The sequence below is a fragment of the Biomphalaria glabrata genome, chromosome 18 (assembly GCF_947242115.1).
Source record: "Biomphalaria glabrata chromosome 18, xgBioGlab47.1, whole genome shotgun sequence".
NCBI lineage: Eukaryota > Metazoa > Mollusca > Gastropoda > Planorbidae > Biomphalaria > Biomphalaria glabrata.
In genome coordinates this window covers 17,424,195-17,496,283 of record NC_074728.1, presented here as the reverse complement: position 1 = coordinate 17,496,283, position 72,089 = coordinate 17,424,195, and the positions used below count along the sequence as shown (strand labels likewise).

Sequence of the window (72,089 nt, the reverse complement as noted above, 5' to 3'; positions counted from 1 at the left end):
CTGTACAATTGGCAGCACGTAACACAAGACTGTACAAATATCTTTTCGATAACACCGTTCCGCCGTATCAACTCTTGCACTGGCCTCCCAGTCTCGTTCCGGGCTTGCACTGGGTTCAACAGTTCAGGACTGACTTCACACACTAGGCTCGTTGTGTCGGACTCGATCGCAGACCAAGATCAAGACGCCAGTCGTCTCAACTGTACTTGACAGTACTCCGCACTGAACCGTCGTAATGCTCCGTACAGAACCACACCGTTGAACTGTGCTGTAGTCGACCGTGTTCTGAGCCCTGTCGTAGATCTTCTGTCGTGAACCCGCTTTCTGAACCTTCTTGACTGCGACACCGTCGCTCTTTATATAGGGTCCCTACTGGCCTTCTAGAACCGGACAGAACGCCGCTCGACGTTTCTAAGTGGTCAGATGACTACAACTTTCGTGACGCTACTGAGCTCTGTTCACGACGTCGATCCTTCCCGAACCATCCTGTTGACACACGACTCGGCTAACCGTCTTAACTCATCACGGTTGACCGCTCGTCTAGCGCTGGCCTGGGGCGATTTGCGTCGGCTGACTACACACACACCACTACCCCCATCTGTGCCACCACCAGGTTTATAACAATATATATATTTATATATATATCTATAGCATTTTACGTTTCGAGAGAAGATCTTTTCCCTTTGCAACTTCTTTTGTGACTAAAGAGGGCAATCCTTGATAAATCAGCTGCGATCGCAGGTTGGGCATATGTAATCACCAGGCGCAGTTGCATTTTCACCCTTCTTTCGGTATGACATCTTTAATCCGTGATCATTCATTTATGCTCTCTTTCCGTGTGGATCTATCCAATGCTACTTTTTCCCAGCTGCTAGTGTCGATTTTGAAGAGCTTCATGTCGCGTTTGCATACATCAGTATACCGTAAAGAGGACGACCAGAGGCTCTCCTGCCTTCTATTAGATCGCCATACAGAATATCTTGTGGAAGTCGACCTACTGGCATTCTACGAACGTGGCCAAGCTAGCCAAGGCGTCTGCTGCTGATAAACTACCGGATGTCCTGGCACCCTGCTCTTCGTAGCACTTCCTCATTGGTTATTTTATCTTGCCACCTTGTTTCAAAGATCCGCCTTAGGCATCGGAGGTTGAAGACATTCAGCTTTTTATCCTGCCATGAGTAGGTTGACCATGTTTCACTTCCGTACAGCAAGCTGCTCAACACACAGGTCCGGTAGACTAAGGCTTTAGTATTGTTAGTCAGCAATATGTTGTCCCACACTCTTTTCTGCAACTGTGACATAGTGCCCATTGCTTTCGCTATCCTATTGTTAATGTCTTTATCCAGTAGAGTATTGTTGGATATGATGGAGCCGAGATAGCAAAAGTGATCAACTATTTCTAGTGGTTGGCTATTAATGTTTACTTGAGGTGCAGTATTTGTGTTCTGAACTAGTATGTTAGTCTTTCTTTGACTAATATTTAAGCCGAACTTCTGGCAAGCAGCAGATAGTTTGTCAACCAGGGACTGTAGCTGAATACCAGAATCAGCCACAATAGCTGCATCATCAGCATACAGGAGTTCCCTGATGAGTAACTTCCAAGCATTTGTTTTTGCCCGCAGCCTTGATACATTAAATAGTTTTCCAGAGGATCTTGTATGGAAAAACACACCTTCGTTGATGTCATTGTACGCATAATGCAGTAGACAGGAGAAGAATATGCCAAACAGTGTAGGTGTGAGCACACATCCCTGCTTGACACCACTGTAAACCTCAAAAGGTGCCGATTGGGCTTCATTAAATTTGACAGTATATTTCGTTTCCTCATGAAAGCACTCAATGAAATTCAGTAGTTTGGGAGACTAACCGATTTTCCTCAGGAGTTTGAAAAGGCCACTTCTGCTGACCATGTCAAAAGCTTTAGTCAGATCAACAAAAACGATGTAACGGGGTCTGTCTCTCTCCCTGAATTTCTCCTGCAGTAGTCGTAGAGAAAATATCATGTCTAAAGTGGATCTACCACTCCTGAATCCACACTGAGACTCTGGGTAGACTCTAGAAGCTATCACTTGCAGCCCGAATAGTGCCACTCTAGCAAAGATTTTGCCCACTATACTGAGGAGAGAGATACCCCTATAATTGTTAGTCACTCCGATCCCCTTTGTTCTTGTATATTGTGACTATATTTGCGTCGTGCATGTCCTGTGGGACTTGACCTGTTTCCCAGCAGAGGCAGATGAGAATATAGAGTTCAGGGAGCAGGAGTGATTCGTTGACTTTAACTACTTCCGCTGGGATACCATCACTTCCTTGAGATTTTCTATTAATCATACAGTTAATTGCTTTTTTTTTTAAATCACCAAGGCTCGGAAGCTCATCTAGGCATTCCAGAATTGGAAGATCTGGTAAAGAAGTCAGGGCGAAATTGTCTACTGTATTCTGTGTGGCATAGACATCGAGGTAGTGTTCTGTCCATCGTTCTAGCTGCTTGATTTGATCTGTAATTTTTTCTCCAGATTTTGATAGAAGAGGTGATGGTATAGAAACCGTTAGTCCCGGGGCCGCTTTAATGTCATCAGAGCTTTACTATTTCCTGAGTAGAGACTGTCTTGGATTCTGTTGCAGGTATCCCTCCAAAAGGTGTTTAGCACATTGTCTAGCCATTTGTTTCGACTCTTTATTAGCACTTTTGAAGGCCTCCAAAGATTTTGGATTAGGCTTTGTCTTGTGAGCGAGGTGTGCAGATCGCTTTTTCTCGATGCACGGTTCCATATGTGCTAGATTCGCCTCAAATCAGTCTATATTTTTGTTTATATATATATATATATATATATATATATATATATATATATATATATATATATATATATATATATATATATATATATAATGATTTAAGTAAATAATGTAATAGTGAGAAATATTTAAATTATTATATCCAATACATTTCCCTAACTAGGGCCAGTTTAGGGCCCTATTGGTCGTGGGACATGCCGCACTGTACATTTCTACATAACTATTATACAATGATAATACTATCTTTGTGTCTTTCTGAGTATTTCATTAGGTTTTGTTTTTCAATTTGTAAATTTTGAGTGTTTTATGTATAATTGCTACTTTACCTTTCTGTACTATTACTTTACTATACTATTCTTCTGTCCTGAAGTGTGTCTAAAGTTTTTTGATTGTACTAATGTTATAAAAACACAACACTAGATAGACCCTAAATGTTATGAAGGAAAGTTGTGATATGACTGTGGAGAGACGTATTACTTAAATTTACCAGCTGGTCCAGCTCAAAGTAATACATACTGCGATTAGTTTGATTAGTATGGGGGAGCATGAAACACTATATTATTATAAGTGAAAAAAATAGGAAGGGGCCATAGCGAATAAACAATAAACCAATTTACAGGCGAAGCCGGTGAGTATTGCTAGTGTGCTATTAGATTTACATAGCCATATCCAGTTATTTACATAAGTGTACCATATTATTAAAAAACTATGTCACAATGTCTATTTGTGCAACTTATGCATTCGTTCTTTGAAGTTACATCCACTTTAACCCAGTCAACTCTCTACCTAGGAGGACACAACGAAAAAAATACGAACAATGAAAAATAAATATATAGCGACTTAAATGGGGTTATATTTTATTACACAATGGCCATACCACGGCCACAGATTTAAACACACATCAACAATGTTGCCAAACATGGACTTACTATTATTGAATAAAAAAAAAACGTCACCTATACACTAGCTACCAATAGGTCTATATAATAACTGCAATCGATTATGTTTTAATTAGAAATAGAGATTATATTATTTTAACAAAGCTTGAATCAACTCAATCTGTCTGTCTGTCTGGTAAAAAGTTTGTAAATGTTATTTCTCCCACACCCCTTCTTGGATTAATTAAGTTGGAACTTGGCAAAATTATTCATTGACATAGACAAGATTTGTAAATGTTAACTAGTTAGTCAATTAATTACTTGTAATTATATTTGTTTTATATCACCGGGGGATACATCAGTATTCACACATACGGCTAAATATGTAGGGTTTCGTCCCCTGAGAAAATTAAACACGTTATTTCTTCCAGATCATCTAGCTGCGCTATAAGCCATCAACACTGAAAAGCAAAATGTAATAATAAAAATCACATTGATAAAATAATAATAGTTACAACTTGAAAATATCAAATCATAATAACAGTTATCTTTAAATAAAAATGAAAGTATAAGTTTGATGAAAGTACTACTGTTTTTCAGTAATTTTACAGATTTAGAATTCAGCAGATCAACTAATTTTTCAACATTAGTCCTGGCATTACCCGCGGCCCGCGGGTCTAAGTTTGTGTTTACTAATCTAGTGGATTGGATTTAGATGTATGTTAAACTTAGCTAACGATCCTTTCACGTTATTTCTCTTTCGCTACGAAAATAAAATTAGGTTTGCGAAAATGGGTTTACCCGAAGCCGATACATTCTTATCTATTAAAAACGAAAAGAGCGATAGCTTTGTTAAATGAATGGGATTATAAAGTGAACAATTAAACGAAATAATTTTTAGTACGCGATTCATGAATGAATATAGATCTAGGCCTATCTCAACTCGGCTTCGCAGCTTTTGTAAACCAATGTAGTCTCTTAGAAATAATGCTTTAGAAAACCAAATTTGAAAGTTTATTTGATCAAAATATGAAATGAATGGACTATAATTAGTATGTTCATGTGTTAAAGTATAAAACTATCTGTGCGAAGAGAAGTTTTATCATCTTAGAGTTGAATTAGAGTTTTAGATCTAGGGATGGGATTATATTATGGTATTGTCTAATGAAAGAAAGTTCGTCAGGAAATCTGTAGTTACATATATAAGGAACTAATTAATATAAAAAATGCTTTTGAAACACAAAATTTAAGGTTAATTTTATTATATAATGAAATTAAAGGATCTTCTTTTGAATTTTCATATGTCAAAGTAAAAAACTATCTGCGCAAAGTGTATTTCTTAAAATTAGATCTAGGTGTAGGTCTTTCGATCTTTTCTCATGTCAACATTATAGACATGGCCCAGATCCATAAAATACTATAGCTTTAATAGAGTCGGACAACTTTATTTTTTTTAGGGTCTTAAGTTTGTTTTAGGGCTACAATACATATACTAAGGTCTAAGTTGGTACCCAAGAAACATTCCTGCCAAGTTTTATCAAGATTGGTCAAGCGGTTTTGATGTCTATAAGTAACATACATACACCTCACATTCTACTTTATAGTATAGATTATACAAAATGCCTACTCTCCAACAGGTAATAGAAAGCATCAAATATTTCATTATACAGTATGAGCATATTCTATCTTCATCGTTGAGTCTTTAGTGTCGGTCTAATTTTATTGGGAAGTAGTTGCTACTGGATCTACTTCTGATTGCTAAATAAGTAATGCATCTTAATTGAAAGGATGGCTGCCTGGTCGTGCGGTTTGCACGCTGGACTGTCGTTCAGATTTATCGATGGTCCAGGGTTCAAACCCTGCCCGCTCCCATCCCCCGTCGTCCTGCGGGAGGTTTGGACTAGGAAGTAATTATCTTCAACTCTGAAGGAACATCCGAAACATGTAAAACATTTTACAACATTTTTACAACAATTAAAAGATAATTTATTTGTAAAGGGTAGACAATCATCCTAATCATCTTTGCTTTGAATTCAGGCATAGTCTCCCTTGTCACTAAAATGTTACGAAAACTTTTATGTAGAACTCTGTGGTCTACAACCACCTGTGCGCTTTTGTTGTCAAATTATTTCTTATGTATATATAAATATATATTCAAAGAAAACTTCTCTGGTGACGATTTCGCATGCAATGACCATTTACATTTTAAAAACGGATGATCCTCAGTAAAAAAAAAAATAAACCTATATATATATTATTTTTATATTCTAATACATGTATCTGCCAATGGATGTAAGCACTCCACTACCTATAAAATGTTTCCTAATAGCATGCGTCTCAAATAGCCTCTGATAACCAGTCCAATTCCTGGCCTTCACGAATGCTACACTCTGGCAGAACCTGCGACGCCACTGACCCCAAACTGTATCGGCACTGCCGTTCCTTTGGATACATCAGCTGCGTGGAGAAGGGGGAACTGATGTCTGGGCGACATCGTTCTGACCACAGCTTTTCATATCATTTCCATGAGATGACCCATAGTCGCTGTGTGACTGAAGGAAGGCCATAGATCTGTCAATAATTTAATTTGCTCCTGATTTTCTTCGAGGTCGTCTCCTGAAGCCTTCGTACCGCAAGGTGGCAGGGGGTTTGAAGTCAGAGTACCCCTCTCCTTGAAAAAGGTTCTATTAGGCTAACGAACTCCATCTGTTCAAATCTCCCAAGCCAGGTATCAGCCTTCAACTCTTTACCTGTTAAAAAGAGCAGTTTCGCAGGGCCAAGTATCTAAGCCACACGAGCAGTCCAGCTGCTAGACTTCGTTGTCAGAGGCTATTTCAGATGCTTGCTGTTTATAAGTATAGACAATAAGAGCTTATCCCCACTGACACTCCCTGGCAAATACAATCTTTGAATCATCTATATCCATCTATAAAGACACCAGAAAAGCACTAGAATTCATCTACAGTAGCAAGCCCAGTCTGTAGATGTACTTAAAAAAAAAAAAATCTCCACCCACATGATAAATCAAAGCGATGTTATATTAGTCTCTCAGAAGTCAAAGACTCATCTCATCTGTCCATTGACCATTGTCTTAGGGCTGCTGTCATACTTCGAGCAACCAAATCCCTTTACTTTTTTTCCGGTCAGCAGTTGTTCTTAACTGAATATCACTAAAGAGACCGGTCCATTCTTTTAGTCAAAGACTAAACAGGACGAATAAAAAGTAAAGTTCCCGTGTCAGACCTTGCAATCTATGGGGCAGTTGATGTAAAGGTCATCTGTTTCTGTGGTCCATGGTTAACGAGGGTGTCATATGGCCAGCACAACGTCCAACCCCATTTCCCTAATTAGAGCTGGGTGGACACAGAGCGCCCAAAGAACCCTTACTTATAAATGACAGCCTTCCCCAGGATTCGAACCTGGTACCCCCTGTTCGGAAGCCAAGCACGTTACCGCTCAACCACCGCGCCTCCAAACAGGTCGAATACCTCAAACTTTGATATCACTATATTTTTTATATAAAGTTATACACAATTTTAGTAAGTAAATTAAGATATTTTTTTTTACTGGAATCTACATGCTAAAAATCAAAAGTTAAATTAAGATAGATATAATGTTCCAGCAAATACTTGCTTATAACATTGAGTTGTCACATTTCAAAGCAAAGGGGAATAATCGTATTATAACTATTACCAATGTTGAATCTTTGATATTTAATAAAAGGATAGTGTGTATCTGATAGGATTAAAACATCTGGAAAAAAAAACACTCAATTATCATTCCTTTCAATGCAAATGAATAGCTGTAGAGAAATTCAAATTGTGTGAGCGCATTAGTCCGTGTATGTGTTTGTCTCAGATCTACATTTAATAATAGGGTTCGCGCTATGAAACACATAACAACACATATGTAGATAGTAATTATATAAACTATACTTATCAATGGTGGATATATTTCTGAAAGAAATAAAAACATGGTATTTAATAATAAAGAAAATTGAGGATGCACCAATTAAAACAAATATATAACAATACAAAAGTAAAAAATGGACAGACAAAAAGACTTGTAAATACACAGTACATTAAAAACAATAGCTTTCTACTTTAGTTATAATAGAGACATGTAAAGCTACACATTAATATATAGCGTTTTAATAAAAGATAAGACAATATTAAATGCATACATTTTCCACGCCAGCGTCCTATGTCGTTACAAGTACATAAGCTTTGAAAAATTATAACATATCAGACTATAGTGTCATTATTGAAATAAGTATTTCACAAACTTCTATATAAGAAACGAAACACACTATATAATATCTACCGCTTTAATTTTTATTTATTTTTTAATTTGTTATAAAAATTATTGTCTCTTTGTTTCTAATACTGAGTTAGTGAAACTAGCAAGTATTATATAAGATAAGAAGATAAGATAAGAATTCGAATAATAATTATGCAGTATGCTTATATATAAGAAAGAATGTTTGAAGACATTTTGATACAATATCAATCTGTCTTGTTCTAACAAATTTTTACAATTATTATAAATAAATGGAAATCCAGATTCTAAAGAATGAATGAAACAATTTTGACCTACGATTGTGTGCAAGACAATCAGTTGGTTTCACCTAATTTAATAGAGTTCTTAGAAATTATTTTCATCATTCCAGGTAATTTTTTAATATCAATAACCGGAATGTTGGCCAATCTCTTCAACGTAATGATTCTGACCAGACTAGGATTTAAGCAAAGTATGAGTTATGGAACTATGGCACTGTCCCTGACGGATCTGATGGTTTCAAGCTTACAATGGATGTCCGAAGTATGCTACGTTCTGGACAGCGTGCTACAAGGCACTGCTCTCGACTTCATGGCCCTGGGAGTATTTCCTATAGGCTGGTTGAGATACGCTGGTCTGTACATTTCCGGTTGGATCACGGCTCTGATAGCAACTGAAAGATGTTTATGTGTCGTGTTTCCATTCAATGTGAAACATATCTGTTCTAAATCTATATATGCGCTTGCACTATTTGCAATATATATTATCTATTTAAGTTTCGTGGTACCTATCATCGTAATAGAACGTTTAACATGGCATCAAGTTGCAGATTCTTCGTCCCACAACTCATCACTGAAGTATATTCTGACTGTAGTTGTGGATGACGCTGCTATCGAGCTGGAAAAATTGTTTGATTCAGTGTGTGTGTTTGGTTTGGCTCTACTGTCTCAACTTCTTCTCATCGTGTCGACATTCTACATGGTGTACGCGTTGAGATCATCTTCTCGAATTAGAAAATCTCTTCTTACGTACAAACCAGTTTCAGAGAGCCAGGAAAACCAATCGTCTCTGTCGCTCAAAGAAAAGAAGCTGATCATCGTAGCAGTCAGACTGGCTGTTATCATACTGGCCTGTAGTGTCCCAAGATATTTTGTGATTGCCACCTTTGCCATGGTCCCCACACTCCAGGAAAAAGACAATCTCTCATTCGTTTATTTCTTATTTGATGTCTCAGATATTTTCATTAATGTCAACTGCTTCTGTACATTTTTTGTTTATTTTTCGGTGAACAGAAATTTCAAAAGAATCTTCTTACACTTAGTATGTTCTAAAGGATGAGAATGTATAGAATTACAATAGTTAAACTGATCTTTTTACAAGGCTTAAATCAACTCACTAGGTTTGTCTGTCTGTTAGTCTGTTTGGTGGAAAATGTGAACACGTTATTTCTTCAACACCCATTCTCTGATCAGGTAGTAACTTCTCACAATTCTTTACTGTACGGAACAACATATAAATCAATAAAAATGGGAACAAATCAAGGAGCTAGTAAATTAATTACTGGTAATTATTTATTTTGTTTGAAATCAAGACAGTAAATAACCTTGTTTTTTTATTTTATAAAAGTATTTTTACATTTTTTGTTTATATAAGATAACAGACATGGGGGTTAGAATGAAAAGTAGTCAGTTGAGTTAATTTTTGTAAGCTCTAATTTTGTATTTTTACTTAAGTTCTTAGTGCATTTCACCTAAAACTTAGACTTACTAACCACTTACCTTTAATTGGACATAGCATTTGATATGGAAGAGAGTAGGTCTACATTGACTTGAAGTGACACAATTTTTCTAAGATAAATGATTTAGTTTTCCTTACTTAAATTATGGCCCATATTGCGCAGACAGGCCATAAAGCGAATAACCCGCAATTTTCTGGCGTAATTTGATGTCTTGTGTGCAGATTAAAAATTGATGGTAAAACATGTGTACGAATTTGTATTTAGACAAAATAATTTATTGGTTTATTGGTTTTGTAATAATAACAAAGAATTAAGGAAAGAAAAGATAATTGTTAAAGTTAGATGTAAGTGTTTAGCTAGGGTATGATATAATTAACAGTGTTCCCTCCCTTGGCAGGCTAGTGTATTTATTAAATAACAGTCAAAAAGTACATGCTAAACAAACATTAAATAAATGATCACGATTCGTTTAACAATAAAACATATAAAACTTAAATATGTATGTATGATGAGTGATAATATACTTTATAAATTAATTTACTTGGTAATTTCATACAGTGATAAATAAGAAAAGGTAACACACTAAATTCGGGCACCGTCAAGGAACTCCAACACTACACAAGTGGTTATATGACTCTACACTAATCAAGGCATGGCTCTATCTGCTGATGAAGATCTAGCTTAATGACAGCTCTAAAGTCAAGCTCAATAACAGAAAACACAGCCCCAAACCTAACACCCTAAAATAGTAAGCCCAGACCTATCGATCCCGATAAACTAAAATAAAACTTTAAACACAGCATGCGTGCCAGAAAAAAAGGTACCTAATTAAAACATTTGTGTTTTTACGTACCAGTTACAACCAAGAAACACTCGACACAGTGGGACAGGCAGAATGTACAGCCAGACCAACTTCTTCACTAGAGAAAGTACAAGAAACTAAGGCGTGACACCTTACACACACACAAGATTCATAGCGACTAATCTCGCAAAACGCACTACTAGTTCATATACATAAAAAAAAAAGAATTACTTTAAACACAAAAAAAAACACTGAATTACTTTAAACACAAAAAAAAACTGAATTACTTTAAACACAAAAAAAAACTGAATTACTTTAAACACAAAAAAAAAACTGAATTACTTAAAACACAAAAAAAAACGTCCATAGAACTACAAGACAATAGGTAAATTTGTTCTCAAGACTTTGAGTGAACGATCCCTTCCATTCTAATGCACACACTGGCTGGAGTACAAAACCATTCAAATTTCGGACATTGGCTGGTATATTTACAATGCTCTTTGAAATATTTTACTTTGGCAAGGCCACGAGCCTTTTTTTTAGTTTGGATTGTAGGTTTTAATACACACATGTATATATAAAAAAAGAAATTTTGATTTCAAAAGTAAAATCCTGTTGTATAGTGTATACATCTGTTATGCCTGCGATGGATGTGGCAAGATATGTAGGTCACAGCTGTGGCTGCGTGGCCACGGGATATACTGCATTTCTCATTAATCTTCGGACTAGAAGACAAGCCTTAGTATTATTATTATCTGAAAAGAAGAAGAAAAATAACAAATTTAGAAAAAAAAAATGCTACAAAGAAAGTTTGTATGGAAACACAAACTCGAAATCGGCCCTTCGTGAGGTAGGCTGGTAATAAGCGGGTTTCAATATTTTCAGAAAGAATATCAGAAAGTATGAACAACAAACTATCAACAACTACAACCCGATCTCTGTCGATACAAAAAGAAGACATGTGTTTGTGTCGAAAGTGTTGCCGGTACTGTTGTATTGTTGGTTCGACTAACGACTTGATACCACAGGATACGGAGATTTATTAATTTTTTAAAGGGCCAATCTTTCATTCAAAGCACTAAGAAATAAACTTTTTCCTTGTAGAAGTACTTTAATCGTGCACCGCACTTTACATGTATAATAAGAAACACTTCTTAATAGTTGTCATTTTAAATTAGTTTCGCTTTAGATGCATACAGTGATGGGCAAAAGTTAACTAAAAAGTTAGAAACTTTTAGTTTAACTGAAAAAAAAAAGTTAAGGCCATTGTTTAACTAGAAAAAAAAAGTTTAGTTAAAATCGTAGTTTAATTAATTTCTTTTAGTTACTAACTAAAAAGTTTAATTAAAATTTGTACAACTTTTCAACATCAACATCAGTAACATCAACTACAGGGTTGAAACACACATCCCTGTTTTCGGGTCATGTGATATCAATAACTTTGATTATCAAAAAAATGATGCAGTTAGCAACTATTTAGTCAGTCTGCATTTGAAGAGGGTAAAGTAAGATGCTGGTAGAAGTCATGGGATTAAATATCTGCAATTGAAAAGCAGTATAATAGGCTACAATGTTGCTAAACATTTTTTTTGCCAAAAGTTTCTAAGCAATATTATGAATGGGATTGTTTCGATTTTTTTTTGAGCCACGTGGTAGTGTTTAATTTCTGTTTATAGTGGGAATCTGATTAGCGAGTTAGTTTAATATTATAGTTAGTGGTTTTGATCAATTCATTGCGGCAAACAATAATTTTTAACTGCAGTAACATCAACTACACCCTTTTTATAGTCATAAGACTTATTATTGAGATCTAAGAATCGACAGTTAGGCCTATATAGATGTTAAAGAATTAGGATAACCAACTCTAGAAAAAAAAATCTTAATCCACACCCTCTCTTGATTATAAAGTAAATAGACTACTGATTTTAACAACCTGGTCAGCTAGACATACACATATAGGTCTAGTGTACGTGTGTAGTTTATGTTACTGCAAGACTACCCTGCATTTTTTTCATTACGCGTTATGCAATAGTGTTTGCTTAATGTGGAGTGGTCAGACGAGGCATGGCTAGTCAAGCATGTTCTTTACACTAAAATAGTTACACAACCTTCCAGCCCAGAAAGTAAATAAACGGTGTGTCCGACTGAGTTTAACAACCTGACCAGATAGACGTACACGTGTAGGCCTATATAGTGTACTGAGTGTGCAGTCCATAATGACAAGACCACCCTGTTTTTTCCCTTGCGCGTTTAACGGTTATGCAATAGTGTTAGTTGTATGTTTAGTGGTCAGACCAAAAAATCTGCATGGTTAGTCAAGCATGTATTTTACACTATAAAATAGTTATACAGGTAAAATGTTTCTTAACACTCGTGTGACTGTGATTCTATTGTATCTGTTACCAGATCTAATCTTTAAACTCAAATTGTATGTTATTTAATGAGATTTTAAACTTTACCAGGTATAAGTTATTAAAATTTTCCGTTATATAATAAGTAAATATATACTTTTTAAAAAAGAGTAACATTATTTTCTAAAGGTTTTAATTGAAGGCAAAAATACAAGCACACATATTTATTTAGACATTTTTTTTTTTAAAAATATTGTCCATTTAACGTTTGTGTAAGAAACATATTCCTTATTACTAATTTTATTATGGATACATATTTCAACCCCGCCCCCCCCCCTAAAAAAAAAGTTATGAAAAGTTTGTTAAAGTTTAATTATTTTCCTTTAGTTTAGTCTAACTATATTTTGAAATTCATGATAAACATTTAGTTTAACTACTTTATTTTAGTTGAAAACTAGTTTTAGTTTAACTTTTAAAAGTTAGTTTAGTTCACTTGTTGTTATATCTCAGAAGCTTCTCCCTCTGCCTTGGTGACGTAGACTGTTCCAGTCCGTAATCGGGAGTTACAGCGTTGGGAGGTGCCAGCTCCAGCTCAAAACTCCAGTTCAGAGTTGAATGGCCCGGCCGCTGTTGTAGGTCCTCAAAGTGTGTCGGACGCAGCGGGGTGGAGCAATATCAACGATGAATAGGCGGGCTGGGAATTGCCTTGAGTTGTTAAAGATTCCTTCCTCTAGTCAGGAAGTCAAGGATGGATTCTTTCGCAGGAATGTGAAAGGATGAAAAACAGGTAGAAGGTCGCTAATAGGAATTTAGCAGGCAGTAACCAGATGGGGTCTATAGCCACAATGAGGCTGAAAAAAACAACACCGAGCTAAATGTATTCATGATATAAAGGTGCATTGTGTTCTCCTCGGGCATAGCCGTCAATCAGAGAATCATATAAGGTCAATTGACCATTACAAACAAATGCAGGTCAATGAGAATAAGATCAAATCCATACAAGGGGAATGATCATAATACAAAATGGGGTGGGGGTAAACAGAAACAAGAACAATGGATGGTGGTCAGCGATCATAACGTCTTTGTTTACATACGACCGTCGACCATGAACAAGCTATTGAAACTTAAAAGTAGAGTGTGTCCTATCAAGGGAGCGAGACTATTGTCTAACCAAAATGGACAAGGGGAGATCATTCATTACTATTCTTGAAGCGCAGTGTAAATGCTTTAGAAAGATCATCAAGGCGATCAGGCGAGATAAGAGACAAAATAAAATGTACAAATATATATAAGGTTGCATCAATTGAGCAAGGTAGCAAGGGTTGTGGCCGCCTGCGTGCGAAATTAAAAATGCCGCCCCCTCCCCTCTTTTTTTCTAGAAAAAAAAATCCATTAAGACTGAGCTGGACACTGTTCCAAAAGTGCCCATTGATTTAAAACCATCTTTTGTAGACCATTCCATTTTTCCCTTTCATTTTGGCACTGTTGTTGCACCCCTCAAGTACAACTATGAATCATGCACTAAGAACAATTTCGGACTTATGTGCATTCCGAAATAAGACATCTTGGTTCTTTGGGATCAACATTCAAAACTGATCTCGTTCTGACTACTCAATTATGCTCCTCTATTTGCGACGATTATAATTGATGTGCTGCGGAGGTATATTTAATTTCTCGATAACTTTGATTGCTCAACGACTACAGTGTTACATGATCTGGACGTGGATATGTTAACTAATTTATTTTTATAAGGTAAAGCATAATCCGAAAAAAAAAGCTCGAAATACAAATGCCATTGACTGTGGAACTCAGGGTCGACACCCTATCTCGAATCAAGATGCTATTTCGCACAATTATTTATTTTACCTGACAACACAATATTCATTTTTTGAAAGCAATTAGCTAATTAGCTAATGGATTATAAATTATTTTCTTTGGTATCTCAAACAAGGAAAAGAAATAGTACTGGACTGAAGTGGTGGTATAAGCTGAATTTCTTTCCTTTTATATTAGCCTGCCGTCCCAGGCTTAGAGAACACAAAAAGGAAAAAGAAACAGTAGATACTTATAAATCTTCCATATTCATAGACCCTTCGCTAGCAGAGTGGTTACCGCGTGGACTTTTATAAATGCTTTTTTAAATTTTTTTTTGTTATAAAGCTTACATCAATTCTCTCTGTCTGTCTGTTGGTCTGTTTGTGTATCTGTCTGGCTAAACGTATGCATACGTTATTTCTCCAACAGCTGTATCCGAGATTGTGTATGGGAGAAATGACGTGATGTAAGCTTTGTAACTCTTCAACAATTCTTCAAACCTAATAAAGGATGTTCTTTGAAAAAATACGGTTGGCTTTTAATTGCAATCAATTTTATTATTTTTTACATAAAGGTCATTTGCGCAATTAATAACATTTTATTATGTAAGTTAAATTGAGGATAAAGTTTACAGAAGATCTAACAATATTTAACGACACGAAGGTGTTACGATTACATGAGCGCATGTCTCTCTCTCTATGTCTATGTGTTTTTTGTTTAGATTCACAACGTTATTTCCTCACTATGAAGCAGGTAGTCATAAAATTTTGTTTGCTGTAATGCTGACATTGTAAGACACATTTCCTTATTTATAATGAAGATTATTGTTCTCTTTTTTATTACAAAAGAATGGACCGGCCTCTCTCTTGATATCATACTAAGAACAGCTGCTGACCGGGAAAAGTGGAGGGCTTCGGTTACTCGAACTGTCACAACGCCCCCACGACAGATGAGATAAGAATAAGACAACAAATTATATTTGGCTAAGTCTGTAGCAATAAGGCGCAGTGGCTGAGCGGTAAAGCGATTAGCTTCCAAACCCGGGTCCGGAGTTTGAATCTGGTGCAGACTGGGATTTTTAATTTCTGGTTCTTCAGGCACCTGTCAGTCCATCCAGCTCTAATTACCTGTCATTAGTTGGGGCGGTTGGTCGTTGTGCTGGCCACATAACATCCTCGCTAACCGTAGGCCACTGAAACAGATGTCCTTTACATCATCTGCCCTATAGACCACAAGGTCTGAAAGGGGAACTTTACTTTTTTTTTTAAAGTCTGTACTTGATTTAAGAGCCACTTGGGGCTAGACACTTGTTCCTAGCTGCCTGGTGTGAGTTGAGCTTTATCTGATTTGTAAATGAATACAAGCGAAAGTGTCAACGTCACAGGTTAGTTGTTCGGTCTATTGGCTCATTGACACCGTAAGTTGCGAATATAAATAATAGTAGTATTGTTATAAATGCAGTGGCGGACAGATAGAGTTAACGTACGTACGACCTACTGACACACCAAATCAGGTCAAAGGCTGTCAGTGGACGATGGATAGTATTACTAGTACACAAAAATATGTGACCGAAAGCCTACACAGAGGAGAGACAGTGTGTTAGCAAGGTCAGTTGAGTCCAGGGACAGTAAGGCGGTAAGGACGGTGCGGTACAAAGTGAGTCCTCGAGAATGTAGCTGTAGAAGTCCAGAGAGGCTAGTAGTGTTGAGTAGTCAGTTCGGTTAAGTTCAAGAAAGCATATGTAGTTAGTGAAGTCAATTGTGTTGTATTGGCTGGTGATGTATTTGTGATTAAACTATCACATTGTTATTTGAAACTCTTGTTGTCAATTTCTTGAGTTAGATGTGCTGTGTTGTGCAGTGTTTACGAAGGACTGATAGAGAAGATTGTAACAGCATAGTTGGCTATTGAACTGGTCACTATTTAGTTTGTGTTAATAATTTAACAATTTATCGACTCATACCAATCACAAATGAAAAGTTTTATCACCCTATTCGTTTCTTAATAAATTAGGTTCTGGGCGTCAGCATGAGAGAATGTACATTTTAATGTGTAAGTGTAAGTTCTCAGACCCCACCCATAAAATGCCTGTTTATTCTTTAGTTGTTAAATGCATACTACATAAAACCAGAACCTAACATTGTAAACATTATCATCTTAATATATATACATATAGTCAATAATGGGTCATGAGACTTTGATTTAGCATTGTCGTTGTCTGGTAAAAATGTTGTAATTATAACGGAGCTCCCAGACAAAGTCAGTCTGATAGGATGGTAGGAGATTTAATGGAAGAGTTTTGAACTGTAAACTACAAATATTGTAATTAAAACATAGCTGTAGATACCATCAGATTGATGTTTACTTTTTTAAATACTGGACACAATTGATGAATCATAATATAGGCCTATTGTTGAGATTAGTCATCGTAGACAAAGTCATTCAAAAGAAATACACTAATCTTTTTTTTAATGATTTAGCATATATACTGTGTTTTTTAAAGTTAATACTGAATTATTTTTAACATACACAAATCTCACGGAGAGAAGAAAAAAAGAAAGAAAGAGAATATGAGGGAAACAGATCAATAACAAAATAATTGATTTACAATTTGAAAGAATAGCTCTCTGTCATTTTCAAGGAACAGAAGAAGACATTACTATGAAAACATTGGAAGTACAGATGTGATAAAGACATCTGGTATAAAAATAGCTTTGAAAATATAAAACGGAAAAAATGTTTATTCAACATTTTAAAATAAAACATTTTTTGGAGACTTTTTAGCATGCTACAATTAAAACGATGACATTTCTTGAAAATAAAACAGAACTCTTAAACTATTTTTATAATCAAAACCATACACTTTTAAGCTTGTTTTCTTACTGGTACAGAGGTCCACACGCAGACAATGATCGTCCCTCTTAATGAATCGACTAACGACTTTATGGAGGATCTTCCTCTATTATCTGATGAACTTGCCAAAATTCTGGGACTCAGTTTAGTCATTCCAATTAATTGCATTGTTTCCTTGACAGGGATATTGGCTAACATTCTAAATGTTATCATTCTATCAAAACTGGACTTCAACCAGAGTATGAGCTATGGGACTATGACACTGTCTCTCACTGACCTGACAGTTTCCTGTTTACAACTTACGTCCGAGATATTATACGTCTTGCATTATGTTCTTGACGACTCTGTCATAGACTTTATGTCACTAAGCACACTTCCCATTGGCTGGATGAGGTACACAGGACTAAACATATCTGGCTGGATCACAGCCCTGATCGCTACAGAGAGGTGCTTCTGTGTCGTGATTCCATTTCACGTGAAACGTCTTTGCACCAGACCTTTATACATCATTGCATTGGTCGCAATCTACTGTGTCTATTTTGGTTTTGTCATTCCAGTTATCATATTAGAGCGTTTCACTTGGCAGCCACTGCCAGCAGACAACTATAACGCCACCGTCCACTATGTGCTGACTGTTGCTGTGGACGATACTATTGTCACGTTAGAGAAACTTCTGGACTCCATCTGCGTCTTTGGGTTCGCTCTTCTGTCCCAAGTTGTTCTGCTGGTATCTACAATCTGCATGGTGTCAGCGCTTAGAGAAACAGCGCGGGTTAGAACATCGACCGATTCTTGTTCAACACATCGCGAGTCAACGCCTGGAAGGTCTTCACTGTCAGTGAAAGAGAAAAGACTGATTCGAGTAGCAGTCTGGCTGGCAGTGGTCATGTTTGTCTGCAGTATCCCGAGATACATTTGTGTCGCGTTTTTCGCTGTGATTCCTACAGAGATTGCCGAGCGTAACGTTTCTCTTACAAACTTCCTCGTAGACGTGTCCGACATTTTTATTAACATAAACTCTTTTTCCACTTTTATCGTTTACTTTTCTCTTCATGAAAATTTTAAGAATATGTTTTATAAATTATTTTGTTCTGCATAAATTATCTGTGACCTGTTTTACATGTTCATATTATACTCATTAATGCAGAACTATTTCATTTATTTTATATGTCATATTTTATTGATACATCTCTCTTCATAATTTTTGTTTTAGATTTATAGTTACAATGGGTCGTGTTTTCATCAATAATTCCTACTGGCAGTTCCCACAAGGCTACGCTCGTAAATTCGTTTCCAAGCACTGTATTGTTTATTTGAACCGGGACTTGTCCCCACCTCCTTTTTTTCTTTCAATTTTTGAATTAAAAATAAACGGTGGGCATTTTAAACGATCCCGCTTCAAATTTTCTAGCCCGTGAATTCTAGTAACTGTAAGACTGAACTGGAATGGCCCGCTCTCTTTTCTTTCCTTCTCTTTCTCTCTTTCTCTGGAATCCCTATTTATTTTATTTCTATCCTGTGCTACGTAATGCTATCTAGCATATACTTTTGACTTGAATTGAAATGACCCACTTCATAATGGCCCTCGAGACACACACATACACACGTAAATTCTAGTATCCCCAGCTCCCCCCACACGCTCTTACGTCCGCACCAGTAAACGTTAGTCCTGTGACTATCTCTGACATTTCTCGGGTTTCTCAATTTAATATGAAAATCCAAAGTGGTCAAGACAAAAGAGGCACGTAGTCATGCTGCAGGTGATATTTGAATCGAGCGCTATAGAGGGGATCACATGATGTCCATCATCTTTTCTGTAGGCCACCCTTTATGTATGATACCGGTGTCAGCACGACGACTTCCGTGTTTCATGTGCCAGAACTGCATTTGTAGAACAATTGTGGCAACGGAGCGGACTCAGCATATCCACAAAACTGAAAGTCTACAGTGCTGTAGTTCTACCGTCACTCTTACACCCATCAAAGTTCTAGACATTTTATTCCCGCCCCATCAAAAATGCTAAACTCCTTCCACCTACGCTAAGGAAAATTCATTGGTCTCACCACGTACCAGATACTGAAATTGTACAGTTGTCTAATATGAACAGTATCCATGCCACAGCAAAAATTTCGCAATTTCGATGGGTGGGACACATAGTTGGCATGCCAGACAATCTTCTTCCCAAAACGACTAATGTACGGGGAGCTGTGTGTTGGAAAACGCTGAAATGGAGGGGTCCAAAGCGTTATAAAGTCACCCTAAAGATCTCCTTCAATGAGTGCGATATCGACATTCACACTGGGAAGCACTAGCTCTCGATTGCTCCTCATGGCGTGAAGCTGTGAGTGTCGGAGTTACGTGAGTGATACATACGAAGAAAGGAGAGTGGTCAGCGTGAAAGAGCGCCGAACCAACAAAAAGCTAATAGAAGAGGCAGGCCTATCTGCAACTGACCAAACCTACCCATGCCACGTATGCGGCCGGCTTTTAAAAGCGAGGACTGGACTTTACAGTCATCTTTGAGTTCATAGGAAATGAGAACACCCTTCTCATTCCCACGTTCACACTATTTGGTCCTTTATTAACACAATGACAACCCGTAATATTTATTTTAGCATCCCCCACTGGACTGACAACTCACCGCACACGTTTTCAACTAACTAGCAAGAATAAAGGAGATTTGACATGAAGATCAACAGCCAGGCATTGAAATACTGTTAAAATAATAGGTCAATTCTTTTTAATTAAGTTGGCAACAGTGACGTTTAATTGGAAACCTTGACATTGCTTAGTTTATCGTGAAAATCTCCACCTTCTAAATGACATAGATTGTAACATAATAATATTGTATGTACCTTTGCACACTAGCGCGTCAGTACAACACCGCTTGTGTTTACGTAAAAAATGCAGTTCCTAATATGTCTTCCCTCTTAAACACTAGCTTGTTATTTGTATAAACACAAACATTCTACAAAGATAATGAACTCTTCATATTTTATGTACACCGGATTGTTTATAACTTTAAATATAATATGGACAAAATCGAGTTGTGATAAATGAAATAATTGTAGTAGACTTTAGCAGGGCCGCCGCGAGGGTTGTGGCCGCCTGCTCCAGAAATTTTAAAAGTCCGCCCCCCTTACCCTTTTGTTTTTCTAGAAACAAAACATTCATTAAGGCTGAGCTGGAGCCTGGACGTTGTACAAAAAGTACTTTTTGATTTAAAATTATGTTTGTCGACTATCTTTTTTTTCCTACTATAATAACACTGTTGTTGTATCCTTCATGTCTTCTTAGATATTGTTTTTTTTACAATTTTAACTTTGCATTTTTGTCTACTACAAAGCTATACAGTCCTTCTCCAGTTGTATCAGTAATTGGGCGAAACCCCAGAAAATGTTCATGTATTTCTACATGAGATGTATAAGAAACAGAAACAAGATTCATAGTGATTAGTTCGGTTTAAGACATATCTGGTGTAGAATCTAATCTAATTTTTTCGTGTAAACATATTTGTGTGCTTAAACAATTTCAAGGATTTCATTTTCTATTTCACTCAAATTTTTGAAATCGTCTTTATTAATTCATAAAAGTAATCTTTTTGTATTGGTGTTCAATAAACTATTCATGGATCCTCTAAAACCGAAACGTTGTCGATCATGGGCGTAGCCAGGATTTTTTTTCGGGGGTGGGGTTTGGGGGGGATTCCTCCCCCCGCCCCCACCCCCGGCGAAAAACAATTATATTATATATATATATGTGTGTGTGTGTACTTAATTAATCTTTATTACATTCTGACCCTTTCGGAAAACGTTTATTGTTTATTGTAGACTTCCCGCCCTTGCTAGCAAGAGGGGTCTGTGGGAGCTCGCAGCCCCGCCGCCATGCACTATTTCTGGTATTGAAAGCCAACAAAATGCATATTCTAAGGTATCTACAGTGCATTATCTTGCTATTAAAAATTTTTATTTAAAAAACCTAATGTGCTATTCTTCTATTCTTCTATAAAACAAAACAAAAAAAAAATGCAAACAACAATCCCCAAATTCCAACTGCACAGTTAAGGAAGATTTTGATTTTAAAACCCCCTCCAAAATTTACGATAAACCCCCTTTTCAATATAAAAAAAAGCAAATCACACACTCAAAATTCTATCAGTGTAGCCAAAGGGGTTTTGAGTTTAACCCCCCCCTCCAGTTGGGGTTTGAAGCTAAAAAGTACCTCTTCAATATAAAAAAAAAGCGAATTACACACTATAAAATCTATGAGCGTAGCCAAAGGGGTTTTGAGTTTAAATCCCCCTCCTCCAGATGACTTTTTCTTTAAATTTTAAAACCCCTCCAGATGGTTTTGAGTTTAAAATTCCCCTACAGAGTGTTTTGAGTTGAAAACCTCTCTCTTCAATATTATTTTAAAGCAAACTACAGTCACCAAATTCTATGATCGTAGCTAAATGGGGTTTTGAATTTAAAAAAAAAAAAAAACTCCAGATATTTTTAGTTTAAAACCCCTCAACAGATGATTTAACGAAAAATATTTCCTTTTCGATATAAAATTTAAAGCGAAACACAGGCATGTAATTCCAAATAATTTAGGTTTCTTTTCAAATCATCTGACTAACGCGGATTCGGAGGTACCTACACATTTATGATTAATTTATCTAACACACCACCAGGACTAAATGAAGCCACTCAGCGCTGATTTTTTTTTGAATTAATACAAAATAAATAATCCAAGTACAAGTAACATATACAATGATTTGAAATATAACACAATAAGGCAGTGCTTTTAAAAAAAATTCAGGGTGCGACACCCTACGTGAAAAATTTTCGTTGGAGCCCTCCCTAAAAATGGGGATCTATAGTAGCGATGTGGGTACCCACAGTTAGGTCCGCGAGTTTTTGTTTTAAGAAAGTAATAAAAAAAAAAGAAACATATTCATATCAATAACACATTTTTTATGTTTTATTTTTCATTTATATTAATTTCACACTATTTTTATAATCTAAACTTACATAGCGAAATATCATAAAACTAGTCCTTACTATTTTTCTGAAATAGTATTACCTATATAATTTGAAAGTTTTGTGGCAGGTTTTGACATAAGTCGGTTAGGGACTTATTCTCGGGATGGGGCCCCGGCGCGGCGTTTTCAGCTTGATAAATGTTTTCTTCTTACGTCTACAAGCCTTTTGTCTTCTTATCATATCTTATATAATACAGATGTTACTTTTAAAAAATGATTACGTCCTACGCATCATGCATTCAGTCATGCATATTAACCAATGACTTAAATTCTGCCAAGTCACTGGTTTTCCTGGCTTTTCTTATAGTAAAAAGGTCGAAAAGGTCAATAGTGATGTGTTTTCTTTCAGAATGCACAATTCATCCTAGTAATAACAAAAGTTAAGGGGCCATATTATGTATAATAATAAAGAGGTAGCGCTGGTCAATAGTATTATGCAGGGGACATTCTAGGTACATGTAGAGCTGGTCAATAGTATTATGCAGGGGACATTCTAGGTACATGTAGCGCTGGTCAATAGTATTATGCAGGGGACATTCTAGGTACATGTAGCGCTGGTCAATAGTATTATGCAGGGGACATTCTAGGTACATGTAGCGCTGGTCAATAGTATTACGCAGAGGACATTCTAGGTACATGTAGCGCTGGTCAATAGTATTATGCAGGGGACATTCTAGGTACATGTAGAGCTGGTCAATAGTATTATGCAGGGGACATTCTAGGTACATGTAGCCCTGGTCAATAGTATTATGCAGGGGACATTCTAGGTACATGTAGAGCTGGTCAATAGTATTATACAGGGGACATTCTAGGTACATGTAGAGCTGGTCAATAGTATTATGCAGGGGACATTCTAGGTACATGTAGCGCTGGTCAATAGTATTATGTGAGGGACATTCTAGGTACATGTAGTACTGGTCAATAGTATTATGTGAGGGACATTCTAGGTACATGTAGCGCTGGTCAATAGTATTATGCAGGGGACATTCTAGGTACATGTAGCACGCGGACGTCGTGAACTTTTTAAAGATCATCTTCCTGTTAAGTACATCTCTGTCGTTGACCTTAGTTTTCCACACAAAAGTCGGCACTATAATGAAGTGCAATAGGGGCCATATTATGTATAATAATAAAGAGGTAGCGCTGGTCAATAGTATTATGCAGGGGACATTCTAGGTACATGTAGCGCTGGTCAATAGTATTATGCAGGGGACATTCTAGGTACATGTAGAGCTGGTCAATAGTATTATGCAGGGGACATTCTAGGTACATGTAGCGCTGGTCAATAGTATTATGTGAGGGACATTCTAGGTACATGTAGCGCTGGTCAATAGTATTATGCAGGGGACATTCTAGGTACATGTAGCGCTGGTCAATAGTATTATGCAGGGGACATTCTAGGTACATATAGCGCTGGTCAATAGTATTATGTGAGGGACATTCTAGGTACATGTAGAGCTGATCAATAGTATTATGCAGGGGACATTCTAGGTACATGTAGAGCTGGTCAATAGTATTATGCAGGGGACATTCTAGGTACATGTAGCGCTGGTCAATAGTATTATGCAGGGGACATTCTAGGTACATGTAGAGCTGGTCAATAGTATTATGCAGGGGACATTCTAGGTACATGTAGCGCTGGTCAATAGTATTATGTGAGGGACATTCTAGGTACATGTAGCGCTGGTCAATAGTATTATGCAGGGGACATTCTAGGTACATGTAGCGCTGGTCAATAGTATTATGCAGGGGACATTCTAGGTACATGTAGAGCTGGTCAATAGTATTATGCAGGGGACATTCTAGGTACATGTAGCGCTGGTCAATAGTATTATGTGAGGGACATTCTAGGTACATGTAGCGCTGGTCAATAGTATTATGCAGGGGACATTCTAGGTACATGTAGCGCTGGTCAATAGTATTATGCAGGGGACATTCTAGGTACATATAGCGCTGGTCAATAGTATTATGTGAGGGACATTCTAGGTACATGTAGAGCTGATCAATAGTATTATGCAGGGGACATTCTAGGTACATGTAGAGCTGGTCAATAGTATTATGCAGGGGACATTCTAGGTACATGTAGCGCTGGTCAATAGTATTATGCAGGGGACATTCTAGGTACATGTAGAGCTGGTCAATAGTATTATGCAGGGGACATTCTAGGTACATGTAGCGCTGGTCAATAGTATTATGTGAGGGACATTCTAGGTACATGTAGCGCTGGTCAATAGTATTATGCAGGGGACATTCTAGGTACATGTAGCGCTGGTCAATAGTATTATGCAGGGGACATTCTAGGTACATATAGCGCTGGTCAATAGTATTATGTGAGGGACATTCTAGGTACATGTAGTACTGGTCAATAGTATTATGTGAGGGACATTCTAGGTACATGTAGCACTGGTCAATAGTATTATGCTGGGGACATTCTAGGTACATGTAGCACTGGTCAACAGTATTATGTGAGGGACATTCTAGGTACATGTAGCACGCGGACGTCGTGAACTTTTTAAAGATCATCTTCCTGTTAAGTACATCTCTGTCGTTGACCTTAGTTTTCCACACAAAAGTCGGCACTATAATGAAGTGCAATAGTCGTAAGAAATTCGACTATTCAGAGACAAAATATCCAGAAGAATCACACTAACGGAGACTTTTTGAAATGTTTTCTTCAAAAATGTTTGACCCATATTGTTGCAAACGCCTCTCGCAAACAAGGTCTACATTTACTAGAAGATGAAGCGACATTTCTTACTTAAAATATTTTAATTTTGTAAAACATTTGAAATTATGTAATTTTTATAATATTCAATTATGAATTGATGAATACAATGAAAATAAACATTGTTTTAGACCCCACCCCTTGTTGCTTGTCGGGAGTTGGCTTATAGCTCCAAACAGCTAGTAGGCCTACAACTATAATGTTAATAATTACACCTAAATAATTCTCTTGTGAACTATAAAACTGTTATTATAATATTACAATATAGAGTCCTCACAGATTTAACTTCTCAAGAGTCACTGTATACAGAATAAAAGTGAAAATTTTTCAATCATTGACTTTGTAATGACCACATCTACATACAGGGCGAGCTATTCGTCTAAACAACAATGGTTATATGTTGTAAGTAAATACTAAGAAGAAAATGTGTTGACTGATCTGCTTCTGTAAGCGTCATTCAAAACAAATATTACAAAAAACCCAGCAGAAATTCAAGGCCCGCAATGAGCGGGCGCCTATGGAAAAACTCAATGGATTCCTCGCGCGCCGCTCTATTGTTTTTTTTAAATAATGTCTCTTAAATAACTTCTTATATACGAATGTAATTTGTTAAAAAAAGATAATGGAATAATTAAAATTCATATAAAATATTTCAATATTTAAGAATTTTGTTTTTTGAAAACTAAAAATAAAACAAAAAAAGTCAACCTTGCAATAATAATTTGGCCGACTCTTACATTCGGCCGCCTGAGTGCAATGCACACATTGCACAATAGGTAGCGGCGGCCCTGGACTTCAGTAATAATATTTTTTAACAAAGTCTTACTCACTAAAATAACACAACCACTCAGTTTCAGGTTCTGGAGTCATCTCGCCTAACTAACACCAAAGTAAGACAACGCGCCCTATGTTGCATCATCCACAACTAATCTCTAACCTCTTCCCACAACACCGCAAACACACACACACACACACACACACACTCACTCCATAATACGAATACACCGAATAGTTATATATGTTTATCCGTCATGGATGATAAATCTCTAAATATTTCAAAGTGACACATTTCAGCGCATGTTTACTTCACACAAGATATTTCTATTCCAATTAGCATCTCGCTTACTTTTTTTGTTTCAAAGATTTATTGTTTGTTTTTAGTTGTTTTTGTTTTTTTTTGTTTTCGTTTAAGCTTGTCTGTTACAAAACAAGGCTTGAAATGTCCGTCTATACTTTGAGCTCATATTATAATACACAAAAATGTTAATACTTGAGCATATAGATTCAATGAGATATGAGAAGCAATAACACAAAAACGCCACCTCAAATTTGTCGGCATTCAAGCCTATGTCTGACACGAAGGTCACAGCTGTTAATATAGTAGACTGCGGAGCGAGACAACAGATACAAATGAGTGAAACGACCAAAAGCATCCGCGTGACCTTCTTTTCTTTCAAAGAAAAACTTCCGGATCGAGAGTTTTCTAATCCTAGATGAGATGCTCTCCAGACCAATCTATTGGCGAGCTTTGTTGCGGTCACTACGTTGCAAGCGATGAGGAGAAATAATGCAAAATATGGAAAGAATAAATCTGTGACAATGTATGACGCACCGAGGCCCGAGGCCCAGTCCCCGCGCAAGGACAGCACCAACAAAGTCTTGTTACGCTCTGGGATAAATGTCCAGCCCAGGTAACTGAAGTAATAGGGCGAGAATACATTCAGTATCGTGATCATGAAGACAGACGTGTTGACCACTAACGAGGTCCTCCAGTTGATGATCGTCTTGACCTTTAGTGGCACCTTTAGCTAAGGCATCTTTCAAAAGAGGCAAAAGAGGCAATGAACCCACTCACCCTGATGAAATAGCTGTGTGGGTAAAACGAGACCAGGGTCAGAAAGTCGATGGGGACAAACGGAAAGTCCGCTGCCAAGCACCAAGGGTTGACCATCACATTGGCCAGCTGAATTGTGATCAGAGCGCCCAGGTCACTCACAGATAATGCAGTCAAAGTGATGTCCACGCTTTCCTGAAAACCCAGCTTGTAAAATACTCGAATGTTTATGACGTTAGCAGCCATGCCGAAAATACTTATCAGCTCGCCTACTACCAGCAGGTTAAAGGTCATAAAGAAATCTAAAATGGTCGAGTCGATTAGCCGGAAAGTTTGTATAGTCGTGTTACCGTTTGACATCTTTACGACTTTGACATTGCTTACAACACTGCCATCATTATAATGTGAGAGAGTGCACAGAACAGAAATACTTTAGACTTCTCTCAGATTCAACATTTACTTACATTTAGTTTGTGAATATGATGTATTTATGGAACGTAAAATTAATGGACATGTAAAATGTTCACTATAAACTACATTAATAAACAATTACTCTGTTTTGTTTTTAAAAAAATAATAGCATGCTTTCTCGTTTGAAAGGTTTACATCTACATTCAAGCTAGGCTCTTTATTTTCTCCATTTTATACCATCGATATTGTCATTGAGTTTTTTTTTTGTTTTTTTTTTAACTAATGAATATTCTAAGTAGCTTTTGTAATTTATTTTGAGCATTGGTAAACATAATGTACATTGTTTTTTGTCTTATTTACAGTCTAAAGCACAGCCTCTTCAACAATGAAAATAATAAAACAAAAGATTAAAACAAAAACAAAACAAGAACCAAACAAAAACAAAACAAAAACAAAACAAAAGTACTAAGCATCATCCCCGCTCTGAGCAAAAAAAATGCGACGATTTTTTTTTAAACATTTGTTTTAAAAAATCATAAAAACAAAATCATAACATAAAAATAGTATTCATTTGTTTTAAAAATCTTCAATATCAAGTATGTCACATTTTTTTTTAAATAATTTCTTAAGATTTATATAACAATTAGTCGATTTTATAATTTAATATTTAAAATGTGACAATTACTTGACTTCATTATATTTTCTACTTTAGTACTCAGAACAAATTAAAATGAACACATGACAGTGTCATCTATCATAAACATTTAGTTTATCCTAACAAGCACCTAACAAAATGTTTAATTAAAAAAAAAACTCGATCTAGACAGTTAATGAGGAGCAGAAGGTTATTGTATGTCAGAGACACTCGAGTTTACATTAGGAACAAGTATCATAAACATGACAGAGGCTTTGAAATAATTCTAAATCACGTCCTCAAGTTCGTACAATTATATTCTATTGATGTTTGAAATAAAAAGCTACTCATGCTCTGAGAACCAAACCCAATAATTATTACAGTCCTATAATCTTGCTCTTTATCACATCATAGTTAAATAATAGGGAATATGGTTGTTTCAAATGAAATCGAGTCACGTTGGTTTATATAAAGGACGTTATTGTTATCTATAATCATGCCTATAGTAATCTGTGCGTATTAAGAATTTCATAAATTTTTCTTATAAATATCTGAAATATAATGGCTGTTTGATTGAAAAGAATAGTTTAAATAAATTTTTGTATTTAAAAAAAACAACAACTTCAAACTAAAATTATGTTAATATTATTATATACATTTTCAAAAGTATTTATTAAAAAAAGATTTGTTACAATATGTATAAACTGCTGTTGATTAAACGTCAACAGTATGTCATACTCGTCACAAGAGTAACTGGCCTTACTATGCTGACAGACATAAAATGTATGAAAATTCTTGTTAGAAAAAGTAACAGTTAAGAAAATAAAAGCAACTCCAGTTATCCACCGCTAACAGACGGACAGCTCAATCTCTAGACTCTAGACCCAGAAAACAACACTCAATAGGGTGTCAGCTTGTGACAGCACTACACCATTCAGAACTTAATACTGAAACGGTCGATGTACTGGCAATATCACTCTGTTAGCTTCACTCCAGAGTTATTGGACACATTTTATTAAACATCTCAGCATATCTCAAAGTCTTGGACCAACAAATATTCTTTTCCTAGAGCGCCATATGACACAGTATGTCCCTCAAAGATAACTACCTTGAGGGGAAACAACACAAACGATTAAATATTGAAACTTACGGCTTTATTTGTAGACAGTATATTATTTAATATTTAACTCTTTCTCTCCACTCCATATTTTCCACGTTCCGACGGAATTATTCATTTTACTCATATATATTCCATTATCCTGTTATGATTAAACTTTAATAACTTTTTTTTTTGTTATCACAAAATGTTGTATTCTGTATACAATTAAAGGAAAATGCACACTCCTTTTAGATAATATAAATTGATGTTTATAAAACGAAAATAAAAGTTTATTTTGAATTACAATGTACACAGGTCAAAACTTATTGACTGTGGACAAGTTTCCCTTAAAACTAGAAATCGACTTGATCTACGCAATATTTTATGATTCAAATAAAATAAAGAGTCTTTTTTATTATATTTATTTATATTCTCACAAAACACAAAACATATATATAACATTTATATTATTTGTTTTGAGGTCACTATCCAACAACGCATTATCCATAAAAATTAAATATAGGAAAATAGAGCATTTTTTAGCCTCCACTGTTAATCTGCATATTGGGATAAAATCAACGATGATATCGTCGGTTAGGAAAGAAGAGAGAATAAGTTCAACGAAGTTGATTGTTACGTTCCAGTTTTATTTTAGTAAATATTTTACCTGAAAATTAGTGCTGACTGTTAAACGCTTAATAATTTAACATTATTTTGGTAACTTTTGAGGTGGCCACGCGGGCCGCATGCAAAGTGGTCGCGGGCCACATGTGGCCCATAAACATTATGCTTCAAGTTATGCTTCGAGTACAAGCAAGCGCAATACTCGACTAAATAAAGTCATATAAATACAATCACAAAAATCTCATATTTCCCACAATAGAGAATAACATAATATCTATAATAAAATACAAAGTATGCAATTTTTGAAAAAGAATTCGGTTTTCAGTTGAATACGTTTTAAAAATGAAACATGAAAGTTTTTAACTTTGCTTTAAAGTAACTTGAGTTTATGATTAACATAAAAATATAATTTTGATTAAATAAAAAAATATATCACAGAAACAAATTGTCATCAAAATCAAGTTTACAGCTAGAGTGAATGAATATATATATAAAAGCGTCTATGTCCATTATTCTTTTGTGCACAATACCAGATAAAATAACGTAAGCTATTAAATACCTTATGCATTTTGTCCTTACCAATTTAACTACTAATTAAAAAAAAACTGATATTAATTTCCATTTAATAATTTATGTCAAGTACACCCCCATATGTTAAAAAGTATCCAAATTGCAACGTCAAACAGTAGTTGTCCTTTGCAATTTCAGCTATCAAATCTCTGTTGTTGCTTATCAACTAAAGATTTCCTTTTAAAACACCTGTGGAACACCTGCTGAAATGTTTGCCTGTACTTGGTGCTCATTGTGTAGTAAGACACGATGTTGATCGAAGCGTTCAGAGCGTCTGTGATGAAGGCGAACGCAGCTGACACAAGGAACAGGTTCCTGTACTTGCCCGTAATATTAAACTCCGGGACAATGAAGACAGCACCGAAGAACGCCACCGTGGGGCTGAAGTTGACGATGAAGAGCGAGGCAATAACTATAACCATCTTGATGGCGGCTCTGTCCCTCCGGGACATGTTTTCAGACTGGGCATTGTCGAAGGTAGATAAGCGACGCCAGCTGGTCTTCTGCTTGAGTCGGATGACTAGAATCGCAGTGAACAGTATGACTGCTATAAAAGAGATAAAGGTGAGGATGGAGTAGCTGATCAAACTGATGCCTCCCAGATTGTACCTGCCTTCAATAAAGGCGAGGCCCACCAAAGTTTTATTGAACTCGGGGAAAAACTTGGGCGCGAGGTACGCCGTGGCGTACTCAGGCACCACCGGCATGGTAATGCCGATATAGATGAGCACGATGATGAAGCCAGTTCGCCTGGGAGTCAAGATCTGCTTCACCTTCAGAGGCGACGCAATGCTCAGGCATCTCTCAGCAGCTATGTACGCCGTGATCCAGTTCGTTATGCAAGCGAACGCACTGTGAGGCGTGCCGGCGGTCAGGTGCTGCACCTCAGGCGGGTAGAAATTAATATCAGAATGAATGAGCAGCGGGTTAAAGCTGATGCAGTACCACTCAATAGTCACTGAGCTCAAGAGGTCAGCCAGGGCCAAACTGAAAAGGCCAATGTTGGTCGTGCTGTCCAGCCCCTGTTTTGTGAACACAATCAGGTTAATGATGTTAGAAATGATTCCGCACAGACCAATACAAAATGATATAAATACTAAACAAACCACTTCATAAATAGTTTTTTCTTCATCTGTTATTAAAGGGTTAATGTCGTAGTCGTCAATGAGGGACTGTTCCGAGTTATTCATCTTTATATCATCAATGTTTCTCTAAACTGCGCGGATGTGAAATGATTCATTAACTAATTATGACAGTGTAAATCAGCAAGCTTGCTATCAACACTGTCATGGTATTTTTGTGAAGAACTATTCGAACTATCCAAGTAGATAGCACCAAGAAGTGACTTTGTATCTCACTGGTCAAATTGTAAAATACTTTATTTACTCTAAAGTAAGCCATTCATTTACAGTTCCATTACTTATATTCTGACTTGTTTAACACACACACACAAACACATATTATTTTGATTTTTAATCTCATTACCAGAAACTTTAAAAGGTAACAACTAATAATATTTTGTGAAGACGTGACCACTATTGTAGATAACAGTAATTCATTTGTTTCGTATAATTTCAAACTATGTTCATACTTTTCAATGTTAGCATTGCACTAATGCACTGATATTTAAAAAGCAGATTTAGTTCATTTACATGGAAACCTGTCTAAAACATTGCATTGGTTCAGCTTACACAATTTCTCATTTTTACTTCAATAAGCTCTATATGCCAGCGCCAAAATACAAGTTATTTACGTAACTAGAATGAAAAACTATATGAATATTTTTCTAGAACTATAAATGTCCTAAAACTAAACCTCCCGCGATAGCATAGCCCAGAGTTTCATAGTTGTTCTGTGTATAAATAAATATATCATTTTTAGTTACAGGCGTATAAAGTCACGTGCTAACTAATCAACGCAGTGCTGTCTTGTTGGTAGACAAAGATTGATGACGTAAATTTACGAAAGAAAGAAGGAAGGATAATGAAACTTATTACGCTGACAAAGTAATGTGAGTCAAAGTAATCACGGGGAGCTAATCGACTCGCAACAAATTATGGTTTCGGTATTTCCTCCGCGATCATTCGATGCACTTGACTGAATCACGAGTGACTGATCTGATCCAGCCTATCAATACATCGTCCGTCAGCACCTCCGGCACTACGCTGTCACAGCAATCAATATCACAGATAATGTTCTAATTTTTTAGCCATGAACTAATTTTAAAACTGAAACTTACAGCTATAAGATGTCTAAACGTTAGAGACGTTAGATTAGTAGGAGATTAATTAATCAATCGTTAAGTGATACCAATTATGACGAGAAATAATTGTTCAATAATCTTCACTTATTTATATTAATAATAAACAAAAGCAAATTTACTCAATAACTTATCGCAAACGCATATCCCTTCATTTAGTAAACTAATCGGTGTTTTGTTTTCGATTTTTTCATTACAGCAAGAGGTATCAATAAATAACTTTATCCAAGTACCTCTGGACAAATGTATGTATTTAATTTTATTTTTATGGGATCTAGAATAAAAGTTGAACATTTTGACTATATTAAGATGATTTTCTTTATTGAGGTTGGGGATACCAATGCTGGGAAACAATGAATGCTATTTGGCGTTCATGAACTGTATTTGGAAACAGCGTGTTTTTAAATTAAAAGAAGACATTCCAAGTCTGAAATTGTATTTTCAAGCCTCGAAGTAAACATTCCCTTAAGTTACTTCATGAAGTCATGTGTTCTTCTTTGTAAACGAATCCTAAAGCCTTGTCCATTCTTGCAATCAAGCACTGTTAAGTTAATTTTTGAATGTGTGCTCTATTTCATTTCAGTTGACATAACTAGCTGGTTAATACTGATTCCTTGGTATCCCTACGTAGTATAAGTGGAGGATTGAATCATCTACATAATATAATACTTTCTTCTATAGCCATTGATTTCCCGTTGTCGGCAGTACCTCTTTGAATAAATATTTTGATTAATTAGTAATTAGAGTGTGTATTTAATTCTAACGTATTCGTTAGCCTCGCATGATCCTTTCTAAATGTCTAGAGACAGGCCACTGGAGCGCAGTATGTTCATAGAGACACGCCAATGGAGCGCAGTATGTTCATAGAGACACGCCAATGGAGCGTATTATGTTCATGGAATGGCACATGCTTCTGTCCAGTCTATTTCATGTGAAAGGTATCGTCAAAAAACTAATGAAATATTACATCATTAATTACTTAATTATTCTTAGTCATTTGATTGACAATAACAATAACACATATCAAAAAACTTATGTTTTGTTAAATAGAAATGTGTTGCCTTCTTTAAAGTTTAAAACTCCGGAGAAATAAACAGAGAGAATAGATCGAAAATGATTGTCAAAACCAGAAAAAAAAGTTCTACATAACAGTAGAAGTTTGTTTGCCAAGCAATGTAATTGGGGAGTGGTAGCGAAGTGGTAAAGCGCTTGGCTTCTGAAACGAAAGGTCTTTGGTTCAAATCGCCGAGAGGAATAAGATTCGAACTTTAAGATATTTTTAAGCCACCTGCGAGTCCACCAAACTATAATAGGTACTTGACAGAGTCCACTCAATTCTAATAAGTACCCGACATTTGGAGGAGTAAAGGCGTTTGATTGCTGTGCTGTCCACTTGACCTCCTCGTTAACCCGTCTGTCATGAACATAGATGAGTATTACATAACCTCCCTACATAGATCGCCAACTCTTAAAGGGATACCTTTAGGTCAGCACTAAAACATGACGACACACATTTCGAAATAACTGACGTATGAACCAAATCACGTGACATGTTACTCAATGTTAAGCTAGGGTTTGGGAAGAAGCACTTCGTGCTGGATTGACTTGGCTTACAAATTACCGTTTAATTGTTGAAATGACACGACTATCGACCTATGTAGTTTCCACGCTGCCATCAACTGTTAGTGTATCATTGTATAAAGTAAGACAAGACTGGCTGCGGGTCGATTGTATTGAATATTAAAATTTAAAAAAAAGCTATCTTTCATTGTGCGGTTTGTCATAAATCTGGTTTTTTGTTTTGTTTTTTACTCTTGAAATAATCAAAACTCGGTTTCTTAACTCTATGTACCTACAGAAACACGAAGACAACACTAAAAGGTACAAGCCAAATATTAAAAATATAAAAAACGAAACGCTTTTACAAGGGAAAGAACTTTACATTTATAGCCATATGTTTCAGTTTGTGTATGATTTATTTCCCTTGATCAATATTCAAGTAATTAATTAATTAATTGTTTATTTTTTTTATTTTACCATGCTTTGTTAGGGACAATGAATAAATGTGCAAAGTTTCAAATAGGTTTAGAGATTATAAAGTGGGAGAAATGACGTGTATAATATTGTACCAGGCAGACAGACGGAAAGACAGAGTGGGTTTATATAAGCTTTGTCAAATAAGTTCTACTTTGATTGAACATTCAATATGAAAGGTCATGAAGTTTAAACTATTTTTGATAGGAGAACACGCATAAAAAAGAGAGTGCGTGTTTTTCACACAAACTCAAATACGGTCCAGTAGACCAGCCTCTTAAATATTGCTTTCCCTCTTTTCATCTTTGCACTCGAAGACAAACTTAATTTATTTCATTTCATATATTTTGTTTGATTAATAGAAGTATATTTGTATCATCTTATCTCTATTTATTAATACAATGTTTCCCAAACGGAACACTTCGTACATTCTCAGTATTTAGCGGAACACTTTTCTTATATTTTTTTTAATGAGATTGATAAACGAGGTGGCCTGGTAGTTAATTATTCAGAAAGTTGGTGGAACACCTATTAAGACATTGCTGAACACAAGGGTTCCGCGGAACACAATTTGGTTGGTACTAATGGAAATAGTACCGGCTACATTGTTTTGTACATCATTTTTGTTGATTTTTTTTTTAAGGAAGTACTTTCAATATCATTGTCAAACATATGTCAATAATTTGAAACAGTGCAATGTTTCTTAACATTTTTATAAGGGGAAAATCCGCTATTAGATTTGTGAAAAATATTCATCTCTCTGTCTGTCACACTCTGATCTTAAAAACTAGAAGAGAAATTAAAAATTTTATTTCCCCATGGCTTGCAAAGTTGAGGTGCAGTGGCGTAGCATCCATGGGGCGAAGGGGTTCAATGAACTTGGACCCTAGACCGTTAGGGGCTCACGTCCGAAAAATGTTAAACATTTTACAAAGAAAGATTTTGACAACGCCAAATGACTCTTTTAAATTTTGCTATTTTGGACACTCAAAACGAAATTATGTTTTGAATATTCCCTGCAAGTAGGCGGATCCGATGGGGGCCGCCTCGGAGTTTCTGTGATAATAAAGACTCTCTTTGTATTTTTTATTTTATCTTTATTTTTTTAAATGTTATTACTTACATTCGTCACAAGAAATGTGTTTTTCCAAACTTAATTCTAGAAAGGGACCACACAACTTTTCCATATGAAGAACCAACAAGGGGAACTATGACTCAATAATTGCAATAAAAAAGAGAAACCTTAAAACTAGAAGAATACAAATGTCTATACATTTGAAAATATGAGTTTTGTTTTTAAAAGTATTGGTTTTAGCTTTTATGGGGAATATTATAATTTCAATACTAACGTCGTAGAGTAATATATATTATGGTATTAAGTACAAACATTAAAGAGGAACTGATACAAATTTAATTTTTTTTAAAGTTTTATTTCCTGAATAAAACACATAGAAACGCATTAAGATAATATAATTACCCTGTTATGAAGAAATACATCAAAATCAATACTGTAATATCATAACATGATTAATAATTGAAATGATAAAAAAAAAATTTCTAATTTTAATTTTAAAAGAACAAAAGACAAACATTAACAAATGCAGAAATATTTTGTTTATAAATATATGGAAGGTGAATATCTGAGATTTTCAATTTTACAAAAATTTTAATTTATCTAGCTCTGGTTTCACATGACCCCATGGTATCACAGTAGAGTTCAATAAAATATCTTCGAAATAGGATAGGGATTGTTTAAATTGTAAAGATTTTAATTTATATAACAAAATACAACTAATAACAATTAAACCTTAAATAAAATATTAATATTAATGATGATAATCTCCGAAAAAGAATGGCTGCCTGTTATATGATACAGACATTCGCCACGATGGTCTTTACTTTGAACACTGCCCACTTCCTGCTGTCCTGGAGGAGCTCTGGTCTAGGACGTGAACATTTTTTTTTCTGAACGAACGTCCGAAACTGAACAAAACATAGAGCTAGTAAACTGTCACATTTACATTATTAGTGGTAGTATTATTATTATCAGTTGTATTAAAGAATCAAATTCAAACCATATCACTGTCCTTTAAATTGCTATATTAGTTACCGTTTAAACTAATCCATTATCGTTACAACTGTCATGTTAGATCTGGATGGAACATTTCTTAACAAATAATAATATTTCTTACCTGGGGTCGGAAAACATTCGTTATGTTTTTAATATAAGACAAAGGTAGGTGAGTATGTACTTTTTAAAATTGTCACTGATTTTACATTTTATTTTCCCTTAACTGCATGTCCTGATAACTCCATGCAAAATTTATATTTCTAATAATTTTCAAAAGACATCACTGTGACGGTGTGACCAAACCATAACTAATGCAAGGAGAGGATAATTACGTCCTACCAAATATATCATCGTCATAGTTATACACGACTCGTTGAAGTTATAACTTGAAATCCAAATTCTCTGCGTTATAAGAAATACACTTACACTAATTATTGTCTTACAATTATGTACATACAACATCCATAAATGGGATATGGATGAAAAAACATGTTCAAACTTAATAACTAAATACAAGACAGACGGACAGACGGACAGACCAAGTGAATTGATATAAGCTTTATAATAAAAAAGGTCTCACACACAAAATAGGAAATACCCTATGATGTATGTTAATGCGGCCAACTTACTAAAAATAGGTGTCACAAAGTGGATAACTAAATACGTAAGTAAAATATAACAACTTTACCATAAAGGGTGATACTACAAAAACATGATTAGAGTTGCCATGTGGCGTGCCAACTTTACTTGGCTTACTTCCTCGTGGCCAAGTGGTTTAATCATGGTTCTAAATAATGCAGAAAGTGTTGTGGATAACATTTGCATATTATGACTCTAAGTTGCGCACTTTCATTAGGTGCGAGACTGTGCACCATGAGACACAGGACAGGGACACGAGAAGATAGAGGAAGTCAAAGATGGCCGATGATTAGAGATGAAAACAAGGACGCTTGTGATGTGATTAGTGTGGCTCTAGATCTAATTTCTTTTTGGTTATTAAACATTCAATTTTATTATTGTATAATCCTTTCAATGAGGTTATTTGGCTAAGTTATGTAATAATCTTTTTTTGATAAGTATTCCCTAAAATATATGACCTAACAATTATAATGTTTTATCATTTATATTGCGATACGTGCCAACCTAAAGTTTCGTATCGATAGCTTAATAACAATTTTTTTTTAAATCTGTGTTTTTAAATAAAGTTAGATCTTTTATTCCCAACAGAAGCAGCTTTGATTGCCTTTGTCAGTGACACCCATGTGAAGATGTGTAGACAGAAACCATTTTCCTTCGCCACCAAAAGTGTAGACCGGAGCGCCGCTGCTGCCTGGGCAGGTGCAAGCTGTGTAGCTGTAAGAGGTCAAGTTCTCATTTTCTTCGTCCATCAGATGCCGCTTGGTCCAGTGTCCGACGCTGATCTTCTTGGACTGTCCGTGAGGGTGGGACACGACAACAGTCAGCTTCTTGCTTTCTCTAAACTGAGAGTACTTTGCGTGGACGCTACGGCAGAGAGACTTGTACTTTGCAAATGACGTCATGAGCTTGTCTACTAGGGCCAGGTCGTAGGTGACACATTTTAGGACGCATTTGTCTCGCGTCGCGTTGGCACCGACTATGCCCACGCCTTGCAGGCTGGCGATGTCGGATAACATTTCATCAGCAGAGTCGTAGTTAAGGTGACATACAACCGACTCCGCCTCCGCGTTGTCATAGACTAGATGCGCCGCTGTCACTACTGTGATGACACCGTAACTGACTCTACGGTTTAAGAACCTTCCGAAACCTTTGCCCCCGTTGATCGCAACTTTTTTCTGCTTCTTCTTGACCATCCAGATTTGTCCCGTTCCGAAACGTAATCTGTTACCCCCTCTGACGTCATAATATGGGAACGGGACTTTGGTGTTTGGGTAGAACTTAGGCCGACTTTCGCTGGTGACGTTGAGGCTAATCAGTACAGTTAAATCCGATAGAGCGTTGACGAAGTTTAAAACTTCCTGGTCACGGTAGACTGAGGGCAGACAATCCAGGTTAAAAGTTTCTGGAGATATGAATTTCAAATGGCCCGGGTTTTTGTTGCATTTCTCATACAGTTCCGAGCGATGTATTTCACTTTCGCAAACTTCAACTTCCGGCTTCACTGTAACATACATAGAAACAAAACAGTAAAAGTAAACAATCTGTTGAATATAATAATATTTCTTCTCCTTATGAGATGAATTATTTAGAACAAAACATTGCAATCAATTGTAATCACGAATGTTGTTATATTAATCATTTTGGCACACTTTGACACTAAATTCCAATGACCCCATTCACCAATCGTTAACAAACTACATTGAGCCACGTGATTCTCTATCTCTACTATACAAATTACGAAATAATTTTTTAACAATGGTTATCACGTGACTTTGACATGTCCTAGGAAATCTTTATCTGTAGACAAAGGGTTAAAATAAGAGCGTTGAAAATGCTTTTAAAAAGCAACTTCAATAGATAGTTCAATAGATAGATAGTATTGATGTCTCTTGTCTCACTAGTTCTTTAGTAGGACCAGGCCAGTTAATAACTTATTGAAACATAGTACTTTTCATGTCAAATCATCACATTATATATTTATCATTAAAATAATTTTACTCATTTTTCATTGAATAAAATCATATTTTAATTATTTCTGCCATTTACATATATTGTTAATGTTGTAGTTTAATGATCATTAAATATCTTAATGTGACAATATTTGTTTATTCTTGCCTTGTGTCTTGTTTTTCCCACTACAATGCCAACCTCTTTCTCCATGTCTCTTGTTTTTTAAAGTCGTTAGCTTGATAATTATTCGGTTTTCTATGATTTCTTTTCAAAAATTGAAATAGAATGTCAAAGCTTTTATTAGATCATTAGGTCATCATAAGCCAATATTAACCTAAAGTGACGACCTAGCCTTAACTTAACCAAACTCGAATAATGAATCTGCTGAAAACTATTGAATACATTGAGAAGCATTAGACCTAAGTATCAAACATAGTTCTGGTAGCTGCCTGGTCGAGTGGTAAACGATTCAGACCATAGGTCCGAGTTCAAACCTGCCACCTGCAATCCCCTGCAGTCCTGCAGGAGGTTTGAACTAGGACGCACACTCTTTAGTCCCGAAAAAGTATTTAATTTAATCTGTTGTTTAATTTTAATTTAAAAACAAAGCTAAACACAGAGTTTTATTGTGTTCAGTTTAATGTCATTACATTTGTAATCACTTACACGTTGTTTTGTCTTGTTTGCTTACCTGTATGAGACATTCTGCTACCTGTTCACATGGTTAGGAAATACTTTGCAGTGACAACAACAACGCATGTGTGACGTCAGTGTTGTCGGTTGAGAAGAAATAAACTCGTGACCTGTCACATCACACACTACACACACGGATGTACTTATTAGTCTACTATATAACCAGAGGCGGAGCTCTAAACTTTGAATCTCTAGACCGTGACAGTTACCTCTGCACAGGTAAATCGTTTTATTTACCTGGACTATAACTTTATATTTGTAACATAATTAATAAAGAGATTGTTGTCAAATATTTCAGTCTCCTTTATAGAGTTCCCAGACAAGATTCGGGCTCGTGTCTTGACCAGGAAGAAGTCATACGACTTAGTGCGGTAAGCTCAGGGTGTCACAAACCCTATCAACTAACCTCCGAAAATTTCCCAATAAAATCGATGGCCAAATTGTCCTTTTTTGTTGAACTTTAATACAATGAGTTGATCACCCCCAGGTGGGTGTCTTCTGGTCCGGCCCGCACCTCACTGCGATATTAACACTTTCGTCATCCAGGAGTCTTTGCACTGAGTTTTGTGGCTGGTGAGACCTTTGTGAGCCCGTAATGTTCGGCTGCACATTTGGCAGGTTTTTCTGTCTGAACTCTAGCTGGAACTTGTGTCGGTTGGCTTGAATTTTTGTTCTAACGCGTTTATTCTGCAGCGCTGTTTTCTGCAATTTGTGTGCCAGTTTTCACAGCGCGACACAATGATGCTCTATCCTGTGCTTCAGTCTCCCAGGTTCAGGGTCAATGCTGAAGACTTTCAGAGAAACTTTGAGGTTTTCCCTGACGCGTTTTTTTTTTCACTTTGTATTGCTTCCCTTTCTTTAGTTGACCATAAAGGAGTCTTTCAGGGAGACGGGAGACGTGACCTGCTCATCCCAACTGTGACTACATTAAGATTTAGTGGATTCTTTGCATGTCCTATCTTCGGAGGTTTTGATTATCTGGTATTTTGTTTTGAACATTTAGTATTTATCTCAGGCAGATCATGTTGAAGGGCTTAAATTTTTAAAAATGTTTTATATTCTGTCCACCTTTTTTTTTTTGAGTTTGAGGTATTGAGAAATGTGGGTAAGGTAATAGCCCTAAAGACTCCTACATAGCTAAGTACTTGTGATGATACCTCGTTTTTTCCACACATTTTTATACAGTCTACCATAGTATGCACTGCCCTTGGTGATTAGCAAGTTGACTTCATCATTGATGTATCTTTTCTGGAAAAATGTGCTGCCAAGGTTGTTGAATCTGTCCACTGCTGTTATGTCCTGTCCTTTTATTTTGATGTGTCGATCTGAGTAGGTTCTCCACCTTGGTAGACTAATGTCCTAAATGGGAAGTACGTTTGAACTTGGCTTGGCTACCTATCTTAAAAAAAAGCTAAACACATATCTTTATTGTGTTCAGTTCGACACCCGACTTGGGCAGAGTTGTGTTTACTGAGCGCCTGAAGGCAGCACGGAAAAACCTTCTCCTAGATACCCCCTCCCCCCCTCCCCAGCCGGTCCACAATTGATATTGGACCAAAGCGCCCTGAGCATGCTATAAGCATGAAAGTAGCGCTATATAAAAGCCATAATTTATTTATTTATTTAATAACATGAAGATAAATGGACACACACACACACTTATATATATAGTAGAGCAATGAACTATAGTGACACACGCCTTTACTTTCAATTGCTACTGCGTTGTTTGTTGACTGGATCCGCTTGTTATGTACCAAGAGGTAAAAACCCAATCTATAATTAACTCTATTAAGACAAAAGATTTAAATTTAGATTCAAAATATTTGGAAGATTTCCAGGGGAGATAAAGAAATCACTGAAGGTGTTAAGCTAAAGCAACCAAGCGTTGAAAACAGCGTCTGCTTGCAGTGACTGCTGGTAGATCACGTGACTTGCCATCTTGTATTATCTACATTCTACACAACCTTTGTTTATCCTCGAGTGATTGGATGAGAGCAAATATTCGATCCTAAAAGCAGGGCCGGCCGCCAAGGCCTCCAATTATCTAAGGCCGGCCTTGCTAATAGATTGCCGCATAATTTAGCCTTATCTTCTTTTGCATTATTTAACGTAATTCCACGTTTTGTATATATATCATGGGCGTAGCCAGGATTTTTTTCGGGGGGGGGGGGGTTGGGGGGGATTTTTTTCTCCCCCCCCCTTCCCCCCCCCCCCCGAAAAAATAATTATAGTATGTATGTGTGTGTGTGTGTGTGTACATGATTTTTATTACATTCTGACCATTCATTCTTTCGAAAGATGTTTTTTATGCCCTACAATGTTTCTCCCTGGATTTAGTGGATAAATTGTAGACTCCCCGCCATTGACATCAATGGGGTCTGGGGGAGCGGCAAGCACTATTTCTGGTATTGAAAGCCAACAAAATGAATGTTCTGAGGTATCTACAGTAAATTTTCCTGCTATTTAAAAGTTTTATTTCAAAAACCTCAAATGCTATTCTCACTGCCTTACTGGCGCTAAGTTGTACTAGGATGTCATGGCAACCCTTAAGTATGCATAATTCATTTTGTCGGAGAACATGTCCCGCAAACCTCATGCAACGCTCTGTCACAACCTTACTAAGGGGTCGACTCCCAATTTGGCATATGATTTCCTTGATTTAGACCCGATCTCTTTAACTGACTCCTAAAATCTATCTTAGCCATCTTTGTTGAACCACATTTAGTGTTTTTCAATTTCGACAGATGACTTTTCAAAGCACTTTATTAATGGAGCCCCGCCACTGCTAGAAATGTGTAACCTCCCTAGAATACGCTCTTGGAATTAGCCGACTATAGTTTGCTTTAGATTTTATATCGCCAATTCTAAGTTAAAATTCCATTTTCATTAATTACATTAAAAAGAAATGTCACAGCATGTCATATTTTATTAACCAGTTAACAAATTACATGTATGTACAACAGCATTGAAATACGCCCATTATATCACAAGCTATGTCAGAAAAATTGCATTTTTATATGAACATTTTTATGTATATTTGAGTATTCCAATTATAAGGTAGTGGAGCTTTCAATAATAATACTTTAATGAATACAAAACTAAAGGTGTACGTTTTTTTAACACAATAAGTAGTACAAATATCAAAGATATAACAGAGACTCAGGTCTCAAGGAGACTGACGCTAAGAGGAAGAAAGAAATGCTTTATGCTACGGTGCACTAAAAGCATATTGTTTCAACTTGTCATTGCACACAACAATCAAAAGTACGCACTGTTTTGTGCACTGACCTAGACAAGACCTAGACGTAGTGTTTTGGAATGATAACAGAGTTTCGCCCTAGTATCGAAGCAGAGAAATGTTAGAATTGTGAGTCGAAGTCGGACTATTCTCAGTATTTGTCTAACGATCTCATCTCAGAGTGTGAATAAACATAATCTTATCTTATCTTCTTGTCTCATTGATTAGATACGTTTCTTCAAAAGATAAGATAATTACGTCCTGCCTGCATCCATGTGCTGACTGTTTAAAGTCATTTCTTCTCCTAATTTAGGCAACCCATTTAATGTGTTAATAATAACAGGGAAGATGGAGCACGTGTACAAATGTGTTGTAGAGCATATGGAATAAGAAATGTGCTTTTATTTTTCTGTCTCAGTATTTTATTATCATGACATTGACTCTTTTTTAATAGAGTTGATTACTTAAACAAAATATAACAATCTGTGCTATTCAGACACCCCAACCTCCGCTGCTGTAGTTTCCATTGGTACTTGTGCCACTGTGGGCTAAGGTGTACCATACCTTGCCTAAGAGAAACACTGGTGCACCGCTGCTTCCCGCGCACGTGGCGGCATTATAAGTGTAGGTAGTGTCTATGAGTCCACGCTGGTCACTGAAATTGTGTCTGTTGATCCAACAACCGACTGTCACAGCTTTAGCGCGGCCATGGGGATGAGAGACCACTACAGTCAGCCGGTCATCCCTGGCGCTGGAGCTGTACTTCTTAAACACACGAATGTAAAGTTTCTTGTAGTCTGTCACAAGTTGCGCCAGCTTGTCCAGAAGATCCTCATCACACGTCACGCAGTTAAGGATACACCGGTCGCGTTCCAAGTCACCAAAAACACCCGCAGCGACGCCTTGAATGACTTTAGCGTTCCGCCTTACCTCGTCGTATCCCCAAAGGACCTCCGAGCACATGCCTTCTGAGCTGTCGAACACGACATGAGTGGCGGTATAGACGTACACACGACCCCACACCTTGCTGGCCTCACCGCGACTCTTGCACTTGCTACATGGGCAGCTGTCCTCCGTGTATTTCCGAACTCCCCAAATTCTTCCAGACCCCGTCCGGAGTACGGACTTTCCCCTCAACTCGTACATCGGATACTTGGCGTTGGAGCGTGGATGAAATTGGGGCCGGTTCAAGCTGGTATACGTCACACTGACTCTTACGGTCAGCGCGGCCAAAGTTTGTACAAGTTTGACTATGTCGACATCTTGATAGTCTTCTGGTAGGTCATGGATGGAAAAACGATGGACTGGAATGAATTCTTTATGTTTGGGATGTTTGGTGCATAGTGATAGATGCCTCTCTAGCCCAGCCTCACCTTCCAAACTTATTTCAGTCTCATGTTGATAGTCTACGTTTGTTTGAAGAGAAGATGCCAGACTTTCATCCAATGGTAAGACAAGAGTCTCTCGACCAGATTTTGTAATGGTTTCATCAGCAGCCTATGAAAGAACAATTTAAAATATTAGAGGTTATTACAATATCTCTATTCAAGTCAGAACTTCATAGAGCCTAGAGGGTGAGGGGAAGCTGGAGGGTGGAACCTAGACACGGATCTCAAAAACGGCTCTAGCGATTTTTCTTAATATTTAACAGTTGATGTTGATCGCTGTGAAAAGAATAACTAGCTCGTTTGTCCCACGGGGAAAACTCTAGTTTGACTTATAAATTAAAGAAAAAAGTGCCTATGAAGGCAAACATGGCGTAGACAGTCGTAATGTACAATAAATAATTGTTTATTACATTGGTTTCATTTTATTGATAGATTATTTCAGCTTTGCCTTTGCTTATGTTTTTTTCATAGATCCTAGATCTAAATGTGAAGTGTGTATCCAGTTCTAGCTGTCTATATTATGAAAGTACCAACAAAATTACACAGGTTTAAAATACCCTCTGCCTCAAAGGCAGTGGCGTAGCATCCATGGAGAGAAGGGGTTCAATGAACCCGGGCCCACGACCATTAGGGGCCCACAGTCTGTGGCGTTCAAACAAATCGCGCAAAGGGGTTGATTGCACTTGGGTCCATAACTCTTGATCAGTTGGGGCCCACTTTAGAGATAACACTAAAGGAAAAAATAATTGCACTTTTGTAAAGTGTGATATAAAATAGAATCTGAAAAACTCCCTTCAAATATCCTATATGCTGCATGAAACTTTATATTAATTTTAAAACATTAACCCGTGTTTAAATCTAGAGTGTATGCACCAGCGGCTTGGATTATTTTAAAGTAAGGAACTACTTTCCATCAGGTTTATTGTCATGTTGGCTAGCCCTAATTTTTTATTCATGTCTCTTCAAAAACCATTGATAGAATTAGTATTAAGGGGGAGGGGGGGGAGTTTGGTCTACAAAATATAAATGTCTAGCACTTTATAATTATTCATTTTTATCAAACCTAAATATGTTTCTTTTATTTTCCGTATTTAAAATATTGATTTTTTTTTTGTTTACACACAAATACATAGATACAAATCTCACTATCCAGGCTCTCTGCAAACTGCACCATACACCACCAACTTAAAGAACTTGACAAGTCAGGGCTCCAAAATAACGTAAAGGTTTAATGTCCATAAATAACAGCCAATACTGTACAATTGGCAGCACGGAGAACAGTACAAATAGCTCTGCGATAACAAATATCTCTCCGATAACACCGTTCCGCCGTATCAAGTCTTGCACTGGTCTCTCCGTCTCGTTCCGGGCTTGCACTGCGTTCAACAGTTCGGGACTGACTTCACACACTTGGGCTCGATGTGTCGGACTCGATCACAGACCAAGATCAAGACGCCGGTCGTCTCAACTGTACTTGACAGTACTCCGCACTGAACCGTCGTAATGCTCCGTACAGAATCACACCGTTGAACTGTGCTGTAGTCGACCGTGTTCTGAACTCCTGTCGTGAACCCACTTTCTGAACCGTCTTGACTGCGACACCTCCGCTCTTTATATAGGGTCCCTACTGGCCTTCTAGAACCGGACAGAACGCCGCTTGACGTTTCTAGGTGGTCAGATGACTACAATTCTCGTGACGCTAATGAGCTCTGTTCACGACGGCGATTCTTCCCGAACCCTCTTGTTGACACTCGTCTCGGCCGATCGTCGTACTCGTCACGGTTGACCGCTCGTCTAGCGCTGGCCTGGGGCGATTTGCGTTGAATGACTACACTCACATCACTACCCCCATCTGTGCCACCACCAGGTTTATAGCAATAAAGACATAAAGTTTGAGATATTGACTAACTAAACAAATATTTAAAACTATATCCGATCCGACAAAGTAGATACTGTATTTGTGCGTAAGTCTTCGTCACATTGTTTCCTTGCCCTCTGTATTGTGTTCAAAATGTTTACAACAAAATTTAAAAAAAGGATCATTAAATATTAAGCAAACAAAAGAACCATAAAAGTCAATGTATGTTATATAGTTTTTGTGCTTGTGGTACTCTAATGAATGGCGAAACCGAATTGAAGAGCTGGTTTATAACAAAGACCCAGATGTCTACATTAATCATGTAATATTTTCTTACTCTGAACAATGCTTAGTTTTTGGTTCATTGTTCTTATAGAAAATTAATACCATTATATTTAAACAGAAAACTCTGACCTGATTTATTCAAAAGTGCTATGAATCTGACATGAAAACAAAGCCTCACAGATTCTAAACGAAATAATAGCCCTGTTGGGCGATGCAGTGCTGATAAAAATACCGGTACTATAGCAGGTCATAGCGGCGATATTTTTCTCTTCATTTGCACTTAAGTCATATCAAAAGTTGATCAAATTACTGAAATTAGCTCCAAATATCGAATAATGCACCTGGTTGCATGTGGCCTCAGAACGAGACAGCTGGAGGTCACTTTCAGAGGCCTCGGGATACATATAAATGACAGACGTAGACGGCGAAAAAAAACTAAATCGCTGGCAAAATACGTAGGCCACGACCGGGGCTGCGTAGTCACACTGAATACTGCACTCCTCATTAATCTTCGGACTCGAAGAGAAGCCTTTTTGTCATTTCTTTACAATTACTTGACAGATTTCATTGACATAAAATATTGTCGTCATGTTTAAGTCGCAAATGTCCAGTTACATTTCAAGTGCAAACGACATACGATTGTATGATGCCACAATCATTCTAGTCGCATTTGACCCAGATGATAGTGCCATAGCATATTGTTCAGAGATGCAATCCTTTAAAGAAACCTTTCATAATGACAAATCAAGTCTGTGTACAAGATTTTGATGTTTATTTTTTTTTATTTTAATATAAACAGTTACATTAGGCTGTTTTTTTCTTAGACAATTACATTTTGTCACTACATTTTCTAAACAATGTCACAGCATGCATCTTATTTCTAACTTTGTCTGTATCAATTTGTTGAGCTTAGCGGTCACTATCAAAATTTAGTTTAGAATTTTAGAAATAGCTGCAGTGTTTACTGAATTGCTACTTAGAAGGCCAGAATTAAATGATGGAAGTAGAATTAGATTATAACTTGTATCAATATTGAAAACGTTTCTCCTAGAAGTGTTTTAGGCATATAGAATGTGTAGAAAGTACAACTCATCAAACATTTCTTTATTCATTTGAAGTATCTTTAAGTCACTTAATTCTGTTAAGACATTGTACAAACATTGATTTTTAAGACACTATTACTTGTTGGAGTCCTAACTGAATCAGACGTAATGACATTGTTACTAATTACTAATTGCATTGAAACGTCTTTTGATAAATACACCGATACAAATAAATTATTCAATTGTTTTGTCGCAATTAAATTTATCTTTTTTGGGAGGGGCCCCATCAAAATATTCTTGAACCCGAGCCCACGGGTACTTCGCTGCGCCACTGCTCAAAGGGTTGTGACTTTGGTACTCTCAAGTACAGATACTGAAGTGCTTGAGGTCACTGCAAGAAACAGAAACATTATGAAACATTAAGAAAAATAACAATTTCGGTTCAAAGATTTTGTTACGGTTACAATTGGACGTGTTTACGTAGACCCAGCTTTGACCTCCTTATTTTTTCCCATTTAAATAATTATAATCTCAATAAGAAAAACTTAAAATGAATTATTTTGTTTACCTATTGAATCTATTCATACAATAAGATAAGAAAATAAAGGTAAGGGGTTAGGGTTATCAGGACCGGATTTAAGTAAGCGTAGTCCCCACTTATTAGTAATAAAACCTGTATCTAAAAGCATGCCAAATTTTAGAAAAAAAAAAAAAAAGAGTATTTGTAAACTTAATCTCTTTTTTCTTCTTTATCAAAAACAAAATTGATATACATATTTTAGTCAAAACATTTCTTTTTAGTTTATACAGAATAAGTCCTTGGGTTGAGGACCTGCCGTAAATCCAGAGCTACATTTATATATTACGCGCGGTCACTTGTTAACCACGACCGAGTTACAAACCGTAAGAAATAAAGTGTTGACGAAATAAAAGATATAAATGTAAAACCAAAAGATAAACTATAACTCGTTAAAAATTAAAATATTTGCTTAACTCTTTCGTTGTTATCCTGGGGCAGTATACCTGCTTCACCATCCCTAAATCCGGCCGTGGATTATAGCGTTACTATCTAAGGTGAAATGAGTAAATGATGTTACATACTATTACTACTAGAGTGCAATTGAATATTTAAAAGTAAACAATAACACAAATTCCACTTACCATCGTTGTACCATAAAGGTGGAAACTCATACATTAAACTGCACTTCAGACTTGAATAACGGACTAAATCTGTAACGTTGTCATGTTAAGTAGGCCTCTTATGTGACGTGTAGGATGTCACAATCCATAGCTACACTACACAGATTACACTGTGACCACCATGTCAGTGACGAAGGCCGTGACGCTTCGGAATATACTTAAACAAACATTGATAAGCGAACCTTGAGGTCATGGGGATGTGTCAGGTGGAAATTCCAGGAACATGACGATGTATCCAGTTATAAGTATGAAAAGACCAGGGACAAGTAAAACATTACTAGAATACTGAGATGGATGTAAGTTAGTCATACTTTCAGAGGCTAAGATGGGAGAGGCATGGGGAGAATTTGAAAATCTTCCCCGGGCCCTCACTTGAGAGGGGCCTCCAAATGAGTGTTTTTTACAATTAAATTAAATATTAAGCAAAATGCAGGGGACTCCAAAGAGGTCAAGCCCCGGGTCCCCAAATGATGGCAAATTCTTAGCTACGCCACTGAATACTTTGTTGGATTTAGGTAACTGAAGTAATACTAATACAGAGATAAGAAGTCAGTCACTAAAACATAGTAGGTTTTGTAAAGTTGAACCAAACTATAAAACATGGGGAATGTTTTCGACAAATACAAATATGCAATGAAAGAAAAACAAAGTCGTTTAGAAAGATGCACTCCTTATTCTCACTAACCCCAACCATTATGAATGACCAACAAAGTGGTTTTAAAAAATTATAATTATCTTATTCCTGTTCAACTAGTGACCCAGACTTTACACTCAAAATGCCAGGGTGCTATAATAAATCTAAAAAAAAAACTTCGATGGCTCCAATAGGAAGCGGATGATGATGTATAAGTTCTCATTTAATTCATTACTTCCCAGTAAGCATTGCACAATGACCATCTTCTATGAACAGTCCCGCAAATTATTTCTACAGAAGTCGCAGCTTTTCAAAATGTTCAAGTACGTTTATTTCCTTTCTTAAACTCTTTACCGAACACAAAGAAACATTTGAGTTGTGTGCGGTAATCCCCGCTAAGCGCGTATTTAAAATGAAAAGATAAGCCAAATTTATTTTATGATAACATTTGTATACAAAAAAAATGTTATAATGGTGAAATAAGAGTTTTTATTTTGTGATCAATTAAATACTATTTTGTTTTCCAAACATATACATAAACTATCAAATTTCTAGAAAAATCGTTAGAGACGGTTTCGAAATATCCGTGTAGTTTCCAGTTGTCCCTCAGTTTTTGTGTGTGTGTAAATTTTGGAATCCATGAAGAGTTGGCAAGCTGATAGAAGTGGAAAATTGGATCATCTAGCATTTCAATACCCAGACTTTCTCTTGCTTCTCGTAGTTAAACATTTCAATACCTTGACTTTCTCTTGCTTCTCGGAGTTAAACATTTCAATACCTTGACTTTCTCTTGCTTCTCGGAGTTAAACATTTCAATACCCAGACTTTCTCTTGCTTCTCGTAGTTAAACATTTCAATACCTTGACTTTCTCTTGCTTCTCGGAGTTAAGCATTTCAATACCCTGACTTTCTCTTGCTTTTCGTAGTTAAACATTTCAATACCTTGACTTTCTCTTGCTTCTCGGAGTTAAGCATTTCAATACCCTGACTTTCTCTTGCTTCTCGGAGTTAAACATTTCAATACCCTGACTTTCTCTTGCTTCTCGGAGTTAAACATTTCAATACCCTGACTTTCTCTTGCTTCTCGGAGTTAAGCATTTCAATACCCTGACTTTCTCTTGCTTCTCGTAGTTAAACATTTCAATACCCTGACTTTATATTGCTTCTCGGAGTTAAACATTTCAATACCCAGACTTTCTCTTGCTTCTCGTAGTTAAACATTTCAATACCCTGACGTTCTCTTGCTTCTCGTAGTTAAACATTTCAATACCCTGACGTTCTCTTGCTTCTCGTAGTTAAACATTTGTTGTAATGGGCGCAGTTATAAAGGTAACATGCGAATACTTTGTGTGAAGCTTTTCAATTCACAATGAAATGAGACTCAAATAAGTTATAAATAAAGTTAAAAGTTTTGTGTTTACAGAGAGGTGAAGATGAAGGTGAATGTAAAAGAAACAAATAACTTACAAAAACAATTTATACTAATAAACGCTATCCTAGAATTTAAAAATGAAGAGATACATAAAATAGCATTTGCTTAATGTAAAGATATACATTGGCCATCATAGAGAATAGTATTACTAGATTACAACAATAGCCAACAATCTAATCGCTACAAACATACGACCCTTTTCCTGTATTGAAATTGTACAAAGTGACAGAGCCTCGCTTGGTTGAACAAAAAAATGCCTATGAAAGATATTTACTCGAACATATTTTTGTCATATTTTTGTAAAATGAAATTCAACGCTCGGGAAATGAACGCTGTCGCGTACGCGTGAAGTTTACTTTCTTGTCTGATCCCCGTGGTTTTAGGTCTAGGAATACATTTGCATTTGGCGTTTTTTGTTGTTTTGTTTTTGTCAAGAATAGTGTATGCGTTTTGCCTCACGCTTAGTTCTAGTATTTTTCTTTAGCGTAGAAGACGTTCTGGCTGAGGTCTCTTTCTGTGCGACAGTTTGAACTGTTTACCCGTTTTAACGGTACTTTAATGTATCAATCAGTTTTATAATCTGTGATTTAGCAGCAACACTAAATCTAACTTTATTCTTCGTTTCAGGGTGTTAGGTTTGGGGCTGCGATGTATTGTTTTGGTTTGAGCTCGCCCTTGGGGCCGTGACTGACCCAGTTCTTGGGCAGGTCTAGCCTTGATGTGTTAGTTGAAGTTATTGGATCGTGCGTGTGGCCGAAGTTAAGTATGTGTATGCGCGCATGCGAGTTATTTAGTTTAATTACTAATATAAAGACAACCTGCATCCATTAAACATCAGATCTGAACGAAGTGGTCGTCTCCTTTCCATTAGGACTACAACACAAAAATTTAAAAACTCCTTGATCCCACTTTCGGTCAGAGCGTTGTAAGGTCATCTGTTGTCATCGAGAAGTACCTGTTCATAGAAGTCTGAGCGCTGGTTGTGAGAGTGTATTTGTTTCGTGTGTGAATGTTGCTCATATTTCCATCTATATTGTTATTCTTACGTTGAGCTGGTCAAACAGAATTTCCATTTGATTGTCTTATCTCTTGTTGTTCTTATCTTAACTGTTTTGTAAGTTAAACTTCCTTAATCATTTGCATTTTCTCATTAAATGTTTTATCGTAAACGTTGATGAGTCATTTCATCATCATCATCATCACCATCATCATCATCATCATCATCATCATCACCATCATCATCATCACCATCATCATCAAACTCCATTTGAGTGAGCTCTTGAGAGGCTCAAATCCTCTCTTGCAAAAGCCCTGGACAGAAACCCTGCTGTCTTGCGTAGTGCACACATGTCAACATACAGGTCGAGAAATTTTGGTTTCCCAGACCTGTCGAGACGGAGATCAGCAAGTCTGGGGCAGTCAAACAGAATGTTTCCTCTTCTTCCCCGCAGCGGGGGCACCGTGAATGGAAATTTGGCAATAGCCGTGAGAAATATAAGTCATTTAGAGTTGGTGAACGTGTATTCAGTGTTGGTTGTCGATATGTACTTAATAATAATAATAACAATATCTCTTATATAATGTTTATAACACGCTCAGAGCGCTACGGTCCAATCTCTTGGACCAGTGTTGGGGGGGGGGGGGGGGTAATCTGGGAGAAGGTTTTCCGTGCTGCCTTTAGGCGCTCAGACAACACAACTCTGCTCGAGTCTGGTGTCTCGCTCCAGTCTCCAAGCTATGGGTGGCGGCGGGGGAGGGTCGCCCGTAATAGAAGAGGCAATCGGCGCCGCAGATAACATCCGCCGAGCTATTGGAGCTGTCGTTTTAATGCAGTGGGCGCCTTCACATTGCGACGTGAGGGGCAATGAAACGACAGACGCCCTCACAAGGGAGGGTGCTTTGGCAGCCACACACCTCGAGGCACCAATCACGCACTTACAAGCAACGGCACAAATCCGAGCACTCATTCATTAGAAGTGGTTAAAGTCCTGGGAGGAATTTGACAGAGCATATGGTGTCTGGCAGCACATGCGTCACCCAGATCGCGACGATCCATGGTGGCGACTGAGGAGGTCAGAGCAGTCAATTATTGCGCAGTGCAGAACGGAACACTGTCCTATTGGAGCATACTTTGCCCGGTTTCGCACGAACTTTGACTCCCGATGCCGTCACTGTGGAGAGAGCGTCGAAACAGTGTCGCACGTCTTGTACGAGTGTCCCCAGCTCCGCGAGCTAAGGGGGGACTTGCCTGTGCAGTCATTCGACTTGTATGGTAGCTACGAGGCACTACGCCGAACGTCTAAGTTTCTTGCCAGAGCACTACGGGAGGACTAGTCCTTCCTGCTCCGATTTTTCAATAGGAGTTCATTTCAGGTGTCGCATCTCGAGCCCCCCTTCATAGATAGCCAAGCCAAACCAAGTTCAAACGTACTTAGCCTTTCGACCACGCTTCCCACTTAGGACATTGGTCTGCCAAGGTTGAGAACCCGGTTATTTATATTATCCCCTAGGCTAGACTTGTAAAGCCCACCGTGACAACTGCCAAGGGTAGACTTGTAAAGCCCACCGTGACAACTGCCAAGGCTAGACTTGTAAAGCCCACCGTGACAACTGCCAAGGCTAGACTTGTAAAGCTCACCGTGACAACTGCCAAGGCTAGACTTGTAAAGCCCACCGTGACAACAGCCAAGGCTAGACTTGTAAAGCCCACCGTGACAACTGCCAAGGCTAGACTTGTAAAGCTCACCGTGACAACTGCCAAGGCTAGACTTGTAAAGCCCACCGTGACAACTGCCAAGGCTAGACTTGTAAAGCCCACCGTGACAACTGCCAAGGGTAGACTTGTAAAGCCCACCGTGACAACTGCCAAGGGTAGACTTGTAAAGCTCACCGTGACAACTGCCAAGGCTAGACTTGTAAAGCCCACCGTGACAACTGCCAAGGCTTGACTTGTAAAGCCCACCGTGACAACTGCCAAGGCTTGACTTGTAAAGCCCACCGTGACAACTGCCAAGGCTAGACTTGTAAAGCCCACCGTGACAACTGCCAAGGCTAGACTTGTAAAGCCCACCGTGACAACTGCCAATCCAAAAAGTTGTTTAATTAAATGATTCGCTAGTTCTAAATGTCACTGTACATGCTGATTTGAATAGAGAATCCATAAAGTGCTCCCAATGGTCTATAAATCCCGCATCTTACGTCGAGTAGTTTTCCATTGCATCATTTGCTTACAACCTTTGGCTTGTTAGTGTCTTCACAGGGCAACTCTTGAATACGCTCATACGTTTAATATTGATGTTAGTAAATTCATTATGGTCTTACTACGACATATAATGTCGTGTATAATCTATAGTTCATACCGTTAGAAGGTAAAACATGTACTCTCCTATTCAATGAAGTAACACATCTTTCCTTAATAGACTTAAAAACATTTCCTTACTATTCTAAAAAAGGTTTCATCAAATCCATTTTTGTAGAAAAAAATGTCCGGAGCAGTAAATTCTAAACTGAGTGACAAGGGCGCTCGAGTTTCAATCCCGACTCAAACAGATATATTTGCTGAGCGTCTAAAGGCAGCAAATAAATTTGCTCCCACAAGGGAAGGCCTTAACAATTGCTATGCCTTATGTGAAACGGATTGCGCGGGGCCCAGTCTAGGTAGGGATAAGCATAGCGTCAAAATTAAGATTTTGTATTAGAAAAAAACATTCGGCTTTGCAATAATTTTTTAAAAGAAAGTTGACGATGCCGTTTTTTTTTAATCGTGCGTAGGATTGGCACCCCAAAATGACAATTTTGTCAATTTTTCAAGAGATTTTTAATTATTTCAGATTTCCCGGACTTTTAAAAATATATTCTGCAATTACAGGAGATTTCCAGGAGACCCTGGAAAATCAGGAGGCTGAGGAAATCTTATTATATATTAGTATTAATGATTAAATTTTATAATTTACATGTATAATTAGAGCGGGGCCTATGAGAATGCTGGGCCCACTAAGACCGCAAATGTTGCAGTGGCCTAAGTCCGGTCCTGGCTCCCAAAGACCCTTCCCCCCCCCCTCCCAGACAGACAAACAGAGTTAGTTGATATAATCTTTGTAAAAAAAAATTTAAATTGCTTTTTTTAAATCTTCTCATACATTTCTATTCTATCGTAAATTTCGCATTAAGGAATTGCAAACATTGTAGTTTTAGTGCTATTAAATGGAAACCGTTGTTATATATATACTGAGCGCCTAAAGGCATCACGGATACCCTAGATTAGCTAGATACCCCCTCACCCACTGGTCCACAACTGAGATTGGACCATAGCGCTCTGAGCATGCTATAAGCATGAAAGTAGCGCTATATAAAGCCAAAATAATTATATATATATATATATATATATATATATATATATATATATATATATATATATATATATATATATATATATATATATATATATATATATATATATGTATGTATGTATGTATGTATGTATGTATGTATGTATGTATGTATGTATGTGTGTGTGTGTGTGTGTGTGTGTGTGTGCATGCGTGTGCATGTGTGTGCATGTGTGTGTGTGTGCATGTGTGTGTGTTTATGCATAAATTTTTTAAAAATATATATAATTATTTAGTTGTATTATTACGGAAGAAAAAAATTTGTAGGTTTTGTTGTTTATGGTTTTTGTTTGTTTGTTTGTTTGTTTGTTTATTTGTTTATTGTTTTTTACGTATTTTATAAAATGTTCACACTTAAATAGTGAAGGTGGTTTTAACTTTGGTGAAAAGTGTAATAGAGCCTAGCACAAGATAGTAATGTTTAATTAGGCCAATAGATTCATCAATACTTGTTCATGTTTTTACACAAACCATTGAAGTGTGGTGCTGTAATCTGTCACATTTTGTTTGTACACAAACAATTGAAGTGTGGTGCTGTAATCTGTCACATTTGGTTTGTTCCTCGAGTTCATTTCAAAACTTTTATAAAAACATTTATAGCCAAAAAAAAATAGTTTTGAAATTAATGTAACAAACGGTCGACCTCGAGTTTTCCTAATGTGGACTATAAGCTAAGAAAGTTTTGTTTGTTTGTTTGTTGTTGTTGTTTTTTGTTTGTTTGTTTGTTGTTGTTGATATAGTATAGGTCTTTTAAGAAAATGAGTGATTGTGTATTGTTTCCGAAGTATTTTTAAGAGTCGACATTCAACATTTGAACTTGTGAATACGCTTTCGGAGCTCTCACCATGTGAAGCGTGATTAGTAGAAGATTAATGGGAGATAGTAAATAAAGGCAGTGAAGATAATAGCGTCAACGACTTTTACCAATAGCATAGAAACATCTTCCACTTAAATGATCAATTTGTATTTAATTGTTGTTCACGGTTGTGGAGTGCTGAGTAATGCGCGACAGCTGATGCCTCTATAACTCTTCTGATGAAAGGGAATACGCGACCAATCCTCCGAATAGTATAAATAACATGATGGCATAGATCTAGATTTATATAGTGTTGTTACAGAAGCACATTTCAATCGCGAACAGCGCTTTGATCCAGCCAGATGTATACAAGGAAGTATATTTCAACCAGTCAACTGGGAAAAGGCGTATACATATTTATAAAGTCTATGTCAATGTTTCTAGTACAGAATGCAGGATGCAAAATAGCTCTAATGTCAACAGCACACTTGATGCGGTCAGGTCAAGGACAGAGTCCTAGTTCCGTATGATATTGTTTGTTTAAAATCAAGCCTTGCAAATATCATCAAGGTCAAAATATCGGCAAACATTTCAGACAAGGAAACTGAGCAATTGACTGGAATGATAAATACAAGTTCTAAAGATCTGATAAAATCATCAGCAATCAAATGAGAGTCATATTCAGATTTAAAATCACAACTTTAGGTACTCATTGTGAACATTTTTAAAAGTAGATATTTATTTTACCTTTAAAAAGTAATTTATAACAAGATTACAAAGAGAGTTTGTGTTATCAAACAAACTCAGAGGCCACCCCGATCGAATTCACCAATGGACCAGGAATATTCAAGCCATAGTCTTGTTTTGATCGTTGAAAGTAATAACATCGGGCACTAAAAAATTAATAATTATAATTAAATTATTTTTTCTCATTTAAGGTTTAAATCTTTCAAAATGAATTTTTATCAAACAGGAGTGCTTTTCAATTACAAGTTGTTTTTTTTTTTATATATTCATAAAGTCAATTTCCCCTTTCAGACCTAGTGATCTATGGGGCAGATTATGTAAGGTCATCTGTTTCTGTGGCCCGCGGTTAACAAGGGTGTCATGTGGTAAGCATAGCGACCACCCACCTTTCCTTTTCCGCAGTTTGTGAAATAATTACTATTGCCGCTGAAGAGTGACACCAACTTGAACTTACTAAGCCGGACTTCCCTGCTTGAAAAAATTTTGAGCCATACAGATAGTAGATTTCTACGCCGTGTTGTCTACAGAAACCTTGCACATTTCCGAAAACAATTGCTGCGTAGGACCACAATGTTTACAAGCACTTAATTTAGTAGAAAACTGTTTCAGTTATAAGACACCTGAAATCCTTGTTACGTAATTAGCTTATGGGTGTACGTAAGCCTAATGGAGCCACGGGAATTGTAATAAAACAATTTAAAATGGGTTAATCTTTATTTCGAGGCGCTGTGGCTGAGCGGTAATGCGCTTGGCTTCCGAACCGAGGTCCCAGTAAGAATCCTGGCGAAGAATGTGATTTTATTTTCGGGATCTTTGGGCGCCTCTGAGTCCACCCAATGGGTGCCGTACATTAGTTGGGGAAAGTAAAGGAGATTGGTCGTTGACCATAGGTCAAAGAAACAAATAGATGACCTTAACATCATCTGCCCTATAAACTGCAAGGTCTATCGCAACTATTCTCTATTTCATGTTTGTGTATCTTTTCGTTAATGTGGCCCGCAACACAATTGTCGGAAATTAAAATGGCCCGCAGGCCGTTTAACGTTGGGCATCACTGGGCTAAATAAATAGCAAAACAAAACTCCTGTGGGAGTGTCCAAGGAAATGCTAGAGCTCTCCCATTGCACGGTGCGGGGTTGAAAGAGAGCTTCCAGGTCCCTGTCAATAATCCATGCACCGCTCCTCAAGGGACCGTTACACTAATGGCGAGTCCTGCATGGTTAGCTTGGTACAACATAGGAAAATGGCGGAAGTTCCCGGTGTACTCGGCCTTCGGCCATGCATTCTAGTCCTAGCGCCCGGAGTGCCAGATATATCGGAAATAGCAATGCTTTACTTGGATCTCTTCCAGACAGAACGGTTGTTCAAGCAGGCTTACACGCCTAGAGTTCGAAGAGCCTTCGGCTCAGCTCTTTTCACAATCAAACGGTCCCAAAACACACCTATAGTGAAAAGACATACTTTTTAAAACATAAAATCCTGATCTAGAAAACACAAAATAATTTAAGACAGTTATAGGCTTACTGATGTGAACTCTCCAACATGAAAAATGAGAATGAATAATAATAAAATAATACCACAGGGCAAAATGTTCTGAATATTTATTTTATTTGTAATTTGTATTTATTTTTATATGGAAAGATTTATTCAAGGGAGCCAACTTATTTTTTTTAAATCTAGTACTTGGGAATTTATAAGTAATCTACCTTTTATCATGATTTGTATAAAATTATATAAAAAACCTAATTTGATAATTTGTTTCTATTTAAGGAATACTGTTTTAGCAGCCTTTTTCAAATTATTATCTCGAGCTTGATAATAAATTTATTATAAATTTAGGCCTGGGAGTAAATATCCTTCCATTCAAACACGATAAAAAGACAAATATACAGTGATTTTAAAATCGTCCACACATCATCCGAAGAATTAATCGAAAGATCTGAAAGGCGTACCTTTTTATTAAAGTCATCTGTGCTACTGCGTAAAAGAACAAGATCTAACATTTATATAATAGTAATATGCACAGGTGGCCAAACCTTTTGACCTATTAGATCTCATTTCAAGTTAACTCCATTGACACAGATTGACCAAACTGTACAGTACAATGAGACTAAATCTGTTTTTAATTTAAGACGGTTACAATTATGGATAACTAAACTGGGTCAGATAAATGTTGATTGCGTATAGACAAAAAAAAAGACTAAGCATGTAGATCAGATTGTGTTTGTTTGTTTGTTTGACTTGTTTCGGATGTTCCTTCAGAGTTGAAGATAATTACTTCCTAGTCCATGGGAGCGGGCAGGGTTTGAACCCGGGACCATCGATAAATCTGAACGACAGTCCAGCGTGCAAACCGCACGACCAGGCGTGAGTTTCTAACACAAGGTTTTAACGACAACATCTTTCAAAGTCGATGTACTTGACCACAGGCAAACATCAAATGGCTTGTCAGTTTGTATACTTGATGATCACCCCCAGTCACCCAAAAACGTAGATGCCGCTTAAGGCTTGCCCCAACTGCCTCTTTGGCAGCCCGGTGAGCTTAGAGGGACGCACATGTAAAATTTGTTGTTTTACTTAACTTATTTCCACTCACCCTGTCGGTCTGGTAAAAGGTTTGTACACGTTATCTCTCCCACACCTTTTCTCGAATCAAGTTGAAACCAGGCATGATTATTTATTAGCAGAGAGAAGACTTTAATCAATGAATCGATCATTAAATAATTTCTCAATTAATTACTAATAATAAATTACTTTGAAATTTATGATGGAAATAACTTTATCATTAAAGATGAATATGGACTCTCTAGTGAAGCTCTTTGTTTATATAAGTTTTTTTTAATATATTTTTTTTTTGTTTTAAAAAAGGTGAGAATGTCTGGAAACATGTTGTGTCATGGCTATAAATAGCTGTCCTGGAAACACCAATCAGTCTAAAAGCTTAGTGAGTCCTGAACAGCTATATCTGCTTGATTTTATGATCAACACCCCCAGTAACGACTTTAGTATACGCTAACTTAGACATCTACAAATGTAATATGAACAACACAACTATCACAGCTGACCTCTGGCCTCATTGGGACTTTATAATAAAACATTGAAGAAAAATTTTATTATTAATATTTCGCAATTTCTATTCCACCCGTGGTTCAATGGGTCAATGTGTAGAAGAAGACTTAAGCCGTGCTCTAGAAAAATAGATAACGCTTTCAAAAAGCCCGCCTCTTCGCAGTCTATGTGCCAAATAAATTGGACGAATATTTTCGCTCAAAATCCAGACATTTTTTAAAACGGAAATGATCATACATTTTTAAAATTCATACCTTGCTATAAATAATCTAGCCTTCTTATCCTTTGCAAAAGACACAACTAATATAGTCCTAGAAACCAACTATTTTACTAAGACGTTCTGTAATCTAACTAATACAGTGCAATACGTGTAGAGACATGCAAGATCTTTGAATGTAGCGTAAGAAATGTTTTTTATTTGCACAATGATGGCACCTGCAGTAAAATGGCGGCCTTGCCAATCAAGTTATCAGATACTATTGAAACAAACCATGACGCTCAGACTGAGAATCTGTTGTTCTATATGAGTCATTCACTTCAGCGGACGTTCAGTTCCTCACAGTAATGAAACCCTTACTTACATTTGAGAACAGAGAATCACATCAAAGACTCGAGTCTGGGTCACATCTCTTCAAGATTTCAATACCTCGAGTGTTGAGCATTACTTTAATGCCTATGTTGGTCAACTTTGAATGGAAAGATGTGACCAATGCTAAAAATCAACAAAGTTTAAAAATAGCTTACTGTTGTGATGATATATATATATATATACCATAAAAGGCCTATCGCATTACTCAACTGGACAATATTATTAGAAAAAAATTACATTTTGTTTGTGTAGGATTGAGTCAGATGTCAGGGGAGATGAAAACGAACGCAGTATTCACAGAGTTCCTTGTTCATTAATTTGCTTTAATTTATTATTAGAAAAACAGAACAGGTCAAATCATACTAGATGCCTGAGAAATGTATTATGTATATGTATTATTTTACTATCTATCTCGATATATGTCTATTTATTATTACTTTTATTATATTTTGTTTGCTGGTGGCTGAGTGGTAAGTACTTGACTTCCTAACTGAGGAATATCGAGTTCGAGTCCCTGTAAGAACTTGGATGTTGTACTTTGAGACTCGAGTACTCCCCTTATTGTAAAAGGTAACTGGCATGTTAAATAAACATGGCATGTAACAGTTGCACTAAGGTACTATTAGTTAAACTGAAAAAAGAAGGTTAAGAAAATATGGCGAAACATAGATGAGCCATGACACGGCCCCTGACCTCTGACCTCTGAACCGGTTCCATCGCCTAGGTGTTGTTACCGGTGGCCTAACTAATGTAACTTCCAACAACTTAAATAACTTTCTTGTGAGCAATATTGTAGTCACACGGTTACTATGTGTGGTCAACCGTAACATACGGTCAAATGTTGTAGACCTGAGAGTCAGGGGACGGGAAGTCACGCGTGTTGTTAACAAAGGAAAGGAATAGCATCTAGTGGAGTTGTTTTGTATATAATGTTAGCCTTGTACATAGGTTACTATTAACTAAATCTATTTAATTACAATTAAAGGCACTTACAATTAAAAGAACTTGTTTCTTGACAAATATTAAATATAACTTTTTTATAATATATATAAAATTAAGTTCATATGATATCAAATAAATGTAGTAGACTTTAGCAATATTTCTTAACAATATCTAGCTTACTACAATGTTACAACCTTTCTTTCTCACGTTCTGGAGTCGTCTCCCCTAACTAAGACCAAGTGACGACAACCTTTGTTGCATCATTCACAACCAATGGCTAACCTCTTGCCACCGTCACCCTCTATAGTTCGTCCATCGTGGTTTGATGATGGCCACTCTTGTTGTCATCCAGGGGGCATAGGGTTCACACTGAGGTTTTGTGCCTCCCCCCGGGATAACAAAAGCATGTCATCGTTGACCACGATGGACGAACTATAGGTAGATGTAATCTAGATATAGATATGGTGAATAAGATTTAAAAAAAAAATAATTCTCTAACACTTTTAATATATGTGGTTATAAATGTTGTGCAGTAATTTTTTTCTTTCGAATACTTATATAATATCTAGATCTTGGTTCCATTCAGATAGAGGTTAGGGGCTTGTCGAATTAGACCGTACGATATAGTAATAGTTTCCTTTTTTTGAATGAGTATTTACTAAAGTTTTAGTTAGCGAATAAATAAAAATATGAGACGTACATATTGTTTTTTTTTAATTCTGACCTTAGATGTCAATCTATTAAGCCAGAGTTATTAATGAAGAAGTCTGACCTTTAACAAAGACTCCACTCTCACGAAGCCTTTTATTTAAGAATAGTGAATTTTTATGAAAAAAAAAACAACTGATGAAATAATTAATGTGAAAATAATACTGATTACTTTGAGAAGACAAAAGATAAAAAGTACATCAGAACTTAGCAAGATCTTAACAGAATCGTGATATCAGTTTTTCAATATCTTTTCTAATTTTTGTCGTTGTAACGGACGGACTGACACAAAAGGTATACAGGTGTTACCATTTTGGGGTCGCTAAAAAGCATTTCGCTTTTATATTGTATTATATTTGATATGTGTTTGGCTTTCTTTGTGTTTTTTTTTTAATACAAGAATCACTGACACATACAAAATGTTTTAAAAGTTGTATGTATGAGAAACTGAAGCCAAGAAACAAAATAACAGTCTGTTTATTAAGCACTTCTTGATTTTCTGTTTTCTGTTGCGACTTTTGTATTTACTCTTTGTGCTTTTATGTTCTACACTATCTTTTGACCTGACTAAAACCTGTTCCTCTTAGTCCTATCCAAGGTAAGCGCATACATCACGCTACGCTGACTTTCAATGTTGAGAAGAATCAATCTATTCAGTAAATAGGGACCAGCAAATAGACAGTAGTACTTGCATTTGATGTGAATAGAAACGTAACATTATCAAACCGAAAGCGTTGGGATTTCGTTTTCTTTTTTTTTTGGCAGGAGGGGAGGAGGGAGGGTTTAAGTAACGTTATTTTTTTTTAAGGGGACGGGCTAACCTTGGTGTATGTGTGTGTGTGTTTTTGTACATCGTTGGCAATGTTTTCGTTCCCTCTGACATCCAGTATAAAGCTTATATCAACTCAATCTGTCACTCTGTCTGTATGGTAAAAAAAGTTTGTACATGTTATTTCTCCCACACCCAATCTCGGATTAAGCTGAAATTTTGCACAGTTCATTACTTAACAAGGGAAAGAAATCATACTTGACAGATGTGGTTGTATAAGTTGAATTAGTCCACTTAAACCATGAGTGATTTGTTTTATGCATTTAAAAATTCACCAAGATACCTCCTTCTTCCCTGTCCCTTTCACAACTGGTCCAGACAGAAGCTAAGAAAAAAAAATATTTTGAATGACATATTTATTATCTCTAGATTTACTTCACACAAACTACATGACCAGACTAATTGATACAATTAGACTTAATATAAGCTTTTTTTTTTTAAAGTATTTCTTTCTTTCTTTATTTTTTTTGTGTTATTGTACAAATACAATTTGACCAATTCGCATTTTTTATTTACAGTAAAACAGAAATTTTTGCAATATGAACATTTCAAAAAGAAAGACTTCTTCAGAAACCGCACAAAAGACACATATTCTTGGCATTCTTCACATTACAGAGAAGCCTGACATTAAATTCAATACAGTATTAAAGGTTATTCAAAGATCCATTCGCATTATACCGACTACTGGTCAGAAAAGGTTTAAATCTTCAACTTTATCCTCTAGTCTCTTAAACCGTTAGTGCATCACCCTAGCTATCCCTTGCCCTGTATAGAACTTCCTCAACGTCAGGGCCGTCCATTCGTTCATGTTTTTTTTTTCCATCGCTTTCTGTCTGCCTCTTCTTCTTTTTCCTGGTAATGTTCTCTAAAAGGAAGTTTTAGCAAGCCTTGAGTTAAATCTAGTTCTTCGGTGCTTCTGAAATATTTCTCAATCTTATTTTGTACAATTCTGCAACTCCATACTTTTTTCAACACAAATGTTCAATACTCGTCTTTAGAGCAGGATGTTCCTATATTTATACAGGCCAAAAGAGAAAAAAAAAGAAATGTCTTCATGTTTGTTTGTATTGATGGAGTGTGACTCGATTGAGGTGTAGTGTGCGTTTGTGTGCCCGTCAAATGTAAGGAAATAAAAGTGGAATTTCTCGGAGTTTTAAACATCCTTTTTTATTTTTTTACAAAAATTGTTTTAAATATTTTTCCTGCGTTGTAGAAAGGTGCCATATCTGATGTGACTTTCAAAGGGAGGTAAGTAGATGCATACATATATTTAATAGAAATCGAATTATTTCGTTAGTTAAAATTATAAACGTAACAATAAGACAAATATGTCCGGACTACCAGATAAAACTTTTAATGAATAATTAAGACAGAATTATAAGAAAAAAAAATTGAATATAACATAGCATTATTTTCCATTTTATATTTGTGCAAGATTTGTTGATTTTGCTTGTTTATAAAATATATTTTCCCACACTCAGACTTATCGGCATTTTCAATCATCTTTATTTGTTTGTTATTAGATTCATTAAGTAAATTTCCCCTTTCAGACCTTGTGTTCTATAGGGCAGATGATGTAAAGGTCCTATTTTCCTGTGGCCCACGGTTAACAAGGGTGTCATGTGGCCAGCACAACGACCAACCGCCTTTACTTTTCCCCAATTAATGTCAGGTGCCCATTAGAGCTGGGTTGACTCAGATGCGCCCAACGATCCTGAGATTAAAAATCCCAGTCTTCACCAGGATTCGAACCTGGGGCCCCTGGTTCGGAATCCAAGCGCTTTACCGCTCAGCCACCGCGCCTCCATTTATTTTTATGGGAATGTCTAAAAGTTATATGTCAGTTACTCATCAGAAGCGCTTATAAAGATTCCAAATTGAGAAATGCCAGTCTTAGACGGGATTTGAAACTGGGACCCCCGGTTCGGAAGCCAAGCGCTTTATCATTTAGCCACCGCGACTGACGTTTTTGTTAACCTTGTTCACACTACTTTTTAAAAAAAGCGTAGAAGTTTAAATCATATATGTTTTTCAACATCAGCATTTTAAGTGTTTTTAAGGGCGTTAACACATAGGTGGCATAAAGAGAATTTAGATTTACTATTTCCCTTATGGCCTCCCTTCGTTACTTATACTTAATGAATACCAAAATTAAAACAAGAGAAACAACAATATAGAACATTGAAAAAAAAAGCTTACATTCATTAGTATGACATCAATACGTTTAGATCAGTCATAAGATTGTGTGTATGATTGTCTTTGACATAATAAATCTGTGCTATTAGAAATATTTTTGTTACAAATTATTTATGTTAGGCTTTTAGCTTTCTCCGTGCGCTTTAATCTTATCACTTGTCTAAACCAGTTGTGAAAGGGGGAGGGAAAAAGGGGGTATCTTGGTGAATGTTGACATATTTTTTTTTTAGTGTTTTAATTCATAAAATAAATTTTCACTCAGGGCTAAAGTGTCATCAACGGGACTTATTAAAATTATACCACCACATCTGTCAAGTACAATTTCTTTCCATTGTTCAAGATACCAAAAAGAAATTACCAATAGTAATTAAGGTATAACTTAAAATAATGGAAGATCAGCAGCAGAAATTATAAAAAAAAGTAGGTAAAATTACTATAAACTCGAAATACCGCACCGTGGCCCAAACCATCAATGACAATAAATTATAGCTTTTATATAGCGCTACTTTCATGCTTATAGCATGCTCGGATGGCTATGGTCCAATATCATTTTTGGACAAGTCGGGGAGAAGGGTATCTTGGAGACGGTTTTCCGTGCTGCCATTACGCGCTCAGTAAACACAACTCTGTTCGAGTCGGGTGTTGAACCTCGAGCCCCCTTCACAGGTAGCCAATCCAAGTTCAAGCGTACTCCCCACCACTAAATAGTAATAATAATGAACGTTACATAGGAATATTATAATAAAAAGTCAATGTCTATGGATTAGAAGATATAATTATGCTAATTTATTCAAATTTATTTTAAAAGAAGACAGTTTCCTCTATATAAAGGCTGAAACAGAACAATTTTTAAAATCCCTAATTTCAGGGTGTTCGAGGCGATCCATTGCCACAAACAGTACATAGAAGCCTAATTCACAAAGCGATGTTTACGTATCTACTAATATTTATTATGAATATGTGAATGCTGTTTATGTTTGAATCTATATTGTTATGCTATGCTTAGGTGGAAAATTGTAGTCAAAGTGAATTTGTTTGGACCAATAAAATTATCATATAAATAATTGTTATAAATCAAAGCGAATAAAATAAGTCCAATGACTATCTGATAATATACATTTCTTATTAAGATCATGGGATATTCACACCACAGACTTGACAAGAGGTGATGACGTTGATAAAGTAACTGAGTCACTAGCTAGATGTAATCCAAGTGTGAGAAACATTGCAATATTAAAACATGAAAAACGATTTTTTTTTAATAATTTTTTGCATACTTTATTTATTATATACATTGGATTTCAATGGTGAACTATTAAGGGATATTATAGAAGATAAAATACACCATGACAGATTTTTTTTTAAATCTGCGTACGGTAGTCTTCCGCCCAATTACAGAAAAGAAAATCCTAAATAGTTTTTTTTTTTTTTACTATAATTGAACTTTTTCAGTAGTTACAAAGATTTTACATTTTCAAAAACAAGACAACAAATCTCATAGTTTTCCGTACACTCATCGTGCACTGTATGTGTTTTATGCAAACTGTTATTATAATTCAATAAATTATGAATTAGTTTAGGTATATAATGTTGTACATATATTACTTCTTAACCCATCCTTTTATTTATAATATTACATATGATGTAAATAAGTGTCATATTTACACTTGAGTGTTTAACTTCTTTCAGCAAAACTATCAGAAAATAATGAGCCAAGACGATCTTTACGTCAATTACCCCAGTCTCAAACATTCAGCTCCGCCGCTGGTCCCTAGAGTGACCCCAAGAACAATATTCCCAAATCAGAAATCTCAGCAGACAAACGAAGTGAATGTCAAGCAGGCCCGTGTTCAAACACAGCTGCCAACACGGTACAAGATAAAAATCCAGCCATCTAAAACACCTAACGTACAATCGTTGAATGCGTCAGCAACGAGCATCTCAGATTCAGCTGACTCAGAGACGTTGAGCGAAAACCTCGAGGCAGCCTCGTTTCAACCTTCTGGAATGTCGCACGCCTGTTCCAACTTCAGTTTACCCACTTATGGAGCAGAGGGATCCAAAAAGAAAAGAAAAGGACTAGCAAAGTAAGCTTTTATATACTACTCACACTAAAATATTCTATTAGAGTCTAAATACTAGTTCTAATATGGCTCCTTTTGTCTCGAAAGGCAATGGATGCGCCCAAATGAGTCACTGGTTTTGGCTTAATCTTGAGACGGGGCAGAATCTGGTGTGGCTAATCAAGCCAATTCTAGAACGGCAGACTTTGCCACAATTCGTACATGTGTATGCCTCTGATCTAGGGCTAGCAGACAGGGCAGCTTTCTTTTTATCCCTCTTGATTAAAGCCGCTTCAATTATTTTGTTCTCAGCAAGGGTTGTCCCAGCACGCACAGTCTGTCTCCATGCACTCCGGTCTTTGGCTATGTTTTCCCACATACTTTCGCTGATACCTGAGGCTCTCATGTCTCGCTTGCAGACATCTCTATATGTTAGTCTTTGGCGGCCCTTGGGTCTGACTCCTTCCACAAGCTCAGCATATAAGATATCTTTCGGGATTCTGCCATCTGGCATGCGGGTGACATGTCCGAGCCAGCGTAATCTTCTTTGTGTCAGGAGAGCATACATGCTGTTCATATTGGCCAATCTTAAAACTTCCTGATTGGAGACATGGTCCCTCCAAGAGATGCCCATTATGCGTCTCAGGCAGCGCAAGTGGAAACTATTCAATCTGTGCTCTTGGTACATGTATGTTGACCAGCTCTCACTGCCATAAAGGAGAGTGCTCACAACACAGGCGTTGTAGACTAGGATTTTGGTCGCTGTGGTCAATTTACCATTTTCCCAGACGCGCTTGGAGAGTTTTGCCAATGCTGTGGTAGCTTTTCCTATCCTTTTTGTCAGCTCGATGTCTAAGTCTAGGTTACTGACAATTGTTGAACCCAAGTAGGTAAATTCCTGCACCACTGAAAGGGTGTGGTTCCCAATTTGTATTATAGGTATTTCTGCGACGTCCTGTGCCAGGATTTCGGTCTTGGAGAGACGTATAGTTAGGCTAAACTCTTGACAAGCAGCTGCTAAGGCGTTCACTAGCTTCTGTAGACCTCCTTGTGAGTGAGATACGAGTGCCGCGTCATCGGCAAACAGCAGCTCCCTTATCAAGATACGACGCCTTTTCGTTTTGGCTTTAAGACGTGCCAGGTTAAAGAGCCTTCCATCGGATCTGCTATGGATGTATATTCCGTCTTCCAGGGATTTAAAAGCACTGGATAGTACGACTGAGAAGAAGATGCCAAATAGTGTAGGGGCCAGTACACATCCTTGTTTGACACCGCTCTTAATGGAGAATGGCCTGGAGGAAGAACTTTCAAACTGAACGGTGCCCTGCATATTTTCGTGAAAAGCTGACACTAGTTTTCTTAACTTATTTGGGCAGCCGATTCTCTCTAGTACAGCAAACAGACCGCTTCTGCTAACAAGGTCAAAGGCCTTGGTCAAATCAATAAATGCTATGAAGAGGGGCTGCTTTTGTTCTCTGCTCTTCTCCTGTAGCTGCCGAAGAGAGAAAATCATATCTGTTGTAGATCTACCTGCCCTAAAGCCACACTGCGACTCTGGATAAACACGATCTGCCAGGATCTGTAATCGCTTTAGTAATACTCTAGCAAAAGCCTTTCCGACTATGCTAAGCAGTGAGATGCCTCTGTAATTGTTACAATCAGAGCGGTCGCCTTTATTTTTATAAATTGTAACAATGTTGGAGTCTTTCAATTCCTGGGGGACCATTCCTTGTTCCCAGCACAAGCTTAGCAGTTCATGGAGTGGTTTGATTAGGGCATGTTTTCCAGCCTGAATTACTTCAGCAGGAATGCCATCTCCTCCGGGTGTTTTCCCATGTGCAAGCATGTCAATGGCAATGCTCAGCTCCTTTACTGAGGGCGTTTCGTCTAATTCCGTCAAAACTGGAAGTGATGGGAAGTTGGAAACAACATTTGGTGAGATGGCGTTTTCAATCTGGTAGAGTTCTGCATAGTGTTCAACCCATCGTTCCATTTGCAGCGCACGATCGCTGATGATTGAGCCATCTTTTGACTTGAGCGGAGCACACTTGCTGGTGTGAGGTCCAAAGGCTTTTCTCATGCCCTCATATAGTCCTCTTATGTTACCACAGTCGGCACAAGATTGAATATCTTCGCATAGCTCCTGCCAGTATTTGTTAGCACATTGTCTCGCTACTCTTTGGGCATTGTTACGTGCAGCTCTGAGCCTTTTTAAGTTGCTTGGGGTGGGATCCTTCTTGTAGATTAGCATAGCTGCTCTCTTGTTCGTAGTGGCAGTTTCCATTTCTGGTAGACTAGCTTCAAACCAGTCTTCGCTTTTCTTGGTTTTGTTTCCAAAGACCAGTGATGATGTTTGGTAGATTGTATCACGCATAAACGTCCAGCTTTTTTCTACCTCAGTCACAGAGAAGTTTTTAAAAGCTTCCTCTAATTTGTTCTCAAATTCGGTGCAAAGATCAGGATTTTTTGTGCTAGTAGTATTCAGGCGTGATTTTCTTTTTCCCTGTGATGTGTGGATCTTAGTCGGCAGCAGTCTTGTCCGGCAGGACACTAAAGTATGATCAGTATCACAATCCGCGCTTTGGTAGCTACGTGTAAGCAGTATATTTCCAATGTCCTTTTTTCGTGTCAGTATCATATCCAGCTGGTGCCAGTGCCCAGACCTAGGGTGCCTCCATGAGACACAGTGCTGTGGTTTTGTTCTAAAGTATGTGTTGGTAATGCAGAGCTTATGGTATGTGCAGAATTCAAGCAGTCTATGTCCGTTCTCATTCATCTTTCCGATTCCAAAAAAGCCCAAGACAGTCTGGCCAGGTAGTGTGATCTGATCCTACTCTGGCATTGAAGTCACCTAGAAGGATCATATGTTCTTTTTGAGGAATGTTTGCAATAGCTTCTTTGAGGTCTTCATAGAACTTTTCTTTGTCCTCCTGAAGCGAGCTTAGTGTGGGGGCATAGGCACTAATTAGAGTGACTTTTCCAGATGCTGTCATCATACTTATGCTTAGTAGCCGTTCCGAGCCACCAACTGGAGGGACTATCATGGGAAGAAGACTGTTCTTGACAGCAAAGCCCACACCATGTATTCGAGTCTCATCCTGTGCTTTCCCTTTCCAAAAGAAAGTGTAGTCAGTCTCGCGGAGCATGCCGTTTTCGGCCAGTCGGGTTTCTTGCAGGGCTGCAATGTCGATATGTAGCCTTTTTAGCTCGTTGTTTATAACTGCCGTCTTCCTTGCATCGTCGATCTGCCTTAGATCATCAGTGAGACCAGGACACATTGTCCTGACATTCCAAGTGGCCAGTCGCATGACAGGGATTTTCTTTTTCAGTTTAATTTTTCTTCTTTTGTTGCTTGGTGCAAGTTTCCAGCCTACTTGTCGTTTTAAACTAAGCTCTAAGCACCCATTAGAGCAGGCAGGCTGTGGCGGATCAGCACCTAACTGACTGGGGGCTGCCCAGGTTGAGGCGGGCGGTAGCTGATCAGTGAGGCGCGAAGACCTCTCCCACCGTCAGAGACAACCCGTGGCGTCCATACATTACGCCAATCAAGTTGGACTTATAACCCGTAACTGTTGTCTCCCGTGTTGTTTTAGCCGCTTTGCAGCAGCACCAGAGTTTCCTCTCCGGGGCGCATTCCTGGGCCTTGGATAAAGGGGTCATGGGTGGCCCATGCGTCATGATCCCTCTCTCGACCTTGCTGATGTGATCCAAAGGAACGCATCGCATTACATTTGGCACCAACTCAGTTGCAGAAGCTGCCGGAGGGAATTTCGCAGCTGATACTCCCAACGCCTAAGGGGCTTCACTCCTGATTTCTCCTCGAGGTTGTCTCCTGAAGCCTCAGTACCGCAAGGCAGCGGGGTTTGAAGTCAGAGTACCACTCTCCTAGATGAACTGCCTTACTAGGCTGACGAGCTCCATCTGCCCGAAGCTCCCGGTTTTGTGGCGCCAGGTATCCGCCTTCACCCCTTCACCTGTTAGTAAGAGCAGTTTCGCCGGGCTTAATATCTAAGCCACACGAGCAGGCCAGGTGCTGGACTTAGTTGTCAGAGGCTATTTGAGACGCATGCCATTAGGAGTATTTTATAGACAATGGGAGCTTAACCCCATTGACACCCCTGGCCATGACAACCTTTGAAACCAAATACTAGTTCTAATACAAGAATAAATACCAATGTTTAAAAATTCTTTCAATTACCAATCGAAATACCAATGTAGTCATCATTCGGCGTAACATAATTCCACCCAACCCACCGGAAACTTTTTTAAAGATGTGCTTCCTTTAACTGACATAGAAGAGAGCACCAGGTTGCACCTATAGTCACTTACAAGTAATACACACTGGAGACCAAAAGAAAATCCACTACCGACGACAAACGTAGATGGCGGGAAGAGAACGTAAGCCGACCACCAGGCGTCAAAGGTTATGTGAGAGCTGAATGTGGCAAAAGGTGAAGGTCGCAGATCACATACAGGTGACGGACTGCACTCCTCCATACTCTTCGGACTCAAAACTAACCTTGTTATTAATAGTCAAAGTAACAATCAAAATCAAGCTAAAACGATTTTAATTCAAAGGTACAATTATATGATTAACTGAATA

General features: G+C 37.1%; 3 protein-coding genes across 3 annotated transcripts; all 3 read right to left on the bottom strand.

The window, feature by feature from the left end:
* Positions 1–30,568: 30,568 nt before the first annotated feature.
* Positions 30,569–31,624, bottom strand: LOC106065334 (uncharacterized). The gene is made up of 2 exons (XM_013224121.2): positions 31,541–31,624; positions 30,569–31,456 (listed from the first exon to the last, which is right to left on the bottom strand). The coding sequence occupies exons 1-2, from the start codon at positions 31,622–31,624 to the stop codon at positions 30,569–30,571; spliced, it is 972 nt and encodes a 323-aa protein (XP_013079575.2).
* A 5,803-nt stretch (positions 31,625–37,427) lies between these two features.
* On the bottom strand, positions 37,428–40,239 carry LOC106071038 (uncharacterized). The gene is made up of 2 exons (XM_013231072.2): positions 40,080–40,239; positions 37,428–38,939 (listed from the first exon to the last, which is right to left on the bottom strand). The coding sequence occupies exons 1-2, from the start codon at positions 40,090–40,092 to the stop codon at positions 38,014–38,016; spliced, it is 939 nt and encodes a 312-aa protein (XP_013086526.2). The 5' UTR covers positions 40,093–40,239; the 3' UTR covers positions 37,428–38,013.
* Positions 40,240–42,989: 2,750 nt separating this feature from the next.
* LOC129923997 (uncharacterized) lies at positions 42,990–49,357 on the bottom strand. Its single transcript, XM_056017572.1, has 2 exons — positions 49,055–49,357; positions 42,990–44,816 (listed from the first exon to the last, which is right to left on the bottom strand). Exons 1-2 carry the CDS (start codon positions 49,082–49,084, stop codon positions 43,812–43,814), a joined length of 1,035 nt encoding a protein of 344 aa, XP_055873547.1. The 5' UTR covers positions 49,085–49,357; the 3' UTR covers positions 42,990–43,811.
* Positions 49,358–72,089: the final 22,732 nt, after the last annotated feature.

Excerpts from the sequence above, each read along its gene's own strand:
- LOC106065334 (XM_013224121.2), bottom strand. The coding sequence starts at position 31,624 with ATGAATAACTCGGAACAGTCCCTCATTGACGACTACGACATTAACCCT. Across the intron at positions 31,457-31,540 it reads AAAAAACTATTTATGAAGTG|GGGCTGGACAGCACGACCAA; the intron begins GTTTGTTTAGTA and ends TTCACAAAACAG.
- LOC129923997 (XM_056017572.1), bottom strand. The coding sequence starts at position 49,084 with ATGAGTTTCCACCTTTATGGTACAACGATG. Across the intron at positions 44,817-49,054 it reads ACCTTTATGGTACAACGATG|GCTGCTGATGAAACCATTAC; the intron begins GTAAGTGGAATT and ends GTTCTTTCATAG.